Genomic DNA, 66,779 nt, shown 5'->3' on the forward strand with positions numbered 1-66,779 from the left:
TGGCGACAATGAAGTGGTTAAATAAAGTGAAGGCGAATTGTTTTACTACTTCACCATATTCAAATCAAATGCGGGAGTGGATATACAGCATTTATGATATTGTAATATAAGTTGACCTTATAAAATGAATAATTAATCAAGAATTAAGATCAGCCAAAGCAATTTTTACTATTAGAAGGTATTTACCAGGCAACAATATTTAAAATTATTACTATTTATTATTTGGGAGTTTGAAAATAACTGCGGCATGGTATGTTTGAAAAGCTAAATCGAACAAATAAATGCAATATTTTGATGAAGGAAAAATATTACAATAATATAAAGTAAAATAAATTGATAATTACATAATATTTTAAGTACATTAGAGTAATTAGGATCATAACTGAACTTCACATGTGCACATGTGACTTGGCGACAGCAAAAGTAACCTACCATGCCCTCTTTGAGTCACACCTTAGATACGGAATTGCTGTATGGGGTGGTACTACCGCAGGAAACCTACAACGTGTCCTTGTACTCCAAAAGCGAGCTATTAGAATCCTAAAAGACTTACGATTGAGAGACACCTGCGGGGAAGCCTTTCAAGAACTCAAAGTCCTCACAGTTATTGGCTTGTACTTGTACATCTTAGAAGCAACAACTCATGTTTACATCAAGATGCCAGACCTGGCAAACAAGGGAACACAACAACACCAATATAACACCAGGCACGCCTCCAACTACTGTCTACCAATACACAGGCTCAGCTCAACTGAGAAGACCAGCTACATCGGGGCCAAGATGTGGAATGCTCTGCCTGAAAACCTGAAGAAATCAAATAAGCAGCTGTTTGGCCAATATCTCAAGACGTGGCTGCAAGAACGCCCATTATACTCTTTAAATGAATTTTTCAATCATTGACCCGTATTGTATTGTTGTATTGTATTGACCTGGTTGGACCTGTATTGTTCTTGGTATTGTAAATTCTCTATGACACCATTCTCATCTTGACGATGATGTAATAAAGATATTTTGACTTTGACTTTATTATTTAAAATCATATAATTTAAGCATTACACTTGCAACCTGTAATAGTGTTATTATATTGAAAGAAATTTTACTACTCTTCTGTGAGATTGGATCTACCAGAGCTATAAAGAGATCTTAATTGGCACTCATCTACAGTTCATAAAACTTTTCTTTTTCAAAATTTAACGTACATTTTTAAATACAAGTAAAATTACTCTAAATACTGAACTAATTGTCATATAATATTTATAAAGCACTACAACTCCATTTATTGATCAAAATTTTCTACATTGATTTGACGTGAATAACAATTTAGATATTTCTGTGCAATTTTAATTAAATTTCAATAAACTTTAACGTTTAAACAAATTTGTACGTTTATTCACTGGTGCCTTACAATATATGTTACGATCACTTTAAAAGCCCTTTTTACCCGTGGTTATTTCCGAAAGTGCTGAGGGACGGCTAGATTGACTTTTTGAATATTTATTATTCTATTACTAAATGTTGAGATATGCCATTCTACTTAGTCTCATTTTATATATAATAAATCAAATAACATAAATTATCTATCTTGATTTGATGCTCTTTGCCAAATACGAGAGACAACATTTATCCGAGTGTAGACTTTTGGTATTTTGGACTAATATATAAGAATAGTCATACTCAGTATAATAGATGCTTGGTCTTTTTTTAACTTAGTAAGTTATACTTGTTCATAGTTACATATAACAATAGAAAAGTTGAATACAATTATATTAGAATAAAAAAAAGTACAATTTTCTTTATCAACACGTATAAGATTAAAATGGTTTGTAGCATACTTTAATTTAAAAATGGTTACAGATTTTATCATGCAAATAAACATTATATAATTTCCTATTTTCTTCCAACACAATAAAAAAAAACATCCCATTATGTTTATTTATTTTAAGTATTCCAGTTTTTGTATTCCAAAGTCTAAAAAAGTAAATTTTTGTTTGTATGTTTTATTTAAAAATGTTAACATATTTAACCATCCAAATAAATATTGATTATGTTTATTTTTTTATTTGGCTGAACACTACACAACACCAAAATGGTGCTTAGCACTGACAGTGCCCCCCCTCCTCAAAAGTGCTTGGCACTCAAAGGGTTAAAAACATTGATAATTAATTTTAGTAAAATTTATCATCACTACAATATTTTATAAACATTGTCCCCCTAACAAAAGCATAATTACGTAACTGGTGCTATAACATTGTCCCCCTAACAAAAGCATCATTACATAACTGGTGCTATAACAGTAAGCCCCACTTCACAACACCATTGCAATTATGTATAAAACAACTTATGAACATGAATTTATTGGCTTTTATGTTCATAACTAAATAAAAGAAAATGAAAAAATGTAAACTATTAAGCACACAATAGTCTTAACTGAATTCAATAGAAGCGTGGCATGTACCTTTTGGACATAAAAAACACAGATGAAAATTTTCCCACAAAAATGAAAAGGTAACATACATTTCGTATATAAAATTCCGGTTGGTAAATTTTTTAATATAAAAACTGTAAACTCTAAATGAAAATTCATTAATTCCTGGGTTTTATACAGATGTTAGCATTCATATGATAAAGGTATACAATTTTATTTGTTCTAAAATAATGAACTTATATACAATAATCCATTGCCAATAACTTTATTTTCACCTCAAATTATTATGTATGGATCGTAGTTTTCTAGGAAACTCTTGCAAAAAGGAAAACTCTCTCTGCATATGTCTGGCATTTCCTGTACATCTTTAGTTTCTTCACTCATCTCACAAAATTTACAATGATGACCTTGTCAAGCTAATGAGATTTAAAAAATATTTAATTCTTGTAAAGCGATTTTAATATACTAGAATGAGTTTGTGATATAGCTAAGAGAGTAAACAAGGAATAAAAATTGTGTTCTTAACTTCACACATTTTAATTCCAGGACAATTAATTTAATTGACAACAAACAGTTTTAACAAGAATTCGGGTAACAACTCTGCAAATTATGTCTAATAATGATCATTGAGTACATACATTCTGATTCTAAGAATCAACAATGAACTATTTATAAATAAATTTGAAAAAGCGGAAGCAAACACTTTAAAATTACTAATTACTACTTAAACAATAGGGTAAGAATACTAATTTATCACACACTTCAAGAAAATATAAGATACCTTTTCTTGTACATATTATATCACAATACATATCATGTCTCTTTTTAAATTTATAAAAATTTATCATGAACAAAATTTATTTTTATAACAAAAAGTATTTTTCAAACTGGTTACTCAAATAACAGTTACATGGCCTTATAAATTGTTTCTAAACAATAGCACATAAGAAAGTTAACTTACCATTTAAAAAATTATATTCTCTTTAACTCAATTTTTTGTGACAGAGTGATTAGAAATTTCAATTTTAATTTTATCTTTGAGAAAATTATTATTGACCCTTTGAGTGCCACAAATTTTTATTATTACATTTTTTTTATATAACAATATTTACTACTTCTATCTACCAAAAAGGTGAAAGGCTAGAAATGACGGTGTACATTCTATTGAAAATTGTAAATCTGGTTGCATTCATTATGACCTTAATTTTATTTAATATTTTCTACATATTCTGGGCTACTATCCAATTAATATTTTGTGAAAATATCACTTAAATTAAAATAAACTTAAGTGAAAAATGTATATTACATTATTTGTTAAAAAAACGTTATAGATATACAAAATTAGATTTTAAATTTTTTGAAAAAAACTATTAATTTGTTTAGTTTTAATTTTAATCATAACACTATATGGGACACCCACACCATTGTATCTTGTATAACATACACGAGATAAATTTATATCTATCGTCATCAGAATGTTAGTACATAATATATATTTAAATATACAACATTTTTCCAAATACCAATATTTTGTGTTATAGGGAAAATAATTAGAATTAATACCTCAAAACTCTAAAGATAACTAAGAAGCATAGAAGGCAACAGTGCTGAATTTTACAACTGAAACTGATGACATTCTTCCACGGGGCACTCAAAAGGTTAAACACAACACATAAGTCCTAAATTTTAAAATAATAATGCAGGTACTAAAATATAAATGCAACTTAAGTTCTGATTCACTTATCAATAAAAGCTATGTAATATATTTTTTCATGAGAGAAAATGTTGATTGAAACTAAACAGTTTATAAATGGACATTACTTTAAAAGAATTCATTGAAGAAAGACCAATGAGTATCTGTTTCACACACTCGATATGGACTGTGGCACAAAGATATATCTGATTAATTGAAAATCTTTGTACACTGAACTTGACAAATATTAGAACAACAATTTTCACACCACAGAGATGGAGAAGTAAACAGCATTAAACCGTTTAAGTTAATAACTATATTAATTGAAGAAAGTATTGCAGTATGATCAAAGTAATCCAAGACGACCAAAACAACACGTAGTATGTGTAATTTGATTTCCAACTGGAGAAATGTTATTAAAATTTTAAAACTCCCTAAGGGCAGATTCCACTGTGAGTACAATAGCGTATCAAGAATATATATCAAAGAAAATCAATCACAAAAATGTTGTTAAAATGAATATATGAGAGGTAATTTTTAAGTAAGAACCTTTTCATAATGGATAAAGGAAAACTTTCTGTATGAATTTAAATTGTATCACACTCTAAATTATAAACATTTATTCATTTCTCTCCGTAGTCACAATGAACATTAAAACATTTTTCAAGTTGTAGCACCAGCTTTTGGATTCCATCACAAATAACTCTGCTGTCTAATCATTAGACTAGTTAGTAACGGTTTTCTTTCAACATATTATCATTTTCCAACCGCTTTCATCAAGAAATTCCTTGAGTAGATGATCCAGTAATTTAAAATGAAACTTGTGCAGCAGCATCTGCATTCTTACTATGACGTGAGGCCGAGCATTGTCATGAAACAGAATGATGCCCCTAGAGAGGAGGTCTCGCTGGCGGTTTTGGATAGCTTATGTCTCATTACCAGTCACAATATGACCTAAGAACTCATCATCATCCTTGTGGTAGCACTCCAAAAAGGACAAAGAGTGTTCTATACGCTTTGCTTTATGTACTTATGTTAACATTTTTACTACATCTTTATTTTTAACATAAACTACAGACCTTGAAACATGTGTAAATTTCTGATTAAGTTCATCAATAGTTAAGTGGCTGTTTTGGCGAACTTCCTCATCAATTTTTTGTGTCAAGCCTTCGTTCATGTAAGTAGCCTGTCCAGGTCATTCTTCATCATGAACATTTTACTTTCCTTCGTTAAAAACACCATTTTCGCACATTGCCATCGTTCATTACAACCTCGCAATAAACTTTAACAAGCTGCTGGTAAATTTCAGCAGGACAAACTTTTTTGCATCTAAATTTAAATTACTGAGCGCAATTCACTATCGACGGGATTAATGATTGACATGATGACAAACAAAACAGTATAACCATACAACCAAAACCGACAGATACGTGAAACATAATGGCAGCATAGTGGGGGACTGGCCTAGAGTGGATGACCTTGAACGGATGTCACGTGACAGGATGCGCAGGCACAATTCACAATTGGTTCTTGCTTAAGAAATGACCCTTGTATTATCTTTGCTCAGTTTCATTTTAGAAAGTACTTTCAATCATGATATAATGTAAAAATCAAAGTTAGAAAAAGCAGTTGCAGTAATTAAACATATATAAAGCGAAAAATAACTGAATGGGATATTGTATGAGTCATAATTGAAATTGATTTACATTGGCATTATTAAATGAATTCCTTCTCCCCAACCGTATCACTACTCCAAAAACATCATGTCTATTTACACAGTTTTACTTAGTGCTGTTGGTACATAACTGTTGGTGATGTAAAAATAATCCCACATAAACCTACCATGCAAGGTACACATTGCTTAATTTATATCTTTACATTTTCAATTACTACCTTTGGTATAGATAGTTAGAATCACTATTAATTGAAGTGGCTACTTTTGGTGGGCTATGGATGTATGTTTTGCATGGGGAAAAACTTTTGTTTTGTTTCATGAAACGTCACATCTTGCTTATTTGATTTCAGCGGCTATCCCTGCGTTATATAGACAAAACTCACTATTTTTAACACAAATTGTTCTTTAGTGTTTTTGGAAAAAATGCATATTTATTGAGATACAAGAAATGAAGAATCTTTATTGTTGTCCCACTTAAAAGTATTAACAATGTCAGAGCTGGTATGAGTTAGGCCACATCAATTGTCACATTTCTTATAACTAACTAAAATTCCTTAAAACCAGTTTACAATTCAACATTTACAACTAATTAAAATTCCTTAAAACTAATTTAAAATTCAACATTCAATGTTATTAAAATCACTTAAATAAACTTCCTCAACTGAATAAAAGGCTTTCACTGTCAAAACAGGGTTGCAAAATATTATAATCTTCAGATAATCTCAATTATTCTAAATCACATACTAATTAAAAGGTATTGGTGGTATGTGTGAATAACTATAGTTAATAGTTTAGGTACTCGACTATATAAATTATATTGAAATTTTAATTTTTCATGGATTTCTCTAGGTTAAAACTCCTGAGGTATGTAAAATGTTGCAAGTTATAGGATTGTAACATTTATATTCTCAAGATTTATATTCACAGCCCCTTATAAGAAGCAGTCCCTTCTGTCAGTCAGTCCCACGATTGTCTATCAATTTTTTTTATACCAATGTCAGTAGGCAAGACTACTGATGTGTAGTTCAAAGGAGGATTGTTTGTTCATCAACAGACTGTGCATTGCCTCAAATGCTACCGTTTTGGTCTTTGTGTACTAATGCGTGTCACAAACCTCTCATTTACATTTGGCCTCATGGTAATGCTTTAATCTATGCAAACGCAGACCTTATTACACATCTATTCCTCTAGTTTACAAAGACGCACAATTACGTACAAATTACAATGATTCTGCATGTTATGATAAAAAATTATCATCAGTCCGCAGACAAGCAGTCTTAATTTTACAGCTGTTGATAAAGTTTAGAAATACTGTTGTTCTGTCCAATAATGTTGAAAATAAATTGATATTGACTTGTACTTATTACAATACTAGTTTTAAAAATGTTTACCAAGAAACACTGTTGCTCCGTATTTAAAAAATTACTAGCATTTAAGTCCAGTCTTGATAGATGAAACTTCAATTAACTGAAAAATATAATTAAGCCGAACAACTTCAGAGGTAAAAATCTAAAAATTCGCCCACTTCAAAAATAAAAGCACAAAAAACAACTATTTTGTAACGAAAATGCCCGTTTTAATTTTGGTAATCAGTAAAATTCTGCAAACTAGTTGATTAATGACTCCATGACAGTCCATAGCAATAAAATATTGACACACGTTATTTTGAACATTTGTAAGGTTGGTACTGTTCGTTTGGTTCAGTAACAAGTGATACTGCTGCACTACCTGAAAGACTTCACATTTTTTACTAAGAACTTACTAAGCACTTTTATAAAAGTGAGAAACGAACAGAAATATAGATTTTAGATAAGGCAAAATAACCATCGCTACAGAAGAGAGAAAACAGTTACTTTTTGTCACTTGTTTCCCACATCCCTCTCCCCAGTTACTAAGTGTAGATAGTAGTTATGAAAACATTGGAATCATCTTTTCCAAACAGATTTTGTACCAGCAATAAATATTAAGCTGCAGCGATGATATGTTGTTTGTCATGAATTTTTTCCCAACCCTGAGGACCTTTAATACTATGCATCATTAGATACACCTTCTCTTACAACAAATTTGTAATTATTTTTGTTGATTCGAAAATGAACTAACCAAAAATGGTTTATCCCCCTTTATTCAGATTAACAAGATTGTACTGTACATACTCGATTGATTTACTGTGATTAAATAAATACCTCAGACTATAGTGTACTCCATCAAGTACATGATTGATTAACTTTTAAAGTAAATTAATTTGCTTAGGTACCCCTTGGGGTACATGAAGAAAATTTTAAAAAATATACTGAAAGTTTTTTTTGTGTGAAATTGCGAAGCCTACATACTTAGATGTTTAACCCTTTAAGGAGTATGGACGTCATATGAAGTCTCCTTTTGATAGGCTAAAATGAGTAATGGATGAAATCCAAAAAATTACCAAAAGGAGTAAAAAATTAAAATCTTTAAAATCTCTTAAAAAATGTATATTTACATTTGAAAGCTTAATAAAAAAAGACTTCGTGTTCTACAAGTCAATATTTCAATACTTTTTCAAAATCAAATGTCTTATTTTCTCACTAAGGCAGAGTCAATCAATATTGTCTGCCATTTAGACAACAGTAACAAACTAGATGGTTGCTCAACAAATATGTCACTCTAAATATGGCCAAAGTATGCAATATACGAGGAATGGCTAGTATAATTTAGCAGCATATTCTGACAGCAAAGCGATGCGCGCGACATGACCTTGAGTCGGTGGCTACTGCGATCTGGTGGTAAAATCAGATTACAAGTGATTGCGAGCATAAACATGGAAGTTAAGTATGTTGCCGATAGACAGAACCACTTTACAGACAAATCTATTTAAAGGCAATCAGTAATAACGTTGCATTTACGATAATACAAAAATACAGAGGCTAAACGTCATATGACGTCCGTACTCCTTTGGGCCACTATAAGAATATACGTCATATGACGTCCTTACTCATTATGTACAGTTTACACGCACTCCTTAAAGGATTAAAGTAAAAAACCAGATTATAATGTTTTGCCACAATTATTGAAAAATTTAACAGCAAATGAGAGAGTCTAGATTAAAGCTGCCATTGTGAACATGTTAATACAGAAAAATTGTAATTCATAAAGAACGTGATATTGATCACGTCACCCATTTGTTTCAGTATTAGACAATCTATATTATTTCAAAACTTAAAAGTTGTATAGTACTTCCATAAAAAATTTGAACATGAAGATTCATATATGTATATACTTACATTTTGAATGTTTGCTAAATGTGTTCTATAGCTGTTAAATACTTAATAGATTTTTTCATTTAAAAATATATAGTAGTGACAAAAAGAACACATTTTTTATTATTTCAAGAACAATTTTACATTTGAGTTTATTCTTCATTGAAAAATTAAAAAATCTAATTGTTTAGGTAATATAACAATGACATAAACACAATATAACTGAAAATAATTGTTTTATTAGGAGAGTAGGCCTATGTTAAATTCTCTTGACCCTGGTTGTGTTGCAAAAAACTACTGAAATAAAACTACTACAATAAAGCTATTGTTGTAGAGAACAATACAGCTATTTCTCAAACAAAATAACTCTTAGAAAACAACTCAAACACAGTAATTAATTAAATTAAAACATTGCACTTAACATTATATTAATAATACTTTAAAGGAAATCTTTAAAATTATGTATGTAGTTACATAACAACATATTGATGAGAAGAAATCAAATTCATGAGAAAAATACATTATGAAATGAAAATTTGGTCACTAAAATTAAACTAGCATTAGTGAAAATTGACAGATATATTTTTATAGGAATGAGAATATTATTGGTTTGCTTAGTGTGGCTAATTAATACAGTGTCGAGTACACAACTCTATTATTTTTTAATATGCACAATTAACTAATTATAACTGATTAGAATTATTTTAAATTATATATTTTAAATATATTAAACATATATTTTAAATATATGTTAACAAAAGAAATCACACTTTTTACCAAAGTAATAATGCCCATATCAGTGGCAGCACAAAGTCTAAAAGTAAGAGGTAAGAGGTACAGATCATATGTATGGCACAGACTCAGGATAGACAGGATAAGGCTTAAAAAGGCTTCTCCTTAAAAAAAAGCATTATAATAATATCAATTTATCTTTTTTAGATTACATTGTTATGATTGTACAAGTATCGAGTGACTTTTGTTTATTCTTAGTCACAACTTTCCACAGACAAGATAAATTGAAAAATGACTTTGGAAGGGATCTGAAATCATTGAATAATTTAACGGTATCTGAAAAGAGTAAATGATTTCATTACAATTTTTCTCCCAGAAAAGTCACAGCCACCTGTATACTATATGAACACTACAGTACTCAGTGTTTTATCTGAAACTGGTAATTACTTATATTTATATAATACCCAATACCTAGTGGTAACTAGAGGATCGATATGTATAAAATCGGGAAGTTTATACTTGTGCAATGTATATATATTCAAATGTATGAAAAAGGGGCATATCTCAATATAGTACAACTTTTAAGAGTGTCAAAGAAAACACTGCCTGGAAAGTATTTTTACTGGTGCCACTCTTGTTTACTATCAATTCTGAAATATCCTCAAAATGAAATAAGAGACTTACACAATGACATTTGGTACCTCAACAGGTCATAAGTTGACCTGATTCAAAACCAATTTTAACAGATACGCCCCCTTGACATGTTATTGAAATTGCTCATATTAACTGAAAATTTAAGTATCGAATAGTAAGTTTAAACAACTGGTCCCATGCATTCTTTAATACTCGGGTAATCTAGTTGCAACCTTGCAATGTAAAGGAGTACCCTAAAACTGTTAAAGTCTTGTGCTTACAGTTTGCTTTATTGTAATAAGTAAAGCAATTAACACTTAATATGGATGTTTTCAAATCAAGTACAATTATAATACTCAAGCATTAATACTCAGGTTAGACTCGTGTTCAATACTTATTGCATTTAAAACATTTCTAACTCTAATTTCAATTCACTGTGATGTATAAATACCAAAATTACACAATTAACTATAAGGTGATGATGTATTAATATCAATAAAAATGTACATTTGTCAGAATTAGGGATGGATTGATTCTGATACTCGATTTCTTAATACCTAGCAATATTGAGGACAGAAGATTCTCAATAAAGAGGCTTTTTTCATTTTATTACACCAATATTTTCAAAATATTTGATTACAAAATAATAAAATAAAATTAATAGATGTGTTTTGAATACTCTTGGAAAGTCACAATTTCATAACATAAGATTAGTAGTGATGTGTAGAAACTGAATTTTGAAGCCACTGAATCATAAAAAAAGTATATTCGTGGATGACAGCTGATTGCCATTACTAAAATTAAAGATCGCTAAAACATGTTATTGTTGTAATTTTTAATAAAAACGCGTACATAGTTATGTAAATTAACAAATTATCGCAGATTTGTACATAGTATTTTTGCTTTCCGTTCCTATTTCTTATGTCTATCAATGTTCGTGGATCGCTGTGCGCTTGCTGCTCAGTGGTAAACAAACAGAAATTAATTAATTTTTGTTTGTTCCGTAATTTGTGTAGTTGTATAAATATGTCTAGTAAAAGAAAATATGTTTATGCTGGAAATGGCTGGCTGGTCCTACTGGCCAGATTTACTTTGAAGATGACAAAACAAAACCATTTAGCATATTATGTTTTTGGCTACAGATAATACAGTAATCGGAATTTAATTTATTCGGTATTGGCCCATCCCTAGTCATAATGATGAAAATGAATTTTTACAGTACAAAATTAACATTAAGGTATGTACATATCATCAAAAGAAAGCAACATAAGACACAACCAAAACAAAAATATTTTTATCACGAAAACCAACACAGTTATTTCATAAAAATTCTAAATCTTTTAAAACACAGAACAACTACATACAATGTTGTACTGTGTAGAAGATGCACTTACATGCAAATTTATATGTGGATGAATGAAAATTTGTACGTAATATAAGTCTTCATTTTTAGTATTGAAATTAATATTCTGGGAGCAAAAATTCATGCGGACTCTACAATCTGGATGGTCACTCATAATATTTGTTTTATTATTAAAATCAGCTAAGTATCCAATTTTATACACATTTATTCCTGAAAGACCATATTATTCTTGAATCTGGTTACAAGGCTCAGTAATTAATTAATTGCTCTAATAACACAGTTAAGATATTCAGATACATTATTATAACAATTACAAATTAATTTCTTGTAAATACCTATAACAAAATACAACTATGTTTTAATTACTAACAAATTAAATTCTTTGTTTAAAAAACTTTTTAAATTATTACTAACAAACTTAATAAAATAAACAAAAACATCTATTCTGATAGTTGAAATTATTAAAATATTTTTATTAATTGAACTAAAATAGGGAATTTATCTAAACTAAAGACAGAAGTATAAAAACCAAAATGATATGAATGATGACAAAATTTTAGTGAAGTAAACAATAAATTAATCTATACAAATATACAAAATGATTTGCGCTGAGAGAAGTAAAACAACAACAAGGTGAGGTTTATTGCCAAGGAAACCAGGAAGACCTGTTGGCGACGGTGGGGGTGGTGGGTGCTGGCGGAGTGAGGGGGGTGGTGGGTACACTAGGCAGATCCTCTGTCACCTTGGTGTTGGTTTGGCGATGCATTTCACTCTCGAAGACTCTCACATCGGCGAGTGTCATATTGTACCATTCGTCCACCCAAGCAAACGCCTGCCGATGTCCCAAGAGCAGAATCTCACGTATGGACTAAAACAGATTGTTGGAATAAACTTTTGGTAATGTACTGTAATGTCTCTCATATTTCAATGATAATTTATTTTTTAGGCTGTTTGTTGTTATGTACAATAAACCAATTATGACTTTGATTGTTCCCTTAAATCAAGTCAAGTCAAGCGACTAAAGTCATGAACTAGGGTTATGGAAAATGATCTGCAGCATTGTTACTTATGCACAGTGAAAAATTCACATAGAGCAGTGTAGAGATCAAGGAGCGGAACATTGAAGGGATAACACCAAATTGTAAATATCTAAATAAAATTTGTTTACAGGTTAAGTTGAGTTATTTTCCAGCCCCATCTCGTATCTAAGTTAAATTATCCAACAATGTGACTCATTTTAGACAGTTGAGGGGAAGCTTATGAAATATTTTTTTATTTCATATATACTGTACTTTGAACATACATAACATAAACACGTCAAAATAAACTATTTGATGAATCTCCTATCAACCGATTGCACTCATCTCAAACTGCTCCAAATCTTTTCACTCCTAATTATTCCTTCATTAAACCAAACATATGAAAACTACAATACTGAATATGTTGCAGTGGTGTAGTTAGGGCTTGGCTTTGGTGGGAGGCAGGAGATGAATTTGATTAAAGAGTATACCACACTGGGCGTATGGAGTAAATATGAATAAATCTAAATATAAATAATATAGATAGGCCTAATTCAAAGTAAATATTTAACAGTTGTATTTCAAACAAATTGGATAGCTGTTGCATGTTCAATTTTTTAATTTTAAAATTTCGGGTAGAAGGTTCTATGCCCCTCATCCTACCCCCCTTTGTTACACCACTGATATACAAAAAGTTTACAATTTGTAACGCCAGTGCTCAGTCACCTACCCTCTGAATGAGTTCCTCAGCCTTGGTCTGCAGCCCCCACACGTCGAAGTTGGCTTGCACTACCTTGTAGGAGCACATGATGGGCTGCGTGGTGCTGGTCCATCCCTCGGCGAGCGGTCCACGCTTGGTGACACTCGACTGGTAGAACCTCAGGTCCTAGTTGATAACAATGAATGTATAAAATCTGTTTTCACTTTCAGGTGTTTAAATATACAACAGATCAGGATAAAAGAGCTTATGATAGGAAAGGTTAAAAAAAAAAATCAACAGCCTTTCTTCAATGTTGAGAAGAAACATACTATATTGGGTTCTATCAAAGAATCAAAAAAATCAATTAACCCTACCCACAATGATGTTATACATAACTATTAATAGTTTCATAGTTGACAGACAATTCCGAGTCCATATTTCAAACTCCCTGAAGGGTCGACCAAGTTAAGCCAAATTACTTTGGCAAACTAAGTACATTGGCAAATATACTGATACGGACAGGATCAAAATCGACCGATCCACCCACTTATAGTAAACGGCCACCAGCTTATATGATGGGCCGCCATAATGTTATTCCCAAAGATTTCTTTTATAAACCAAAATTCAATATACAAAGTTTCAATAAAACTTGCACTACAGCGCAAGTTACCTCACTGCCGTGATCTGCAATGTTTTCTCTACTTGTAATTAAACAACTCCTTACACTATGAACATTACACAAAGTAACAAAACATTATTAAACAAACTCAACAGCAAAATGCTCTGCCCAGGTGACAGTTTTCGTGAACAAAGAAACAAGGCCCAACTGAATGTTTTAACAATCAGGGAGACAAGTAAATAAAAACAAAGGACAAACAGGTAATTCAATATTTTGGCATAGAATAAAACATTTTATATTGTATGAAAAATGGCCGCAAGGAATGAGATCAGACACTAGATAAATTCTGCAAATACTAAGAATAAAACATGAGGGGATGCAAGAAATGAGATAGCGGACAGGTTGGAAAGAGCTGGAGCAACTCATGACTCTTGGGCCCAGAACCATATTATAGCTTGGCTAAGTGTTACATCAGAAACATTGTCAAAAAATGGGTGGCTGAGGTGACTTCTCATGACTGGGAAGGTCTTCCAGATCTGAGACAAGTGAAAGCTGTCATACACCCCAAATCGAGAGACAGCAAAGCTATTCTTGGACACAGCAGACCAAACATCAGATTGTTCTCTAGGCTGATCACTCTGTTGGGTGCCGGGCCATTCTTGGAAATGAAAAAGCAGATAACCTCGCCAAAAAGGGAGTGGAGTCCTTTATGGTGAGGCCAGAGCCGGATTGCGGGATAGCTTTCTCTTACAGCAAAGCTCTTGCAAAAGATTGGGAAAAGAGGACAAGAAATTGGAGTAGAGCCTCAGAATTAAGACAATCAAAAATGTTTATCTCTCCTTATGCTAAAGGGTGGGCATCTCTCCTAGATCAGAGTTAGGGGGATATAAGAATGATAATAGGGATGCTGACAGGACATGGCCCCCTTAGAAAACACCTCATGAAGGTGGGCCTTAGCCAGACTAATGAATGCAGTCCAGACTCTGCGGAGAAGAGGAGGAATCAGCGGAGCATATTTGGCTAAATCGTCCTGCCATATCTAAAATTAAGAAAAGATTCCTAGAAGCATATCTTCTCAGACCCAAGGACATCAGAGAACAAGAGCTCTCAAATCTGATCGGCTTCTGTAAAAGTCTCAGATTCTGAGGATACAAATGTAAGTTAGGGAGACGCAAAGGTCCTTTTAGAACTAAGTGTGGGGACAATCGTCTCTTTCCCTCAGGAAAAAAGGCTGATCACTGTCTGAGTCTGAGACTTATAGCTTCTGCAGGGAGTCCAAGACTGTGAATGGATCAGGTGGAAACTGCACAAGGCATTTATAAATCACGCTCAGATGGGATTTTTAGCTGCTAATGATGTTTTGTGGTCTTGAGAGCCTTAAGATGACCTGAGTTGTCTACACTTCAAGGTCAAGTCACAACAGATACTCAGGGTCGGATTAATGGGGGTATTACTTTTGCCCTTTCGACCCTTTAGTGTTATATTGTAAGTACAAAACGTTTATTGATCTCATTACAGAAAAATGTAAAGTACTCGAAAAGTACTTAATCTTATTCGCATGGAAGCATGCAAGGTGAAAGATCGCCTACTGGTCCTAAAAGTGTTAACAAATTACCTTAGAATGGATACACATTAACAATGAACATTTGTTTGGCTGCCAAGATGGAATTCTAGATCAGTTAGACTGGACAAGTGTTAATCAATCATAGTTGAATATCACTACATAATTACAGTCAGTTTACAAACTACTCTTGCTCACCTCTTCTTCTTTGTAATGCCTGGGACTGATCTCATCGTAACAGATGTCGACAAAGTCCACCGTCCTTTGTTCCAACTGTTCTGGTGTCAGGTTCAGGCACTGTACAACATATGGGATTAGGGAAACAAAAAATTAGTTTTACAGGTCCTGGATATTGAATTGTTTCAGTGCTAGTACTGTACTGGAATATCACTTGTGAGGTAGAAGGTAAACTATTTCATGTCAGACTTTTCTAATTACACTTCTCTATATTTAATTTTTGCTGAATTAACACTTCAGTAGTTATTTGAAATCCATATCGATCTACGGGATTTGACTTTTAACACCAGTGAGAACAGACATCACTTGAGACCTTGAGTAGTCATTTACAACTCTAATCACCTATAACGGTACTTGTTTTGTGCATCTTAATCTGCATATCCCTAGTATTTTTATTATTTTATTTATATCTGCATGCTTTGAAGTTCATAATACTTCTCAAGACTACATGCACTATGTATGTTTGCTTATAACACATTATTGTTACTCAACTTAGATTTTAACAACAAAGCGACAGATTGGAAGTATGAGAGGGAACAATTCCACATGTGAAATGGAAAGTGACAAAGATTGTGAAAATCAAATCGATTCACTTCCCAACAACTTCCTGAAGGATTCAATGAGAAAATTAGAAAGACTGTCTGGTTTACACCTACCACTTGAACCTAGACTGAGTACAGAAAAAAATAATGTGTTACTAACATTTAGACAATCCAATTTAGGAGCAGGCTAAACACATCACTAATCCCAAATGTCGAGATATTAGGACAACACAATTGATCAATAGATCTCATTTACTTCAGAGGATGACTGTTACTTGATACTTGTTATCTGCATCCCTGACCAGGTAGCTGGATCGATGGCGTCAAAAATTTAGCCATGTACAAGACATTTTGTTAAAATTTTAGATATTTAAAAACTATTTACATTATTTACACAGGCTATGGCGGCAAGATAGTGTCAAACTCGCTACTAAAAAACTCTTCCAGTGAGTAGAATGCTTTCCTCAGCAACCAAGTCTTGACCTTAGACTTGAAGACCTTTTGGAATGGGTGGGGCTCCCTTAGAGTTAAAGGTGAGGGAGTACCATCCTTGCCTGCTAAACTGGAAGATACCGGAACAGAGCTAACTTCACCTTCTTCCAAAGCTACTGGATATAGTGCTCGTTATCCCTCCTTGTGACAGATATAATATGTGATCTCGACAAAAGGTGGTCCCTATCCCCCAATCTTAACTATCCTAAATATCCCGTCATTCCGGAAGCAAGCAAGGTCCTTTTAGGATTAGCTTACTATGAGAAATTTCCTCAGCTTCTTGTCCTAAGTGAACACAACACAATTGGCTTCAATATTGTATTTCCTAAAATAAATCCTGCCTCAATAGCACCGTAAACATCTCAATATTTACAGTATGCACATTACTGTTATAGTCTAATTTGAAATGGTAATTTAAGCAAATATTTGTTATTGTGTTGTAAATGTATGGTTTTGTTGTTTATTATATTTAATTGTTATTACATTTTGTTATTTATTATAATATTCTATTGTTATAATGCTACGGATTTTATATTCCATGCAATGTTTTTTGTTATAGTGTTGTATTCTTTAGCTGGGACAGTCTAGTGAGAATTTCACACAATTTTGGGGATCTTGAATGACCAGCAATTTTTGACTGAACTTTTTAACTGAAACTGTTATGCTAGTTTATGTTATTTGAGACTGCAGACAGGCCTTGTGTGGTGTTGCAGTTTCAAACGGATTTCAAATATGTAACTATTTAACTACATAATTTTTGTTAATTACTCATATCAAGTACTCCAAACCAAAATGCAAAATTAAATTTTTTAATTTCTGAATAATTCAAGTCAATCTTCAGTAGTACAGTACATTTTACATGAGTTAAAATTGTACCATAAAAATAGTTGCTTGGTCATTTTAGTAAAAAAAATTTTAGGATAAAAGTGCTTCATGCCTGTCGCCATTTAAAGCCAATGCTAAGGACACCATTCTAAGATAAAGACGTGTGATAGATCTCATCTAACATTTTTTCACTTAGGTGAAGAAGCTAAAGCAATCCCTCATAACACTTAGTTCTAAAAAGACCTTTGTGCTTGCTTCCAGGGTTACAGGATTTTCAAGACGGGTAAGGTTGGGGATAAGGGCCACCTCTGTAGAGATTTCATCAGGAGGGCTAGTGGAACATACATTTTAATACAAGAATTATCATTCCACACATTAATTTCCTGTATAGAGAATATCCTAGGAATTTATAGAACTAAATGGATTTCGATTACTAAACCATTATTAATTACTCAAGCATTTAAAAAATCAAAGCTTTTTTAAGAAGTGATTTCATTTTGCATTTGCATTTCATTTTTGTGATTTGATTTTTTCATTTTTGTTTTTTGAGCTATCTTTCAAATTAATCATAATTTCCCGGGAATTTATGAATTTGAAAATATAACTGGGAATATTTTCCTCGATTTTAAATTCCCAGGAATTTTACATCACTATTACTCTCTCATGTTTAGCCTAGCAACAGCCTGTAACACTAAGGGAGTTCCACCCACTACAATAGACAAACTCAGCAATAGACTAGATTTATCGATCAAACATTCACCCCAATAATCTCGACATCTGTAATTAATGGTGTGTTGCTCTTGGACATCCATGGGGTTGCCTGTAACACTAAGGGAGTTCCACCCACTACAATAGACAAACTCAGCAATAGACTAGATTTATCGATCAAACATTCACCCCAATAATCTCGACATCTGTAATTAATGGTGTGTTGCTCTTGGACATCCATGGGGTTGCCTGGATGTACATAAACCAGCTAGAAGTAAAGCCTCCTAGGGGTTAAAATCTATAGATTTCAACCATAAACTTGGTGACAGAGGAATTACAATTTGATTAGCTCATTAGTATAATGCACAGGAAGTAATAATTCGCTTCTTTCTATTTAAGAAATGTTTCTTAAATACTTAGATCCTAGTAAAAAGGAGAGGTATTGCTGATCTGAAGCGAAGTTAATATTAAAAATAATTTAATACCACACACAGATCTAATTATGATTTTAACTGAATTCTTCACTATTGATAAAATTAAATATAACATTGCTTTAATACAAAAAACAGTTTTACTTAACTTGAAAACTACAATATTTTAAAGAAATTAAGTAAAATGCATACTTACGTTCTCACTGGATCCATTGTTGTTTTCAAATTTTGTTTGTATGTGGATACTAAACTTTGGAATGAATGAGCACTGAAACATAAAAATGGTAAATTAATGAAATTATCAAAACAAATCTGAGTTACCCCATAACAAACACAGACTTCACATTTTACAAGAACTATTTCTCCTAAGATTAGGTATTTGGTTTTTGGGGATTTGAAAACTAGTTCAAAAAGATTTTGATGATTGAGTGTAAAGGTTTTATGACGTTTATATTTCTATAATTTATTTATCACTTGAAATTTTATTTATTCTTTTCCAAACAAATACGTATTTTGTGCCGAAGTTCACTAATAAAGTTTGATGTGTTTTTTGTGTGGTGGAATTTTTGGACACAATTAAGTCTAAATACAATAAACTTGATTTAAATTAATCTATTAAAATAAAATATAACATTTTCGGTGTTTGGATGTAGTATCGAATTTTAATTGATTTACAACGTCTGTATTCTACAAAATATTTTTGTTCATAAAAATATAATTCATGTTAAATTTATATCAACATCAAAAAAATTTAGAATGTCATAGTAGTTAAAAAAAATCCCCAGTTATATCAGTATTATTGATACATGTTTACCTGCACAATATAAATAATAATGGTTTAATTAAATTTATTCTAGTCTGCTGACAAAATCTGGCATTAATAAGTCTTAGAAATGTTATCAGCAGGGTCCAATGTGTTCTAATATATCTCATACAGGTTCTCAAAACTTTATTGTAAACATTTTGGTGAGGCTTAATCTAAGAGGGTTTACTTTTCACTTAAAATTAGTGCCAATATGATTTATACTAATTAAGATAACAAGTAACTAGTGAGATTTAACAGTGTGGTAAACTGCAAGCACTGTAGCAATAATAATAAATATACAAATAAATTGTTATGGTTTATTTTTTTTAGAAGTTATACAAAAAGAAAAGGCGTATTTTCTTTTAAACTTTATTCTGCTCATCCTCATGAACCATTGGCCTGTGTAAGGATCTCAAACTGAATGAGAATGAGTCGATACAAAAGCCACGAAACTGTGCTACTTCTGTCTCATACCTGATGTCTTAGATGGTGGTGGCCATGGTGTGAGCGTCGCCTCTCCAAAATCCTATATAGGTCTGTTTGTTTACAATTCTCTGAGCAATTTGAACCATGGATCAATTAAATGGCTATTAAATTATGTGAGTACTGTTGGAGCAGAAAGCGAAGTATGTTCATTTTCCTTACATGGAGTAACTGAGAGTAAAGATTTGTGCCATAAACCAAACTTTAATCCTTAAAAATGGAAAAATGTTTTTCCACAATACAAATTTACATGAAAATTTGTAAAAGCACAGCTCACAATCAATTATGCATTTCATCAACTCTCAAAATGGTTACTGATACCCAATCTTGAACTCGTAAAACATTTAATATCAGAATCAGCAATGAGGCATTATAAAAATGTGATTATTGTTTTTATTTACAGGGTGTCCCGCGAAGAGGTTTAAAGGTTTGATTTTATATTACTTGCCCATTTATGCACCATTTTCAAACTCTACACAATTCATTAAATAGGTTTAAAAAATATTCTGTAAAATTTCAGCTCTCTAGCAATTGTTGAAACAAAATGGTGGCATTTTTTAAAAAAAAACTATACTTTAAAAACTGTAAAAAAATATTATTTTTGGATTGCTAGGTGGTTCAACTCCTGGGTAGGCAATCTGGAATTGTCTAATTGCTTCTGTAATGTTGAAAAAAGCAATAGCTTACACACAACACTTCACTTTTTGTTTAACATTAAAAGCCATAAAACTGAAATGGAGGTTGTTCTTCAATCAAACAGCTGTTTTCAACAATGAGCATTATTAAACAGCTGTTCTTTAAAACTGCAACACAGTAATCAAATCAGATAGTGTTCAAGAAATGAATTTTTATAGGAAGCAAAATGGTAAAGGTTTAAATATGTCACCATTTTGTTTTAACAATTGCTAGAGAGCTGAAATCTTCACAGAATATTTTTAAAACCTATTTAACACGTTCGCTACCCGAGCGACGCACATGTGCGTCGCTCGGAGGCCGCACTCACGGACCGCGCTAAAAATTATAAACCTCACTCTTAGACTGGGACTTGCAAGATTGACATAACCATAGACCATGAATGGTATATTGTTAAAATTAGTCTAATAACTTCCTAATAAACTAAAAATATGTTTACAAATAATAAGTACTTGTTTTTTTTTTAATTAAAGCAATTTTTGATGACGACGCATATATGCGTCTCCCGTCTATAAGCACGAAAATAATAATAAATTCAATATGTTATTTTTCAAATAGACCAGGTGTTGATGATATGCGTCTTTGTACATTTGTCCCTTATGTTAGTTCAAATAGTACATTTTAGCAAAACAACAAGGTTTTTACATGAAAATATTTTTATTGAACATATAATTAGGTTTTACTCTTATTGGTAAAAATATCTTACATAAAAACAGATAAATGTTTCTTCATTTTTTAGTGTGGTAGTCTTGAAAACAGCTTGGCATACATAAACCAAACGGCTTATCATCTGAGTTCTTGCAAGTTGCAAACAAATATAAAATGTGTCACGCCTCTTGTTACGTTTTACTCGGCAAACATAGCACTTTTACTCTCTTCTCCAACTTCTGTGGTAAATGAGCTGCAGGACTGGTACGAGGAGTACGTGTGACAGGCTCCGACTGGATGTAGTTCCTAATGATGATATTCCTATACTCAAGGTAAGTCATTTTTCCATTTAGTTTTGAATGAAGGTAAACACTATTCCATAGTGTAACATCTATAAGATGGAAAAAGATTTTAACGTACCATCTGAGTGACTTACGTGGAGTTGAGTAATAAGATATCATTTGGTCGCTTCGATCGATGCCGCTCATACCCTTTATTGTAATCTACGACCATGGCGGGTTTCATTGTAACAGTACCTCTTTTGTTAGTTACATGGACCATTTCAGGACCATTTGTAGTTGAAATGGTTGTCACGTTTCTCTTATCCCGCCACTTCATCACCGTCACATCACCCTTTTGCCGACTAATATACTCTCCCTTCTGTAACGTAACTTTGACTTTACTACTACCTGCGGGTTACCTGCTCTATCGACTTGTAACGTTCCACATATATTTGTTTTGCACTGAATCAAGTTTTCTGATAGATCGACGCTGTTGTAGAAGTTATCTAAATAAACTGTGTGACCTTTCCCAACGAAATTTTCCATCAGTTTCATGACAACTTGATAAGTGTGGCCTTTGTTTTCATGCACTATCGTACCTTTTCCTTGATAGATAAAAATGTTCAGAATAAAGCCATCAGATGTGCAAAGTTCGTACAACTTTATTCCGTACTTATGAGCTTTATTTTTTATATATTGACGGAATGAAAGTCTTCCGCGAAACAAAATCATAGCCTCGTTGAGAGAGAGGGATTTCCCAGGACTGAATACTTTGTTACAGTTCTCTAAAATGTGGGTTAGGACTTGATCAATCTTGTGGCAACTTATGCTCAGTGCAATCTGTCTCAGTGTCATAAAAGCATAAAACATCGCAAAATGCTCTCAAATCTAGTTCGAGACATTGTATTTCCAAAAAAATTGGGTGGGCATATAATGGATCTGTAGACCAATAGTGTTTTAAAGTTGGTAAACGCACATTACCCATTAACATGCAAAAAGGCCTAGAAAACCTTTTTACTTCATCTCTGTTAACGTCTATCCATTTATTAAGTGCTGCATGTTTTGGTATAGGGTTTCCCCGATTGACATTTGCTCTTTTATTGGTCCATGTGACAATTTTATCGAGGATGGAATCATCAAATATGCTGCCAAATACTTCCACCGGATCATCCGCTTGAATGTTTATTTGTTCCTGTCCTGTAAAATCGAAAGTTTGAGGGACATTATTAGTGTTTGTCCACAATCCTTCAACAGTCACAAATTGTTCGTGGATAGCATTTACTACCATTTCTACATTATGATCCTGCTGTGCTAAATCATCCCGATTATTTTCATTTTCGATTAAGTTTACTTCCATTTCAGCATTTTCTGCTAGTCCTATTTCTATGTCCGTGTATTCTGCTATAGGTTCAATGAAATCATCAGGTAAGTACCTTACGTTTTCCTCACTATCAGTTTCGCTTTCACTAGATGGATGATACTCACTACCTCCGTCTGAAGAGAACAAATCACTTAGTTCAGAGTCATCACTATTTTGGTCACTAATCATACGGTCTATTTCACTGTTTGTTTGTAAAAATGATGAGGATTTTTCTCGTCTTCTGTTTCGTTCCATTGTAAACACTACTACTCTGTTAACACTATAACAACAACAATCTAGTCCGTAGGCCTACTAAACCACGTTATAGCTTTGAGGTTAGGTTTACTCTTATATACAGCTGAAAACAACAGCTGTTTAGCTAACCGTATTGTGACGTCAACTAATCGTCGTAGCCCGCAGACCAAGGGACTCAAATATGAGTCGGGCATTCCCGTAGACCGGTACAAAGAGAATAGAGCTTTAAAATAGACCGTTTCATGAGAAATAGTCTTTTCAATACAATGGTGACAACGGACGCAAATATGCGTCTCTGGTCTAATTTAATGTGATCACCGGACGCAAATGTGCGTCGGCAGTCTGTGCGAAATAAATAGGTAGACTCAAAATATGCGTCGATGGTCTATATTAATGGAAAATAATTAACAATGCGGTAGCGAACGTGTTAATGAATTGTGTAGAGTTTGAAAATGTTCAGTGCCTAAATGGGCAAGTAATACAAAATCAAACATTTAAAACTTTGTAGGACACCCTGTATTATTCATTTGTTGACACATTTTTATACATTATATATATATATATATATATATATATATATATATATATATACAAACCAAAGCTTAGTTATATGACATAAAGTCACCCGTGTAAAACATGATAAGAATCAGATCATTAAATATATTGCTTTTTTTGACAAGACTAAAAGAAGTACACATTTGTATCACACTGGAGTATGCTGCAAGTACCTAAGATCAGAGCAGATTTGGATGGATTTTGTATTAGGTCAGTGAATGATAAACAAAAAAAATGAATACATACTTCTGATTTGGCAACTTGATACAAAACAATCTGTTAGTATAAAAAAACATTTGGACAGATTTTGTTTTAGGTCAGTGCATGATAAACAAACAAAACGAATAAATACTTCTGATTTGGCAACTTGATACAAAACAATCTATTAGTATAAAAAAACATTTGGACAGATTTTGTTTTAGGTCAGTGCATGATAAACAAACAAAACGAATAAATACTTCTGATTTGGCAACTTGATACAAAACAATCTGTTAGTATAAAAAAACATTTGGAGAAGTACCAAATATAGCTTCTTCTAATAACAAAATTAAACTGTTTATTAGTTTAGAAGAGTACTCTCTTTCTGCTGAGTAGGTTATTTTCGTAGGCTGGTAATATGTTGATGAAACATCCTTGATATCTCATTTAGTTTTGCAAAATTCTGATCTGTTAGGTATAAAAAGTGTTAATTTTACTATGATGAGTTAAAAATAGAAAATCTGCTGATTTATCTAACTAACATTCTTTGGATTTCAGTTGATTTAAACACATCTGTATATTTAACTAATGTAAATCGCTTAAATTTAATTAATCATATTTTTATTTGAACAAGTGTTGTTAATTAATCAAAGTTAATTTTTAAAGAGTAACACAGCAAAAACGTTATGCCAACAATGCATTTTTAAACAATATCAACTGTAAAATAACTTGTGTTTCATACTCTAATGAATTCCCATGTGATGGATATTATTGGTTATAAACATGAAAGTGATTATGGATTAGATGGTTTCTCAGAATCAAACCTTACAGAGATTCTCTAGTCTTTCAGAACCACACTTGCATTGGCTTTAACTGGTTAGAAATTATTAGTTGTATCAACTGTGACTTCAAACACATTGGCTAAACAAAAAGGAAGTTGAAAGAGAGAGTTGTGAACAACATTAAGCATGTTAAAAATATTAACAAGAAGAAAGATCGGTTGTAGCAAAACATGCTTTTTAAACTTGACAAAGTTTTTCAAATGTTAAATCATTTAAAAAAATCCAACATAAAAAGTATATAATTGCTCATGAAATGATTTTTATAAAGAAGAAGCAAAATGGTTTTGTAAATAACAAATCTAAGCCTTATTATAAGTCAATACCTTACGCCCTGAACATTTTGGTGATTTTGTTAATTGTGTGTTTAATATATACAATAAACTAAAATAAAAAAATATGGATATGTTCATGATTAGGGTGATTACAAGAGTATGGACATTTTCGTATGCTAGGCTTTGATAGTTAATAATCTTGTAAAATCGCTTCCAAAAGAGATTTGTCGACAAAAACAATACTTTGTCACCAATATCCTTTATAATGGTAAAAAAATAAACAAACAATAACTATACCATAAAGATTAATTGAAAAAAGATACTTGAACTTACAAACAAAGCACTTACCATTAGAAATTAATAGATACATATATCTATCACCCTCAACCTTCTTTTAATAACAATTTTGTGTTTATAGATGTTTCTAAGATGTATTTACTAACTCTAAGAATCTCTTTTAAACTAAATCATATACTTACAGTGTATTCTATTCAGCAACAAACAGCACATGAAACATAAAATGAATTCTTTACATTTCAAAAATGATTGAATTGTTTCGAAACTTAAGTAATATAATTTTAGGAGCCACTGGACAGTAGCAATAAGTATTTTTACAATAACAGCTAATTTTAATTACTGTACTGAATGAATAATTTATAATTTTACAAAGCTAAATACTTATTCTACACTCCGACAAACAAAGAGGGACCAGTGAGTATATTGTGCTACAGTAATTAGTCATTTATTTGACACGATAGAACTTTACAGTGTTCTGTGCATGTCTTCCAAACACTTAAGATATTGTATTACTACACAATAATAATCACAATCTACAAATAAAACTAGAACTAGGTCTGCTAGCCTCACACGTCACTACTCAAATTCCTCTTGTAGACTGTAGAATGCTCTTCAATAGTAGTTGACAATAAAACAATAAAATGAATTTAAGGACTTGCCTCCAGTATCCAGTCTTCAAGTTTATTTTTATAATTGTAAAATTTACATATTGATGAAATGGTGTTACACTAAACAATTGTTAAATTTCCAAACATTATGTTTACACCAGAAGAGTGTTACACCTCACATTTTTATTTTGGGTTGTAAGTTTTATAACACCTATTTTCTTCGTGAACAAATTTGAACCTCATAAAAATTTAACATGAAAGCAATGTTTTTGTTGGGGTATTGGGGTTGGGGCTTGAACTTAGTTGGAAAGTATTTTTAAGTCATAACTCAAACTGTTTAATTTCTTTCTAGACATGTCACACAGCATGTATGGAAGATGCTGTAGAGCTGCGTGTACTTGCATGAAAATTTACGACTGTGACCTTCAACTTCAAGCTGCGCCCAATCATTAATAGCCAGTTTCATAAACTACTGACAACTATTTTTACCCATGAGCAATAGACATACTGAGTTATTGCTTCCCTTAGTAATAAACTTTTATTACCGCTATGGTATATTTTTACTTTGTACAGATCAGTACATACTTCGCCTTTTCCACAACACAATCAAATGTATAAAATCTGTTCAACATAATCGGTAAAAAAAGTAACATTATAAGTAAATTGATAATTTATTTCCTTTTGATTACTACTGCACAGTTATCAGTGTTGACATAGCCACAAAGATAACACTGATAACAGTACAATATTCAGGAGGAACATTCTCTTCAATGTGTAACATGTGGGCATTTTTGTGCAAAATAACAAACTTCTCTAGTCTGATTTGTACAGGCTGTTTGAAAAATGTGGACCAAAACCTCAGAAAATTATTAATTGGCTTGAATTGAACTTAAGACATCATTTGAGCATCACTATTACCTTGCTTCACTTGGTATCAATGCTTTGTTCTATATTTAAACGTGAAAATCGATTTTAAGCTAGAGAATCGTAATTTCTAATTAATGACATTTGTCTATTTAAGGCCTTAGATGAGTATCGAAAGTTATAAAATAACTTAACTTGTTTTTAAAAGGCAGCTGTTTTAAATTTAGTACGTAACAATTTATTATATGCAAATTATATTATTTTGTATACTCTATGGAATGTCAGACATTTTTTATGTGTAATTGGTTTTTTTTCTATGCTCAAATTTTTATGAATCAATTCACTTGCCAGCTGCTAATTGCTTGCAAAAAATAGGTTGTCATCTGTTGGAAATCAGTATTATTGAGTTCTTGATGAAGATATATTTCTGAATATTTTTCTAAGTATTTCAGCAATTAGTAAGTGACAATGGATTTAGCAACAAATGCATAAACCAATAAAATTATGAACCCAGAAAATAATCAGTTAAATAAAAATAAAATATAAACACAATTCAACTTAGAATCTGTTATGGCTTATTGCAGTTCATTCTTTTCTAATGAGTGGAGTATTTAACGTAGTAAAGCAATGAGTATAAAACGCAAAAAAGAAATTCTCAAAGACACTCAAAACAAAGAACAGGAAACCATAGAAGAATTTAGCACTAGTATTATACCTTTTGTAACATATAATGGTGGCAAATATTCTAAATCCTATTATCCTTTCAAACCTTCTATTGTCAATAAAACTAAAAACAAAGATGAACCACAATAATGGAATTATTAAGCCAAAAATATCAAATAAAATTATATATTTACTGACATTACAAATATGCAATGTCAGCTGCTGGTCAATATGCAACAGTAAAGGATGAAGATAACACCCCCCTCCACCTATTGATGGTTCGAAATGACACTTTACTACTTTGTAAACAAGTATATTTATATTTTTGTATATGCATTTCTGCAATAGTGAGCTAAAAACTTTTCTCATTAGGTTAATGTATTCCTTCCTCATTCTCTTTCCAATCTAGTATCAATTTCCATCCTTTGACTTCATGTTCCTGACAATATTCAGTAAGAGAACTTTATAAAATACATCATGAATATTTGATGGGAGAACAGCAGCAGATAATCAATTCAAATGTATTCTACTTATGAATGCGCCCTTATGATGAAATGACTTCCAAATCACCTTGTATTAGTGGTTAATTTGAATGTAAAGACTCTCAAGGTTCTGTTCAGATACCTACAACTGTGCAATACGTATATACACTAAAACGAGTGAAGTACAATAAATCAAGAGTACAGAAATAATTTTAATTCTTTATAATTACGTGCTTTATATATTATTATAAAAATTTCTTTCCAGCACATAATGGTTTTCTCTGAGTATGTAATTCTATTTGTTGGTGATTTTGATGATCTGGATTCTGATTTTAATTGTGTTAGGTATGGTTTATTTGAAATTGTCAATCAACTGAAATAAATCACACATTGAATCGAATCAACTCTCTCCACAATAGCTACGTTATGTGTAGAAAACTCAGTTGCTCAACTATGCTTTGGAGATCATGCCAAAACATTGTGTGAGTTTGATAATACGCTCTGAACGTCTCCGTAACTGACAGATTAGGTTGGTTGCCAATCATCGGTTAGCCCTCTACCTCAGTACCCTGGTGATGCTGTTGCATTCAAGGATACCGTAGTATTGCCAAAGTACTCTATTATTTCAGTCTAGCTGGACCGTGGACTCCAGATTTCAGGAGTCTGTGACAATGTGAGATTTCAGATGCTGCATTAAGCAGAATGTAACTCCAAACATTAAGTCCAGCAGATACAGAGAACATTATTGCCAACTTTTGGTAGTCAACCATAAAAGTCTCATTAACCGTGCTAAACATGAACAGGACTACCTTCGATGTAAAAATTTAGATAATATAGATATTGCAATAAAATATCCTTATTTACTACCCAGCTGCAACACCAATAGATCCATGCAGTGTTTTGTGCCCCACATTATTAACAGACCTTGTATCTTCAACATAACGTTGTACATGCTTCCTAAACGATTATTAAGTTTTTTAATGGCATCAGTAACCTGGTAGCTCGGATAATTGGACTTCTCCTGTACTCGACAAATGGTCTAAGTGACTCCAATCTGCACAGATTTAGTAACCTAATTACAGAAGAAAAATGTTGTAATTACCTGTTATTGTGTATGGATAATAATTCCACGCCTTTTCGGTTACATAAAATACCCTGGGAAGGAATGATTGAATCCAAAATGGCAGTCGGCTGAAATCAAAATAAATGTAACGTAACAATGTTGGTAAAGGATTACACAGAAATATTTAACAAGGACATCATATCATCTGAATTGGATCTTCTATATTAAAATTTAAAATATTCTGAATTTATGGTAATATAATATAATATTTATATACATACTGATCATAAAACAAAATCAGGTCAATAACAGACATTTTAATATTTCTGATTAAAATTATTTACTTACAAGAATCTTTTATATCTTAATCACACTTTATTTTTGTTTCCGATTTCTGGATTTTTAAACAATACCAAATTGAAGACTCTTGGAGCAATTGTAAAATCTTTAAGTATTACTAAAATTTAATAAAAACAATACTTTTCCAATTTTTTTTTTTTTGACGAGGCCTTGTGAAACCAAAGGTCGCTCCATGGAGTTGGCTGATGATAAAATCTTTGGTTTTGAAATACCTCGTCCAAAAAAAAAAAAAAAATTGGAAAAGTATTGTCTTTATTAACTTTTAGTAATACCAAATTGTTTTATTAAATATATTAGAAATTAATCTCCAAGTTTTCCTTCAGTTAGACCAACTACGTCCTATAAAAAAATCCAAATGTTTTATTTAGATTAAGTATGACCTAAACATCCTAACGTGGCCAATAAACTAAACTAATTTTTTGTTCCTTTTTCCACAATTTAACCCTATACATTACAGTTATTTGTTTAAGAACAATACACCTATCTGGTTGGTAAATGTCCATCTATTGTTTCAAATATACCTTATGCAACGGAAATTACCGAAATTGACTTTTTTCTCTGTCACTCACCCTCTTTGGTGTGTATAACATGTTTGGTGTAGTGTGCTTGTATTTTTAAATTGTATGGTTTGCGATTCTTCATACAGCTATTAATAAATGTCAGTTACATAATTGAATTTTTTTTAAATACAACTTGTTCCATTGTTAAAGTTTTTTTGACTTTGGTAAGTTCATTGCCTTATACAGAACCAGAGCATATAGAGTTGGGGTGCCACATCTATATTCATCAAATGACCAACGGACAAAGCATAGAAGACATCATCGGTGCTCCTAATTATGGCAGGTGACCAGCGAACAATGGGGCACGGCGCATAGGAAGCTGGTTTGCCTTAATATTTAAAAAAAGAATAACTAACCCTGTCGTCATTATTTGCAATATTTAAATAGATCTGCTTAAATCTTTTTACTAACACAATTTAAATTGTGAACACAACGTTATCACTTCATATCCGGGAATGCCCTGTTATGATCACTGATGAATTACATCAGATACTTGTTGAAAGAAGCCCTTTTCAAGTCACAAATAGTAATATTCCTGCTGACAAAAGATGTAGGAGTTTAACTTCTTCAAACTCTAAAAGGAAGTTATGGAATGGTGAAGAAATAAGTAGGAAATTTTTCATTTACTCAAGAACCCATATTTTGCTTTTGCTGTAGTCTTTCTTCTTATAAAGCTATATCTTTGTCTGGAACGTGCGGGTTAATGATTGGCAAAACATGTCAAGGTTGTTATCACACTAGATAAGTCACAATCTCAAGTAAATTGTTTCAATCATGGCGGAACTTTCTCAAAGATTATGTTAAGATAAAACCATGGATGACAGAAAAGCACAGTTGAATTAAAGCGGAAACTGACTATTGTTGCTAAGTTTTGAAACATCTTCTAATTATAGTTCAATATTTAAGCAGTTAAGGACTGGCCTATCAAGGCAGCAATGATACAGTATTTAAAGAAATTAATAGCAACTTCTTTAAACTGGTTTAAGACATTTCTAAATTTTATTTTGTGTTGGCCAACCATCTGAGGAAAGTAACTGCTCACGAAACTCACATTCACTACTTGAGTAAACATCCAAAAAGAGCAATAATATCTGTTTGGAACCCATTCCATAAATTTGGTTGTCAAATATGCTGCTCCCTCATGTTCGCTAGCTGTTACATTTTTCAGCATAATTTGAGAGATATTCAACTTTTGTTTTAAGTTTTTATATATAGGTGAAGAATTTTGAAGAATTATGTTACAAACCAGACAGTAAAACCTTTAAGTTACACCTTATGGGAAAGTAGGAGCAATATGATGCTCTCCAACCATTGAAATTCTATATCAAGAAAATGTATGATGCAACACACGAAGCAACAACTGACACTAAAGTATATGCCCAATGGAAGAAATACTGGTGCAGGGATGGCAAAGAAACTGAAAGATTTTAAATTTCTGATTAGTTACATGGTATGCCATCATTTTCAAAATATGCTTAGCTAGCAAAGAAATTCAGTAGGAAAATTTATGCTTACTGGGTGGTATTGACCAGGTATGAAATGTAATTTTTGAAAAATATGAGAGCAGAGAATGCCTTAAACAGTGTTATTACTGATGCAAAAGAGCTGGTTGAAAAATTGGACACTGTCCCACAGATCACCACTGAATCTAAGATCAGACTAAGAAAAGTGAAGAAACAGTTTTATTATGGAGGAAAAGGATTAGTGGAAGAGCTCTACTTCGATCACCTAAACACAAACCTATAGCACAATCAAACAGACATTGCCTTATCTTACTGTGAATTCATACCACATTTCCTAACACATTTGTTAGCTTAAGAATTTTCCTTACTATTCCCGCTTCAGTTGACAGTAGAGAACTGAAAGGGATTTTTCAAAACTTCAGTTAATTAAGGATTATTTAAGGTCGATCATGTAACAGGAACGACTGAGTGGTCCTGCACCACTAGCAAAAGAAAAAGAAACTTTAAACTTTATAGACACGAACACAATCTCAAAGAGATTTCATGAAACAAAAGGCAAGAAAGAATAGAACAAGTAATTTTGCTATCTGTATATTAAGTTTTGTGTTTGTAATTTTATAATGATTTAAATGCATATCAAATATTTAAACATGAATGAGAAGATGACATCTGTACATCATGTAAACAATTTTAGAGCAGAACATATTATAAAGTTCTAGTTCTGGCGAACTGGGTACATTAGAATTCAGTCGCTGAAAATAATAAGCCAAAAATAAAACATTCGCTTAAGAATTAAGTCTCACACACATGCTTACTTAAATTTTATATAGATGTAATTTGTGAATCAATAACACCAATTAAAAGTTTGGCTTCTATTTCATTGATTTTTATACAATTTAGGAGGTTGCTAAATCAGCACTTCATATGGTCCAAACATTTCTCTCAGCCCGGTGCTGGCCGTATACCAATTTTTTAGTTTTTTGACACCTGAAGAAGAGACTAGATTCGTACCTAAAAATGTAGTGTTATATTCTTGTAACATATATAAAAATGGTAAATGTCCAAAATCCAGTTATTTATGAATTACAGTTATTCTAAAGTAATTACTTCAACATTTTTGTTAAATATTTTCAACAAGTATGAAACATTAAATGCATGTATAAAATATTTTCTCTAAATATGTTTTACCAAGCATAATTTGGAAAAAACGTATATATATAATCTCTTAAAGCAGTTTCAAAAGAAAACTACAACATTGTCTAATGTACAATATTTTGTTGTGTTACAACTTTGTCAAGTACACTTGTAAAACATACACAGGATAAAAAAAATTTATATATATATATATATATATATATATATATATATATATATATAAGTATGCAACATTCAGTAAAAACATTTAGCACATTTGTATATTTAGTAAATGTCGGAAACCAAATTTTTTTGTACAAACCTGGATAGGTGTATCCGTTTTTCAGTGTACTGCCCCTTCCCATGTTCAGGATGCTCACATGGGACGTTGACTATCACCTCAACCCCCTCGCCTGACTCTGACTGCTCAAGACTATGTCTCGCAATCATGTACAGCTGACCAACCCGGTACTGAAATACCATTTTATCACCGTTACATTTGTCACATACCATCACATTCAAGAACACTCAATGTCATACATTACAAGTAAATTTGTTAAAAATAATAACATAATTAATACAAATACAAATATTGAACAAAACAAATCTATTACTTGTCTACTAGTCTACTGAAGACTCTTGGAGCAATTAAAAATAATTTAAAACTAGTTCCGTAGTAGTCATAAATAGCAAACTCTTTCAATATTATTTTCAATTTTGAAAGGCCTTGTTCCAAAAATAAAAATAATATTGGAAAAGAGTTGCTATTACTACTAGTAGTCTACTGGTACACAGGCTACTGGAGAGGGACTTAGGGGATACTTGAGTACTTTAATTTTGGTAATTGTAATAAAAATAATTTTGATCTAAGGTCAAGATTTAAAAAATAGTACTGTATTATTTGTGATTGTCAGGACTTCCTAAGATAAGTGGCACTTCCATAAATTGCAAACAGCACTTTTTTTTATTTTTCATTTAGCACGTATTTATTGGCACATAGTAATGAACCACAGTTAAATCCACTATATACAAAATATTCTATATTTGCAATAATTACAAAAATATCAAACACTAGTCCTTCATTGTACAGTATAAACCCACAAATATATAAGAAAACAAAATAAAATCAAGATATTTGCTTGAAATTAGTTTTTATTTTTAGCCCATAAACTTGCATTTAAAAAAAAGTGCTTGTACATAAAAGTACTGCCAACATAATAAATAAAAATGCTAAAAAATAAAAAAACTAAAATATCTGTATTATTTATTTTTAATTTTAGACCTACATAATATATTTTATTTATTTTTTACATTTATAATAAAATATCTTAAAAGTTATAATTATAAACAGATCCTGAAAACTTTAATTAATTTGGATAAAATATACCCAGGTTATATAAAAAAACAATAAATAGTAACTTATGAGAATTTGAGACAATTTTTCATCAATCACGTATAAAGCCACATATATGTGATCTAGTCAAGTATAAAACAAAATTTTTGTTGTCTGTCAGGAATTTAATTCTCTACCAATTGGTATATAGATACCCTAATTCGTCAATAAAATTACATTATCAGTAGTCTATAGCACGATATACAGTGAAACCGTTTTCAGCAAAAACACGAACAGTGATATATCGTTGTGAAACAGCCAAAAGGTTGAAATAATGAATAAATTAATTTCATATTTCACTGCTCACGTAATCCACACACACAAACACATAAATAATACTAGAAACTAAATGACAGTAATAAGAGTTAACACGCCACAATAGTTGTTGAGTAGTGGAAATCATGGTTATTCACAAGGCAGTGAAAACTTGTACAACGGTTGTCGGTGCTGTACTAAGCTATTTTGATCACAGAACACTCCAATAAAATATCGGACACAGAATACCCTCAAAAACATAGATTAAAAAAACATAGTACATAAATATAAACACAAAATGACATTCCCATTTCTAGTATTAAAAAGTAGTTATTTGTGACTTCAACCCCCTTAAACCAAACATACGTATTTCTTATAAGGAGGATGAGCAGAATACGTTAATAACATTAAATTATGATTGGCAACTCCGGTTGTGAACTCCACTGATGGTAAAGTAATAATTTTAATCATCAATAATATAACAATCTATAGATATACTTACAGGCTATATGTATTTATTTAATGTAAGAAACAAAACAGTATAACATTTATTTACTTTTTAATATTTTGAGGGATAAACATGTCTGACAGCTTGTGACACAAATAATACAAGTTGATCACCATTGTACTTTGGCCATTACTCAAATACCGTACCAATGCGTTTACTTTGTTTGAATTAATTTTGAACAATGTAGTTTATTCAATACATTAAAAAGAGAGGGCAATCATTGTAAATAACTATAATTGGAATGTTTTTGTATTCAATAGTTTAGGTATTTTTAATCAAAGATAGGTTCCCTGATTCGGTTGTGGTGGTGGCCACTTACTATATGGCAATGTAGGTTACAGTAAATAACTAAGATTTTTGGGAGATAATTTACAAAAAAGTTGAAATTGAAAATTTTGATGAGTTTAAAATCAAGACAGAGCTATTTCAGCTCTTGAACTATGTTAAATTCGCACATACCTTATGTCAGCAATTTGAAATTTTTTTTAGCACTATTACATAGTTTCAATGTTATAAAAAACAACGAGTTTGATGTATAAGATAAATATAGGCTAGTACCAGGAACATTAAAAAACTGCTGACAATTTTAAACTGCTAATTTAAGTAAAGTACCAATTAAAGTTATAAAAGAGATTTGAGAGACTATTTCAGATCATTAAAAAAAGAAGAATTTAACTATATTTTAAGAGAGAATTTAATAAGCAGCCTACACATGTCATTCACTTGTTTTTATCAAACAGTTCAATATAGTATAAACTTTAATATTATAAATACAATAATCGTAAGCGACAAAAACTATAATTCATCAACAAAAAGAATAATACAATTTTTAATTAAATAAATTTTAAATAACAATAATATTAAAACATAAAAAAACTTATTAAAACATATTAGAGAAACCTTACAATACAGTATTTATATATTGCCCGGATAGCACTGATCAACCGCATTTATAAAATGAAGGAAAGGATTCTCCCCAGACAGATGTATTTTCCTGCAGTAAAAAATTCACAGAATTGGTCTGCTAGACAGTCTGCCGGTATTCCACTTCTTAAACTTCTTTTGACTACTTGCCAAGAATTTTCAATAGCTTGGGTATTTGCACCAGTCAATGGATCAATGAAGTTTTTTGAATGGTTTACAGTAAAATGTACAAACCCATGATCACTTAAATGAAAGTAAGACTTCCAAAAATCTGAAGCTATTATGGTTTCTGGTTTGACATGTTTAAATATCAAAGGTATCAGAGATACCGCATGTCTCTTGTTGTCGGGACAGATCTCGAGTCTGTATCAATGCATCTTCTCATACCTTCAGGTACAGTTTATAATAATCCTAACACCCAAATGCCTTCACCTAATCTCCCATGGTTGTACTTTCTTTTGCCAATTTTACGTTCATCAACTTCTACTACAACCCCTGGATCACCCAACTTTACCTTCCTGTCATCTAGCCAAATGAAACAAACTTATCTACGGAAAGAAAGCCTATCACTTACAGTTTTTCTTGATACATTATACAGCTTGTCACTCCATTCTACCATCAAAAAGTTTTAGTTTGTCTCGTTCTTAGAGAAATAGTACATGAGAGTGACTATATTTCTCATGCCAAACTTGGAACCTTCAAAGAACATGTTGGCAAAAGTGTTTTTTCGTGACATTGTAAGCGTTTTCGCCTCTTTTTTAGCATCAAACCCCACCATGTTTGCACCTCTGACACGAGTCATCACTTCATTTTTGCAGATATCATAAGATGGGTTCTTACGAGCCAAATCCACATCTTGAAGCCACTTGAAACAAATCATGTCCCTTTGTAATATCTCCTCGTATTAATTGCCATTTTCAAGTTCTTCAAATTCTCCATAAGGTACTTATTGTTGTTTATTGTTTACATTAAACATTATTATAATTATTAAGATAAAACCATCATATGTTAATTTTAATAAATTGCAATACCAAATTACTCTTGATAAATAAATTGGGTAGGGTACGATAAGCGGACCCGGTTTTTTATATCGAAATTGGCAAACGATATTACCTAATCATAACCACCGATATAATCAATCGATACTGATTAATTATTTTGAACAATTAACTTAAATAATCTATATCAACAGCTGTAAACACTTTCAAATAATACACGTAATATTTCAATTTTACATAAGTAACATTTGATTACAATTTTAAAATGGCAGTCAATTTTAGAAAACTACACGACATTGCTTTGATGATAAAGACATGTTTTACGTGGCTTCAACATGTTGGACAGAAAAATCCATTATGTGAAATTTGTGGGAGAGAAACAACTGTAACTGTGAGAGGAGCAAATATGATCGTCTTCAGTTTTCCTAATTTTGGTTATAATAATTTGTTTCATCACTGTAAGTAAATATTAAATTCATATTTTAATTTAAAACATATGATTGTTATTGAGGACTATAGATACTTTTATATCGATTGATAGTCTAGGATTTGAGATGCGAATATCAGGTATCGATGGTTACATTCTTCGATATAAGAAACCGGGTCCGCTTATCGTACCCTACCCCCTACCCCAGAATGCCACTTTTAAGTCACAGACAGCCAATACTGCAGCTCTCACACAGTAAGTTAATAGAATAAGTTTGAAACCAACATTCGAATGCCCAAAAAGGGTACGGTCCAATAAGCGGACCCGGTTTTTTTATATCGAAGAATATAATCATCGATACCTAATATTCACATATCGAATCATAGACTATCAATCGATATAAAAGTAATAACAATCATATGTTTAAATTAAAATGTGAATTTAATGATAACAAATAAAAATGAACATAACCAAAATCAGGGAAACTCATAACTTTAACTAAATGAAACAGAACGAAAACGTTTTTACTAAAGTTGTGTCCACCATTACCTTCTTTTTTTTGCATCTGAAGACGACCATGTTAGCTCCTCTGACAGTTACATTTGTTACCTTTCCACAAATATCACATAATGGATTCTTAGGTACTAACCCAACATCCTGAAGCCATAAAAAACATATTTTATCGTCTTTTAAAGCAATTTCGTGAAGCTTCCTAAGATTGACGGCCATTTTAATACACAATGTTACGTGAAATTTAAAATATTACCTTAATTGTATTATTTGAAAGTGTTTACAGTTGTTCATATAGATTATTTAAGTTGTTAAAAATAATTCATCAGTATCGATTGATTATATCGATGGTTATGATTAAGTAATATCGTTTGCCAATTTCGATATAAAAAACCGGGTCCGCTTATTGGACCCTACCCCCCAAAAATAATCAGGGTTACATTGTAAATATTGTGTAATCCTATTTATTGGATTATCTCAAGCAACTTGTTTCTTAACAATGTTTTTGTAAAAGGTAACATTATAGAAAACTTACCTCCTCCACTGTTAACGGCATACATATTCTATATTCTTTTAAAAGAACCATTGAAAAGTCGAAATTAATTGTAAAATATGAAATGAGACTGTTGAAATATATTAGGCCTATTGTTTAGATTTGTAAATAAAAATTATTATTTTGGAAGAAGGTTAGTTTAGTCTGTTAAAAATGTCTAAACTTAGTCATTATTCGGTTAATATCTTTGTTTTACTTGAAAAAAAGTATAATTGATAAATTTTATCAAATAAATTCGCTAAATTTTCAATTTAGCACACACAAAATTAACCTCTTCTCAAACACCGACGACAGAATTGAAATCAGAAATGCGCAGACGACAAGCAAATTCGCTTATTGAGAAGAACGAAAAGTTGACCAATCAAATCAAATCATACAAGCACACGACAGCTGAGTTTTTAAACATAGCAGCCAACAAACTTTTAAAGTTTTTACGAATTTATGATTTATTTAATGTATATGGCTATACATCATTTCACATATGTGTCTTTGATTAATCCAACTAAAAAGATATTAATTAGGAAAACTTTAAATGTCACAAAATAACAATGGCAAGTAATAGTATAACTAAATTATGATGATGTATTAAGAATAGCAACAATCACGAGTGTACATAAACAAGTGTTTATAACAATAATAATAATAATTAGCATTCAACAAAAATTATAGTAATAGCAATAAGAATTTTGCCAAAATAATAACAACCAAAGTAATAATAATAACAACAATTTTTACAATGTTAATAACAAGATAACAACAACAACAAAAATGATAATATTGGTAATAACAATAATTTGTAACAATAACTTAAGTGATAACAACAATTATCGTAAAAATAATGACACTACCTTATTAAAGAATAGCACATAAAACCCAATATTATACGGTTTAACAACAATACAATATTCAACATTCAGTTCAAGTAATGATTATTTAGCAAGCGTCGTCATAAATATTCATATAATAGTGATATATATATAATAGTTTTCTATTGGCAGCGCTCGAGGCAATCGGTCGCTACTCGTTGTTATTCCGCAACATAACCTAAAGTCGTTATCTAAGCTTAACCTATTGATTTATTTTGTTATTCAACAACTAGGTGAAGTTTATTAAACATTCTTGGAAAATGGTGCGGTGCGGTTATTGTGATGAGATGTTGCAACCGGAATGTGATCATGTTGAGTGTCATGGCTGTGGTAACCATTATTGTTTTGGATGTAGTGTTAAGGAAACAACCTTCAGAACAATGAGTGAAGAAAATAAATTAGCCTGGAGATGTATGCACAAATGTAAGGGAAGGTCTACATCCGTGAGTAGTAAATCAAATATTCAGACTCCTGTAAAAATAGGCCTAACCTCAAACTGTGACAATGAGCTTAAGTCTATGACAGCTAGCCTTACCAGTAAGGTCGAAGGGTTTGAAAGCATACTCAAAGAAGTAAAAGACAGCCAAAATTTTATATCAGATATGTATGATGAGATGCTTAATGAAATAAAAGAGCTGAAAAAGCAAAACCAAAGTTTTAAGCATGGGATAGTGGGTCTGAAGAGGAAGGTAGAGGACAGGGATGGTGAAATAGAAGAATTGAGAATGCAGGTAAATGACATGGATCAATACAACAGACGCCTTAACTTGGAAATAAGTGGAGTTCAAGACGCCGGTAAGGAAGATACAATAAAGATATTGGAGAGGGTTTGTGGGGAAATCAATGTTACTTTTGATAGTCAACATATCCAGGCTGCCCACCCACTAAAACAGTTCAACGCTGAGCGCCCACCCACACTGATTGTTCAGTTTACAAGGAAGGACGTTCGGGACCAGTGGATAACTCAGGGAAGAAAAGCCTACAAAAATGCTGCAGCGGGCAAGCCTAAAGTCTATTTTAATGAAAATCTGACAGTGGACAACAGAAAACTGCATAGAGAAACCAGACTTAAGGCCAAAGACAGAGACTATAAATTTGTGTGGGTGAAAAACGAAAAAATCTTTGCGAAAAAAAGTGAAAATGCTTCAATTATACATATTAAATCAAAAAGCGACCTGGACAAACTTGTATAAGTTACAACAACTATTTTATACATTTCAATCATTATGTTTTTTCTATCTTTATTAATGTTTACAATTAGCTCAAGTGGTACTTATGTGGATGGCTTGATTGTTAGGTGTTACTCAGTGTTATGTCTGGGTTGGTGTATATGTCTTAGTATTATTGTAACTAATAGAGGAAGTTTTGCCTTTTCTCAATTAGGTGGCTTACAATGGTACGATGCTGTAAATTATAGTCTAATGATTATTTGCACATTGATCTCCTTTATTACTGAAATTCAAGTACGAATCAAATTTGGAGGAATATTAGTAATGTATTCATGCTATTGATGTAGGAATTTGTCCAAATAATAGCCTAACAAGAAAATGTATATTTGTTTTTAGTGTAATGTATGATAAAGGTTTATCGTTAAAATATTTTATACCTAATGTATTGCTGTAATTATGTGTGTAATAGGAAAGGTTGCCAGGGTTAAAATGAGTACGTATATATGTATGTTTCACTTACAGGCACCAGAGACAGGTCAGAGACACGATCACGTCGAAGGTCGGTAGATAACTAAATTACATGACAGACAGACGCCACATACTTACCGACGATGAACTCTCTGATGTAAACATAGATAAATGCCGTTATTACCCGGATATTGATTCTTTCTTATTAACTAACGAAGCGCTCATTGATTCCCCACTAAGATTACACACAAATCTGCTGTCTATTCGGAAGCATTTTGACGACCTAAGGGCTTTCTTACGTGGGTGTAACTTTGATGTGTTATTAATATCAGAAATAGATATCGATTCATCGCTAACTGATATCTTCCAAATACCAGATTATAACTGTTGGTTTAGATGCAGAGAGTCAAGAAGGGGAGGGGCCTGGCGGTGTATATACATAAAAAATGGTCTGTTTCTCCGATTTTGTCTGATGTCAGAATAACCGAATGTGAGTTCAAGGCGTTTAATGTAAACATTTTTAAAAACCAATGCATACAGATTTTACACATTTACAGACCACCAATCACCAATGAAAGGTCGTTTTTGGATAAGCTAGATATGTTGTTGAGTTAATGTAATAGGAAGGAGAGACTTGTATTAGTCGGTGACATTAATCTTAATTTAAATCATGCTGCATCATCTCGTATAGTTCAATATGAATAGATTTTAACCTCTTATGGGCTCGTGAATTGCATCGATATTAATACAAGAGAAGAAATTCGAAATAACGTTTTAGTTACCGTACATCGTGCATCGACCATATTTACATTAGATCCGATCCTTGGAGGATATTTCCAGCAGTTATTACCTATAAACCAGCTGACCACTATCTTATAGCATGCGCTATGGTTAACGACCAAGGTTCTGGAGGTCATGATGTTTCGAAGCAAACTATTCTAAGTAATATTTCTGTTTATAGACTTTTGACTCAGGTAACCTGGCCAACTGTACATACAGGTAATAATCCAAATTCATATTACGAAAAGGTGTTAAAAATCTGTTTTTAATGTATATGACAGGAGTAAAAAAATAGTAATAACAACAAAGTCTACAGAAACATCTCGCTTCAGAGTTAAAAAACCTTGGATGACTGACTTCATTTTTAAGAAAATAAAGGAACGAGATAATATGTTTAAAAAATGGAAGCATTCTCCAAGCAATTTAAAATATCGTTGTGACTACGTAAAATTTCGAAATAAAATAAATAGACTGATTTTTACAACAAAAAGAGATTACGTTTTTAGCGAATTTTATAACGTCCGAAATGATATGAAAAAGCAATGGAATTGTATAAATGCTATGCTTGGAAATAAAACCCGTGAAAACCTAGACGATAACATATCACGAGCTTTTTTGAACGTTGTCACCCCGGATACCATACAAAGTGAATTTGCAAACTTTTTTGAAAAAAGTGTTAAGGATCTCAATCATGTTTGCCCAGCAAAGCTAACACATTCAACTGGCTCTTTTAGACCTACTCAAAACTTTTACATACCTAAGCCAAATAATTTATTTATACGTAAAATTATCCAGTCACTAAGCAATAAAAAATCTCCAGGAATTGATGGAATAAGAGTAAAGGACATTCAAACGGCGCAGGAAAGGATTTGTGATGTAATATGCAGCCTTATAAGATTATCACTTAAATCAGGAATCTTCCCAGACAATCTTAAAGTTGCTATTATAAGACCAATTTTTAAGTCAGGATCCAGAAGCTTAACCTCAAGTTACCGGCCTGTAGCTATTTTATCGGTCATGGATAAAATATTCGAGAAATATGTTGCACACTATTTAAATAAATATTTGGAAGGAAATAAAATAATTTGTGAAAACCAGCATGGTTTCAGAAAAAATAAAGGGACAGAAACTTTGTTGCTTGATTTTACAAATTTTATAAATTACCATTTAAATTCCAGAAAGCAGGTTTTTGCCATTTTTGTCGATTACTCAAAAGCATTCCATACACTTGACCATGCCATACTTCTGGATGAATAAAAACATATCGGAATTGAATCCTACATGTTAAAGTGGTTCGCAAGTTACCTGGAAAATAGACCATTTTCTGTTAAAATTTTCAATGAATATAGTTCATACAGAGTAGCTAACCAAGGAGTCCCACAAGGTAGTGTTCTGGCCCCAATTCAGTTTAATATATATGATAATAGTCTTTCAAAACAAAATTTTCATGGACATTTGTTTATGTACGCTGATGACACAGCACTCGTGGTGGCTCACAAGGACTTCTATCTGGCAGAATCCCTCATTTCTTCTGATTATAATGTAATGCTTAGATGGGCACACGACAGAAAACTAATTATAAATTCTAAAAAACCCTCGTAATAAACTTTCATTCCTCTCATAATATTCCTGATCGACCTCCAATAGTTAAAAGCCATGACTGTGTTTGTTTATATTACCATAATGAAAACAGTTGTTTGTGTCAAAGTTTAAAAGTGGCTACGGAAACAAATTATTTGGGCATCACTATAGACCACAAATTGAAATGGGAATTACATATAAACAAATTGATAAAAAGATTAACAGCTGTATCTGCGAAACTCTATTACTTAAGAAGTACCCTTCCCGGTTCAGCAATCAAGCTAATTTATAAGTCGATGTTTGAATCCTTGATGCGGTATGGGGTCGAGGTATGAGGTACAGCCTCTAAGTCGATCATAAACCGGGTGGGTATCTTGCAAAGAAGAACACTATATCAAATGGTGGGCGTGCCACAATTGCAGCGCAATTTCCAAATTCCTGATAGCCTTTTACTATACAGATACAATATCTTAAATTCCAAACAACTTTTAAAATTAAAAATCATTCAAAAATACTACTTATCTGATTCGTTTAAAACAAAAAACACAAAAACGTGCTATACATTTAGAAAATTAGATAAATATAAACTGCCGAGATTTTGTAATACATTAACGTTTAGGCTTAGGAAAATAGATTATATTGTATAACCTTTCATATAATTGTACCTGTGAATAGCGTTCTATCTTATACATTGAGAGTGGATTTATATTCTTACAGAATAAAGTGTGTGCGCGCGTGTGTGTGTGTGTGTTGCAGGTGATACATTATATTGAACTATTGTTGACATATTGTAATACATTTCAATGGAATTAGTTGTAGATGGTCGTGAATATAGAATATGTTGATCATGTATATTATACAATGGTTTAATTCAGGCACTATGTTTATGCTATTACTTTATCTGTAGTCTGGTTGTGCATTCCATTGGTAATGGCTGAAAGCACCGACGCCAAAAGCGCGCTTCAACGGTTTTCTTTTTGTTATTAGAACACATTTATATTAGGATGTTGTGTATAGTAAAAATGGGAACCCAACGATAAATTATCTGTAATTTGTTGGGACCCAAGATTGTAGGTTAAAGGTTTATTAAAAATTTAAAAAAAAAAAATAAAAAAAACAAGCTGAGCAGTGATATATAAAGAGGCAGAAACACCTGTTTACATTTAAATTTGATAAAAAATATTAAGTAAAGTGCTTGATTAGTAGTGTAGTGCAGATTGTAAAGACGAAGTTATTATCTAATTTTAAATTTAGATTGCACCGATGATTAATAAACCATCTAAAGGTTCCCATACACGGTCAATATTATTGTGCAATATATTGCACAATGTGATTGAAGGAGCGGCCACACACAGTTCAATATATTTTGTGCAACCATTGCGTAGAATTGTTTTGGAGTGACAAAGGTTTTTGCGTGCTGTGAGTTGCTAGTTAGTTGAAGTTATGTGTGATGCCGATGCTGCAGCATGTGTTGTGATCGCATTGCTATTGAAGAAGAAGAATAGGAAAAAGCGGATATGGATGAAGGAGTGGTTAAAAAGAAGGAATGAATTTACCCATGAACGACTGTTGAATGAGCTTCGTATAGTATGTAAACCGAATGATTTTAAGAATTTTGTAAGATTAGACGCAGAATCATTTGATGATTTATTGCGATTGGTTGAGCCTCATCGCTATCTTTGCGCTATCTTGCTACAGGAAATTCTTTTGAAGACCTGAAATTCACAAGCGCTATTTCCGCACAACCGATCGGAAGAATTGTTGAGGAAACCTGTGATGCTATTATACATAGCTTAAAGGATTATATAAAGGTAAGATCAATACATTTGTTTTGTTTGATCACAAACTTTATTTAGATTCGTATCATTTTCGTACTTGACAAAATGAACTAGACATAGACAATATTCTTAGAAAAGTTATCTGCTAACAGTAATAATGTTATTTTGCTGACAATTTTCCAAGTTACAAGGGTGTGAAATTAGCAAAGTACAGTTGGAGGAATTTAGCTGTGCTCATAGGGTCCTAATACTACCCTTTCAACAAATAAACGCTATGTGTGGCGGGTTGCGTTTACGTGCTAGCCGCTGAGATGAAGGCGCAACAATCTCTTTAACGACTTAATTAAACTCAAGATTTCGATTTGAAGATTAGCATTGACAAATACGTTATTTTTTAAAACACGTTAAACAACACTATAATAACTGAAAAACAAGGATAAGTTTATTATTTGGTATTCTCTTATTATTTAATTCCACCACAATCAGCACTGTCACAAAACAGACTGATTTTAGCGAGTGTGATGAAATATTTGAGCCAATACGAGTTCCTGAAAGGAGGGTTTTACCCTTTGAGTCACAGGAAATGTTTTCGGGACGCAGAGCATAATGCTACCCCGCCACCCCTCCCGCCTATCACCTCGCATTCAAGGTCACGCGCGCTGCTAAAGTTCTCGAACTGCAAGTTGACGCACTTGTTGACGCTGATAATTAAATCTGAGAAATGTTGCAATGTTCAATGTTGAAGGACCCGTTGTACAGGTTAGTAATTGTGTGAAATTTTTATGTTACTCATAGTATGTTGTTGATCATAATATGCGGGACTAGCCAGTGAACTAGATAACGGAGTAGAAGCACGGCTCATAGGTAAATTAATTTGCACCGAATCTCGGCTTAAGGTACCCATCTGTCCCTCAAACAAAATATAATTTATTGCCTTTTTGGCAAACAGTTGCTGCTTAGTGTTCATTTTCTTAAGTTCCACAGCCCAAGCCATAGCTATCTTGTCATAATCATCGGGAGGTGTCTCAAGCCGTTTACGGGCTTTCACTAATAACTCTTCGTTTGCGTTTAACTTAGCCCTTTTGGGGTGTCCACCAGGTTTTGAAGGTGAATGTTCATTCTGAAAAAGAAAAATATAAACTGTACCGTCTATGTAAAGTACATTTTCAACAGAGTTATTTTTTCCAGATACCGAAATCAGAAGATGATTGGAAGTTGACATCAAAAGAATTCTATAAACGATGGAATTTTCCTAACTGCATTGGTGCTGTCGATGGAAAGCACATACTAGCTATTCGCAAACCACTTGGATCTGGATCGCAATACTACAATTACAAAAAGTTCTTTAGTGTTGAGTTGCTTGCAGTTGTTAACGCTAATTTATTATGAGTTCACTATGGTAAATGTTGGAATAAACGGTAGGATATCTGACGGAGGGATCTTGGGCAGTACTAATTTTGGAAAGGCTTTGGCAAATAAAACACTGAACTTACCACGCCCTGACATTTTGCCTAATAGTAACAAAGAACTACCATTTGTGTTCGTTGGAGACGAAGCCTTTGAACTAACCGAAAATTTTATTAAACCATTCAGTCAAACCGGAATCTCTCCAGATGAAGCAGTATTCAACTATCGTGAATCCCGCGCTAGACGTATAGTTGAAAATGCGTTTGGGATTTCAACCTGTCGATTTGGAGTTTTTCAAAGACCCAATGGTAAATGTTGAAAAGGTAAGCACCGCAGGTAGCTAAGACGAAAAGCTGAAAGTAGTTACATTTGTAGAGGTAATGTTGACAAAGAGTTCCTAGAATCGGGCCAGATTGTTAACGGGTCCTGGAGGGACGTTGTCGAACCAGTTCCACTGCAACGTATACGAGGCTGAAATGCATCGAATTTGGCAAAATCTATAAGAGATATGTATTGTGACTATTTCAATAATGAGGGTGAGGTTTCTTGGTAATATAACTTCATATGAAACATTAATAGTAGACATTAATAAAAAGATAAATAATTGTACACATAATTATGCATATGACAGTAATAAACACATATATTACTTAAAGAAGTTGTATTTAATTCGAAATTTGTTCGCAGAGAATTAATTTTCTTAACCAATGCCTTCCTGTCAGCTTCTGGATATCTTTCGTTGTACTTCTACAGTAGTTCATCGTACTGCTCTTTCTTCTTTGTCATGTTGCTGTAGCCCTTGCTCTTATTGTCCCACAATGCCGGTAACGAACGGTACATCTCTATAACTTCCAATAAAAACTTCCTTTCGTCAGTATTCGCCATCACTGCCAAACAACACAACTAGAGCGAAACAAAAGAAGAACACAACATAGCATGCACGCGCGGAGAAATGGCAGGATATTGGCACAAATTGCCCACACACGATACAATATTTTCAAGACTGTACAATATATTAATTTACAGACTTTTTGACTTCACTCAATATATTGCGCAAACAGTTTTTCACTTCCAATGTAGCTCACTCACGGTCCATATTATTGTGCAATATTAATATTGCACAATAATATTGACCGTGTATGGCTGCCTTAATGCAATGTAAATACTATTTAAACGCTGTTATAAAAACTATCTTATTGTACAAGATTGTGAATGTTTGCACATAAGGTAATCGAATCTGGTAGCTCCCTTGACATTGTGTATGGCATTTTTACTGTAGTTAAAGAAAAGCGAATGGATAACACACTCTTCCCCTTATACCAGAAGCATATGCCCTCATACATATTTCTTGATCAGTGAAAACATTAAAATCACTTCAGCACCAGACATTAATCTGTTGGTTTCCAAAACCAACAAATGTGATCATTTCCTTGGTCAGTGCAACAGCATATTCAATTCGATTATAGGACTGTAGGTCCACGCCTAGTTTTGACGAGGGTGTCTGACGTCACTTTTCTGCAAGGTAGGACAGTTAGTCCACGCCGACACCCGTGGACTAACTGTCCTACTTTTAAAAACTGACCTGGCCGTGCATTAGTTTTTTATACCTGCGCTCATTCTTCATTGTAATCAGTGATGATTCCATTACACTCGCACAGCGTAGACTGCTAAGGCAGTAAATATTTACTCAAACAAAAACCCAAGCTATCACATATGAAGTAGATTGCTAATTTGAATTATATTTAAACAAATTCCACACATCACTATATTATTATCTGAGTAATTCGGCATTATCCTAATGAATCATAAACATCTACAGTAATTAAGTATTAATTATTCCTCCTCTTGGTCCATAGTTAGTATAGGCCCTAATAATGTATCTACGAGTAGGCTCTTCACGTAGTACAAGTTAATAGAATTGTTTTATTAACACTTGATTATTAAAAAACCAATAGGTTATATCTAATATATCACATTTATAGTCGTTTAAAATTACTTTAAATATGTAACGATACGAAAACAAAATATGTTATTACTTTAAATAGTGGCTCTTGCCTATAAATAAAAAAATAAATAATAACGAAACGTATTGCCTACAGAGACATACTAGCTTACATAATGCCGCTAACGATAGGTTTTAAATGAACAATATTTAGCAGATATAGAGTATAGAGCTGGAACACTCGTTCAAGTGCTGCAGAATGAGTATGAAGATCCCCGTCAACCCCTCGTCAAAAGAAACCCGTGAGTCGGACGGTAGGTCCACGATCCCGGCCTGGGACCCACTGTCCACCCCTTAAGAAGTAGGTAGGAAATGCTTCCGGCAGTTTTATGACGTGGACCTACAGTCCGTTTACCATTCAATTCAATTGTGGAACCGAAAATAAATTAGACTGGGAGTCAATTTAAACCATCGGAACAGACTCATATTGACCACAGTAACGTTTTAGTTGTATGATATACTTTCGTCATTGGGACAAAAAGGTAACTATAACACTTGAAATGTCTTACACCGGAGGTAGATTACAAATACTGGTAGTAGACGCTTTTTGACCCAATGAGGTCTTGAAAACCAACACATGTATATATTTATAGATGAAGTAAATAAATTAGACCGGAAGTGAATTTAATCAGCCGGAACTGGCTCTTTTTGACCTCAGTAACTTTAAAGTATACCAAGTTATACATTTTTCGTCGGAACAAAGACGCAAACTATAATTATGTTACTTAAAAAATTTGTGATCGAAAGAAAGTTAAAGGAGCCGAAAGAAGACGCTTTATGATTGAAGTTGGTTTATATTTTCTTGATCGGGGCACAAGGCAAACTCTACAGTGGTACTGGAAATATCTTAGACAGAAAGTGAATTTAAACAGACGGAGCTTGATTCTTTATAATTAATATAAATAATATTAATTAGTTTATCGAGACTTTTCTATATAAAGGAAGTGTCCTGAATTATTTATCAACGAAGGAATGAGTTTTCTCTACGACATCAGAGCTGGTGATAAAGTTATGAAAATCTCCATAAGAAATGCATTGCAGCAAAGACATTTTATTTATTAAAATAACCTGTCATAAAGTAATCAACTGTTCTATGTACCGTAAATATTATAATATTACAGAACAATCGTGTGTTAAATTAATTTAAGTACCATTTGAAATGTATTTATATTTATATTCTTGAGAGAATAGAGTAAGCATAAAATAACACGGACACCAACAAAATATATATCTTATACAGTATAAGCATACTTCCATTCCTAAACTGCACAGAATGCCATATACAATAATTATTTCACTATGCACCAGATCACCACCATGCGTTATATCATTAATTGCTATTGTCTTATTCATCCTCCACAATGGCTTAAAATCATGAATCGCTTAATTTGTACTGAAAATCGTCGGAGTAATTCAATAAATTATCATGGAATGTTGGAGGGAAATACGAATCTTATAAAAACTGTTTCACTTTACGACTTCAGGGTGCCAAAACACTGGAAGATGGCATTACAATGTATGGGATTTTTTCCTCATAACCTTTGCTATAAACGGTGTAGAGTTGTTTTTACTGTCATTGTGTTTCTATTGAATAGACCTTTAATATGACATGTCACAAGATAGGGGTTGCAATTTAAAAATGTAAACTTACCCCCTTATACCTCCCTTTGAAAAAGGCGGGGGATAAAATGTTTGATACTCTCAAAAAATCCAAAAAAGTAATTAAATAAGTATGGTGAATAATGTACGTTGTATCTCAATCCGTTTGGATTATATCCAGGCGTGTCAAGACTTACTTTACACCCTTAGATGTAAGAGGTTGTTTGTCCATAACTTTTGCTAGGATCGTCGTAGAGATGTTTTGTTCATGCCATTGTGTTTATTTTGAATTTATCTTTCACATGAGATGTCACAAGATAAGGATCGCAATTTGCAAATTTAAAGTGACCCCCCTCTACCCCCCTTTGAAAAGTTAATCCTTCAAAAAGTTCTTAAAAGTATTTTAATAGGTACGGTTAAGATTTTACATCGATATCTCAATCCATTTGGAATAAATCCAGGCGTATCAGGACTTAATTTACGCCCTATATATCGATTTAAAACCAAGTTTGCACCTTCGAAATTCCTGTGGTCGCTGCGTTGTTTTTTTAATGCCTCTAAGATTTTGTTTTAGTTTTAGGATAATTGCTCCAACATCATACCTAAATAGTTATTTTAATTTGTATTAAATTAAATAAACATTTCTATAGCTTTTTTATGTGCTCTAACAAATTTACGAAGTATTAAAATAAATCTATTTTGCGACATTTTTCTTTTTTCACTTCCTGCATTGACTAGAGTACCATATAACATTTTACGGATTAAATATTAGATACGTTTTTATATTTTGTACAAAACACGGAGTCAGAATTTTAAAAACATAACCAATTCCAAAATTTACAAAGTACATTTTGTAATAAGATATGTGGAACTAGGCAACTACTATCGTGACTACATTTTTGGAAACCACAACTAAGACTAAGTTTAAGTGGGAGCATTGGCTACCGGCCTAAAAATGGCGGCTGTTCAGGTTAAAGTTTCTAAAAGAAACTGTTTCATCTGAGTTATTAGACATCGCAGAGTAAAGTAAAAGTGTGTTATGGTAGTTTAACTGCATCAACAACGTTTTTTCTTACATGTTTTACATTACCTTATAAAGTTTTACAACAAACATTTTGAAAAGTATACAGTAACATAACTAAAGTACAAGTTTATATGTAGATACATAGCCTAACAAATACAGGTGATTACAGTACGTTTACAAACATAATTTCTAACTGTTATGATTCCAAACCAAGCCCAAATTTTAGAACAGTATTTATATGTTAACAACTATTTCTATCTAATGCTTTAATAAGGTTCAAGATTATATAGCTTACAAATCGTTTGAAAATGTTACTATCATAAAATTAACATGCCGACCAAGAGTAATCACACTACCAGTGTTGTACTAGTTGTTAATCTCCACTTCATAGCTAATAATCTATCTTCTGTTCGATTATTCTAGATGACAACACATGATTCTGTCTTCCGTTCACGCTGAAAAAATATGTTTAACGCCGAAACAATAAATTGATTTTATTTAAATAGAAGTAGGGTTAAAAGTTGAAATTTCGTATTTATTTTGAAGCACATTATTTAATCAATATTAACTATAAAATACAATATAAACCTTCGGTTCGCATATGTTAAAACCTAATAACACATCTTGGGATATGCTGTTTCCGTGTTAAAAAGTCTATTCGTTGATGTCTTTGTGAATGTGAGTGAGCAGAAAGAGGGAACGATGTTATCACAACACAAACATCGGTTACACCCTTGATTATGGAACCTTCTGAGAACCATAACCAAGGGTTATACTATCCTCTCCCTTCGCTAGTTTTTGCCCCTTCCAAGGCCTGTTTGTTATTGTCCCTTTTGGACGCGAATGAGGAACTGAGGGTCGAGGGATGGGTCGTAGCTTGAAGCCTCCGTAGTTTCATTTCCTCCGGAAATTGATCTATGGCAACGTGGGTGGCAGTGATACAAATATTTGGAGACTACTTTCTTTCAAAATCAACACTTTTCCTTCAAATTTTAAACTAACATTACTACACACAATTCACGAAATTTCAATTGGGAATATTGACGATTTATATTCAACTGTGCTTCAGCCTTCTAAAATAGCTTTTAGGGAAGTACAGTTAGTTCATGTAGCTTTGCATACGAAGCACATTCCTTTAATAAAGCCCACTTTGCTGGAATTTATAATGTAAAATTAATTAAAAATACAATCACTCTCCAATACACGGATGTTGTAATTTTGACTGTTAATCTTATATGTACCAAAACAATTTATTTGTATTCAAAATGGTTTGTTTTTATATTACAAAATAGTTTTGAATTTATTTTGACTGGCGGAGATTAAGTATAGGAAACTACCTAATGGTCCTAACTTCGCCTGATAAAATAAATAATTAATTACATTATTTTAACGGTTACTTTCGCGGCACATATCGCTGTTGAATCAACTCAAAAATATCAGACATTGAAGAACATGATTTATTTTTAACCTCTTATCTCAAATATGACCTTTAACATCGAATATTTTTTCTAAACAGAAAATTTTCATAAAATATAGAATCATTTAAAAAAAGGAACATTGACATCATTGGACGACCCTAACATTTGTTAAACTATTGAGAATTCTGTTGTCGGAATTATTGGACATTCAAGGGGCTGAAATTATAGAATTGGAAGGCTGAAAGACGAACGAATCGGAGATATATTTTTAGTTCACTAAGATTATATTTGTGTCCCCAGAGCTGGTGTCTACAGTTTCAGGATTGATAAAGTTGATGAAATAATAAAAGTTATATAAACAGTGTTGTGGTGTGTTTATGTTTAGAATTCTATCTAGTATATCGAACGCTTATAAAATAATTTACTAGTGGCTGATTTAAACAACTGAATTTGGTTCTTGTGTCACTGTGTAATGATAAATTGTCGTTTAATGTTCGTTTGCGTTATACTTGTGATACTAATAATTTAAGATCGAGGGTTTTCTTCTTCCAACAAACAATGTATATTTTACACTCACGACCTAAAGTGTAAACAGTTTATTTATGTTTACTTTTCGTTCTCGTCTGCCGAATCAAACAAATAATCCAGTTATAATAGTAAACAAAATGTAGTAATGCAATAATAGTACCAGTTAATTAAACTGTGGAAATATACACTTACGTTATCTATTTATTACAAGGTAATAAAAATATTTATTACAAGGTCCATATTATAGGTTACATGTAGTGGCAGGACCAATTTGTGAAACCAATTTTTATGAAGTTTAGAACACCCACAACCTCTTGAGTGAGCCATTCCGATTCTTGGAATTAGTATACTAATCATTCACTACATTGTTAACTTTTTGCTCAATTAATAATTCATGTAATCCTAATAACATATTGTAATTTTAAGATGTTTGAAGGTTACAAAGGGGCTTTAGTTCAGTTTCTACTCATGTTTTGAGTTCTTCACAGATTACAAAGAGTTGTTTACTCTCACAAGTCTTGCCAGCTCTTTGTAGTCTTGTTTGAAAGCGTGCATCTTTGCGAATTCCAAAGTAGGTCGCAGACTTCTCTCTGTAGCAACAAAGCGTTCCTCAATATCGATTTCTTGCGGCGTCCTTTTCAAGTTCAGGTAGTGGAGGAGGGCTCACCACCGGGTCACAGGTGTCCAGTCCGAACAAAGAACGGTAATTCCGTCCAGCGTGGACTCAGTCGGAAAAGACAGTTCGGTCTATTCCAGAAGTAGTTTTGTACATAAATAGGATAACTACGGAGAGTAGTAGCGTTTCAAAACAATTGTTTCAAAGTTGATTGCAAAATTTATCTATTGTTCTTTGAAACTGATTCCAAAATGTTTCATATACATATTTTTGAGATTTATATGCATCTTTTTCTGCTGTTGCCTTTGCTCTCAGTCATCATCCATCAGTCTGTAATATGATGGAGTTTGGGGAAATCGTCTAAAATTGGACCCCATTTTGAGTTTGCTCTTTCAATGAACGTGAATGGGGCTCACACTCATTCCTGTCAGAATTGTGGTGAAAGATCTGGTAAAGATCTTCATTCAGTTTTAATTATACATATTCATTTCTACAACTTTTTCGCTAACAAAATTAATGTTTCATTAGCAATTAAATAATTCTGAGATTTAAATGCAGACTCATGGCCTTACATTACATGATAATTCATTATAGAAAATTACACATGTAATAAAAATCGTTGTACATAATAATGTTATTTCCAATTTAACCGTGCAGTTACATTTTTTGCGCTAACGTCCTCAAAGAATAAATTCCATAGGATTGGTTCTGTTAGAAATGCTTCCTTAATCCAGACATTAAAAGGATATATAATGGATGTTTTTTAAATTTGTCATTGGCCAGTTCAAGTCTTTGGTGTTTATATTCTGAGGGTTGGGATTGAAGGCAGACATTACATTAAATTATGGCTGTCGTATTTAGCATCTATCAAATGTAAAAAATGAATGGAATTTCCTTTTTGCCTGTGGTTTCTAAGTAGGAGTTCCTGTCCCAAATTCATTGTTTAAAATTATTGTAAATACCTATGGAATATCCAGACATTTTCTCAGAGTCCAATAGTAGTTTATTCTAAATCAAATTATAATATTTTACCTTTTACTTATTAAAGCAATGACAATATACAGCTGGACTTTCTATGAAGGAATATAATGCATTGGTAATTATTTTGTTGTCCGTTTTAGCTTCGCGAAGATGTTGGAGCCTAGAAGAAAACTCTGATTTACATCATAATAGTCCGAAAAACAACGTTAATAGCGAATGTTGTACAAATTAAACAGTAAATGACGAATCATGGTTATTTCTATACGGCTAACGAATTATTTATTGAATTTTTGAAATAATAATTTGCATTTTAACTGTAAACAGTGCAGGCATTTAACATCTAACTTGATTTTGTCAAATTTAACAATTAATGTTATACAAGGTAACAACACTAGAACTAAGACGTGCGACCTTGGTTATATTTGGCAGTAGAAAGCTGTTCCCCTGGGCTATAAGATAAATGAGAGTGGAACTTTACTGTTTTTGTAGTCGCCTTTGTCAGCAGACCAGTCCACCCAGCTGTTTCCTCAATTTAGGACAAAGGACGAGGAAGGATTTATGGACGTTCGAGCGGCCCATAGTCCCTACGGCTAGAGCAAAATGCCCTATTGTGAATTCTGAAACTAAATAGTATGTTCCAAGAGTCGCCAAAGTCAACCTCTAAACACACTGAAGCTTTATCCATACAGATACATCCATTCTGCTATTTGTATATTGTAACAGTTTGCATTAGTTTTAGTGCGTAAAATACAAGAAAAGTAGCCTCAATGAGATTGGATTTCTTTGTAAATTCGATTTAACAAGTTAATAGTGATTGCTTTCAATTAAAATAGACAAATACAAATTTATTTACTATCGAATTAAATAGGTTCAAACCTAAGTTAATTAATGATTAATCGACACTCGAATAAGTACTCATATTTTTGTTGCTGTACGTCTGTATTTTATTTATTGTACGTATAAATCACTGAATTAATAGTCAACTGTTAGAATATGATTTCGCACTATTTAACACACAAAAACTATTATTAGATGGCGCAAAACGATCTCAACCAGCAAAAGTGACAGCAATTTTCATTTGCGATGTTTGAAGTTTATTTCTGCAAATGGTATCGGCAAAATCGTAAAACGTGAAGATCAACCGCCTGTCTTATCGCTGACCATAGGGCCACTTTTTGAAGAGCCTTCCTTAATTAAAAATTACAAATCTAAAATATCTCCTCATATTGTTGTTTTTAATATTTTTTACGTTTATCCTTCCGTAGCAGTTAATCGTTAAATATTGTTCAAATCTGTTCATTTATAACTGTTTTTCTCCATTTTACTTGATTATTATTATTTACTTATTATTAAACACTCTTGATGCAAGTCTGATGACATCTATTTGTTATATTCATGACTGAAAAGCCTTGTTAATATACATAGCTTAGTTGAATTTTGATTAGGTTTTGAAGATAAGTTATAATTTTAGCCTCGCTGTGAATCATCACAAAGCCGGAAAAAAGTGACAACAAAAACAAGATGGTAAGCCACCTGCGTTGCCAACTGTGAAAAGTTTAAAAACCCCGTCCTCTGCAACACTAAATTATTGCACATTATTCCTTATAAATAAAAACTGTAATGAAAACCATGAAAGTGAAGATAGCACAAATGTAACGAAGCAGATGTCTACGGACTAATTCATAAGGTCACGAAGAAGTTGGTAATGTACTAGCCTGTGAACTGTTATTTAATGTATAACATATTACCTAATCTAGATGAGTAAAGTTCGAAATCCATTTAGACGCTTTCCAACAACGACTATTTAATGAACTAAATTAGCGGTCCGGCGTCTTGGACTTGTAAATCTTGTAAGCTCCTAATGGCCAGATAAATTTGGGCTTAATGGCCTAAAAGAGAAATATTTAGGCTACTACGCTTCTACAAATAAAGACTTACAAGAAAATGTATTTAAAAATGTAACGAAAGACTAATATTTTTCTCGTATTTAATACAGTAATTAGACGCCCTTTATAGAAGAAAAGTACTTCAAAATTAACGATACCTCACTACTTAACGGTTTCTTGTAGACAACTTTACTAATAATGTAGTGAAAGGTGATCTATCAATCTATCTACTGATATACTGACTATATCATAACATTCAAATTACAATTAACTGTACCAATGAACGCTGATTTGTATAACAATACCCATCTGGATTACATTAGAAGCCCAAGTTCATTCATGGTGTAATGCAGATTTCAATTTATGCAACTCCAGGTGTTTTTAAACTCACAGCTGTTACATATTGTGTTGATTTTATCAGGTTATGTAACTTCTACCTCCCAAGTATTTTTAAACTTGCAGTTGTTACGTATTGTGTTGATTTTACGTGACGATGTCAATATTTCTTTGGGTTCCTTGCTTTACTCGATCAAAACCAGTTTGATAATATTAAATGTCTGACGTATAATAGGCATTTCTGCGTTGTACACATTTTTAATACTTCCACACATTTTATATTTAAAAAGTGCTTTCGCCGGTTTTGCATAATCAGTTAATATCTATTTATTATATTTATTTATTCATAAGTATCACATTACATCATAATTTTATGACAGGTGATTTTTCATGAAATTTAAAAGACTAAACTACATTAAAATCCCCTTAAAATATATCAAACAACTATAAGTATAATAAATGAAACCACAATTTTATAATACGATACATTAAAAATTATATAAAGGGCTACACATTCAATAATTTTGTTTATTGACTTAAATAATACAAGAGAACATTAAATTAAAATATGTTAAATATAAACGATAAGTAAATAACAATAAATATAATAAATAAACAACAATGACAAATTAGTCTATTAAATATATTGAGTATGGGACGTTTTCTTAATGATATTCTAAAAATTATGTTAAAGAGTAGAATGTCCTTTGCTCAAGCCACTTTTTTTCTGAATTTACTTGCGCAAGTAATGTTTCGAAGATGCACAGATAACCAACCTGTTGCATACTTCCGGCCCCTCACAATGAGACGACCGTTCAAACAAAGTTAGTCTACGATGTATCGATTTTATAATCATCATCAGAAAACGTGTATAAACTAGAAAAATATAATAGGAACTCGTCATATAACTGGTTTAATCGGTTGTATTTATAGTTTGAGATTTTACGTTTATCAGAAAAGTTATATTGTTTTTTATCAATATTCTTCTGTATGCCGGCAGTTGTTCTTCATATTATACTTCAAAACACACACATATCTCCAAATTTTCTAGCATAAACCAATTGGTGAACTTCCCTAGTAATAGTGATACAAATTTAAAGCTTCCTAGAATACTCAAATTGTTTACACTACCTATTATATAATACTGAGCAATACAATTAAACGGTTTCTTACATAACTAGCTGGCTTACTCACTCACTGATTCATTTATATTGGGACCTGAGCTCAAGCTAGAAACTCAAAGTTGGATCGTACGTTGAAACTTGGATTCAAACAGTCATGTCATGTCATGTCTTTACTTCATTTTTAATTGGTCCCTATCCCGAATGCAGGGGCATATTCAAGATATTAGATATGGGGGGCATATTCAAATTGGTACAAAAACCCTTGGTCTGAGCCATCGGGCCAGGATGCATAAGATAAAAGCATTTATGTTATGAAATTGATATCCATTGCCTAATGTTCTTTCTAGATTTATAAACAAAAACTACGTTTTCAAAGAATATTACCATTAAATCTATGACAATTTAATGTCTGCAATCCAAAGGAATCCTCTCAAATACGGTTAACACATTTTCAGCCATTGTTCGCTTTAGATGTCAACTAGCTTTCGGAATTTCTAAAATGCTTCCTTTTGCAGCATTTCACTTTTGTACTTTCCTCCAAGGCCAGAATACACTGCGTGGTCATCTTAAACTCATAAACGTTTACATTTGTTTAGTGGAATCTCCCGCCTAGTCAGTCGAAACCCATTAAGGTTAACTAAAATGTTTCTTCCTCCTCATCGTCCAATGGGAAACAAGTCCGGAACCTCGCGGCCACCTACACTGTTGGAAAAATACATTTCCATCTCGCTGTCCCCAAGCATCCTTGACGTCAGTGATTAGCATCGATAAATGTAAACGGATATCTAAACGGGATGGTAACTAATTTAAAAATGGTAAGACATACTGAAATGAGAACGTTTAAAACTGAATCTCTGAGATTATTATTACAATTCTTTGTATACATCGTAATATTTTTACTCTTTGTTGACAGTGTATTTATATTTTATGCTTTAACTACTTTATTCTGCTTAATTCTTTGTACTTTTAATATAAAATAAAATTAGCATGTTTTAACAATTTAAATTACCTCGTTGTAACTTAAAGTACCATTAAACAAGATTTGAACATAGTTCATGTGAGATTTAAATTGTGGTAGCCTGAAATATACAATGTTTATGATAATGTTACCTGATATGATGATGGTAATACTTAAAACCTAGTGTTCGTTAATATTCTATAGTAATGTTTTAATTGCATTTAACAGTCTAACATTTTTTCTTAAATATGCGTAACTTTTAAGAATTTACTGAATAAATAAATCTTATGCATCATGGGTAGTAATATTGTACCTTATTGGTAATTTATACTATTTTATTATACTGTTATACTCTTTCCTTGATATTTTTCAAAATCATACTCAGTTGAAATCTGTCAGAATGTGTAGTTTACATTTTTTTATGTTTAATATTTTCTTTGGTCATAAAGCCAATGTGTAAAAATTTGAAATAGCATTGCTTCTAGACAACGATAGAGCTAAATAAATCGGGTCTGGTTCGATTACTCCACCGATCGTTGGCCCAACGACCCAAACATTAGTTTATTTTTAAATAAGAGGGTCGTTGGCCCAACGATCAGTAGTGTAATCAGACTGATGTGTTTCATAAAGTAAAGCATAACTAAAACGGGTCGTTGGCCCAACAAACCTTATATGCAATTTAAACAGTAAATTTAAAATCAAGGTTCGTTGGCCCAACGATCCAAAATTTACTTATAAATACTAATAGCGTATATGGTTCGTTGGACCAACGACCCGTTTTATAATTTATAGACGTTCGATTAGTCCACTGGGTCGTTGGCCCAACGACCCGATCAAATAAAACATTGCATTTCAAATGAAAAGGGTCGATTACTCCACTGACCGATTAGTCCACTATGGTCAAGGACAGGCGGCACGGCAGCCGCTCCTCCTGCACTCTAGTAATTTTATCTTCATTATGTGCGTGAATACATTTGATGAAAATATAAATATACTGTATGTATATAATATATAACTATAAATATTATTATAAATTATATATTTATTAAATGAAGGTATGAGGTAACTTGTTCATTATTATTGTTTTGCCAGTAAAGAAAACCAAATTGGTTACTATAAACGTAATATTGAAATAAATTATATATATACATATATATATATATATATATATATATATATATATATATATATATATATATATATATTTCTTCTTCGTCAGAACAGTAAGGCAAACTCTACTATGGTACTGGAAATATCTTAGACCTGAAGTATATGACAAGGACTGGGAATATACGCTATTTGACCAAAGTAAGTTTCCGAGACCTGTATGATCTGAGATTTGTGTTTTCTTTATCGGGATGACAAGGCAGATTCAGCTGTGACGTTATGTATATAATTAACTAGAACCAGAAATGCTCCTACACGTGCCAAACATGATATAATAATTAAGTTAAACTCTGGTACTATTTACCACGAACTTAAGTGATATAGACTTGATAATATAGTACATATTTTATATATATATATACAAATAAAAATAAAACATAATAATAATAATACTGTATATATATATACAGGGTGTACATAAAGTCCTGCACGGGTATAATATTTTCTGAACGATAACAGATAAATCATCAGATTTGGTACATCAATACTACACCTAAAAATCTACTTTTTGAACGAACTATCAGTTTTCTGTAATATCATGGGGACGTCCCGCAAGGAGTCAGAAGGAAATCTTAAATAGGAGCATAGGTCAATATGGACATCATGTTAAAGGGCTTATCTTGCAGAGTTTCATGCCGCAAACCGCACTCAAAAAGATTGATCCAGTACAAAATGGCGGCTGTTCAAAGGTTTTACTTGGTTACATTTTATTAGTAGCCATAACCCTAGTAAAGCAAAACTGCAACCAAACGAATACTGCAGCTAACTACTACATTATGCTTGTCAGTTGTACAGAAGTGAATTATGACGTTAGTTATCCTTAAAGGTTACAAATTTGGTCCTAATATATTGATAACGGGGAAAACCTGATAACAGTAACAATTAGAAATCTCTTTTTTCTCATCTAGAAATAGTTTTTATGTGGATCTTTCCAATTGTCAAATAACCGGAGGTGAACAATTCGAACATTTACTCTGAAAACATTTGGTAAGTAAACATCTTTTTTAAATAAAACATTTTGAATTGGTCATTTTACAAACAGCATAAGTCAAAAAAATCGAACTTTCGGAAAACGACAAAAAACTGTTTTAGTTATTTGCTGTCAGTATGAAAATGTGTTAAAAAATTATATTATTTATCTTTGAGTTAATTTAAACACAACTTAGTAAACAAAATTTGTTTTAAAATTTTTGTGTAATAAATTAAAAATATTTTAAATCATTGACTTATGCTGTTTTTGATCGAATTGAGGTAAAAAAAAATAATAACCAACTATTTTGTTGAATTAATAAAGTTTTATTATAAACATTAAAGCCTATCAATATCTAAACATTGTAAAACATTTTAAAGAACTGTAAATAGATTACACATCAATTTGTTCATAATTGTTCATGATCAAGTCTCCCAGGCGAATATTGCTTCATAAAAAGATTGAACTTCCTCATTTTCAGGTAGGTAAGGTCAGAATTTTAAGATATCATTCATTTTCTTTTTGTTTATAGGGATATACCCCTTTAGAGTAAATTTTTTTCCTGAAGGCAATAACAGGTTTCTGTTACTGTTTCTTATGAGGAAAGTATGACATTGAATGCCGTCAATGTACTCTCTTGCAAGAACTACTCTGGTTTTGAATCTGAGTGTGTTGAAGTGCATAAACTTTGAAATTGCCAAATGGAATTTTGTTGTCTCTTGGAATATCTTTCCCACGGGTTTCTTGAGATATTACATTTTTCTTAAAAATATTAGGCCACCAGCCTTTTACATCAAGAATATCATCAGAATCTGGTAGCGTTACTAAAAATGAATTTTTCGCTGATGATTGTAAAATCAAAGCAGCAAGTTCTTTAATGTGAATATTCTGTCAAACTTTCTAAGTTTTCTTTTGACCACTGCATAATCACGGTCACAGGGTAAAAAATGAGTGACCCCTTATGGGGAAACAATGATCAACACTTTTAAATTGATTCAAAGACACTAAGGCATTAGCCAGTCGGATCAATGAATGGTTTTTATTCTGCCCCCCCCCCGCATCCGTCTGAGAATGTATGAAGATTTTCAACACCTGGCAATATGTTCTTCTAGGTAATTAAGTATAAAGGTGCAGACTTCGTTTGGGCTTTTCCCGGCAACACCTTCATAGTACATATAAAAACACAGCAGTGTTGTCTTTCAAGTTATGTATGCAGAACAAACTCACAGTTAACTGCCGCAAAATAGAAAACTTACTTGTATCGGGATAGTAGGCAGTTTTATATTCTGCATAAAATCAATGCATATTACCACCAATTTTGCCTTCACTATTTTTCACTTCAGTTGTAACTTGCTTGATTTGTTTGGAAAATCTTTTAGCTCACCTAATATGGACAACTTTTTCTGCAACAAAAAACATGTTTTGCAGTTTCATTAATGAACTTACTTTTTATTTTAACATCAAGTGATTCACAGGTGCAGCATGTGTCTAACCTGAGGGCGTCCAAAGTGTAGATTAAAGTCTTCTTTGAAGATTTTAAGATAGTACTTATAGCCTACATCAATATCTGGGTGTGCCTGCCTGAATTAACTTGAACATTTCAAGAACATTGAGCCGTTCATTAAGATGATATTCGTTAGAGCTGTAGTGAGCGATCTTGACTGGGGAAAAGATGCAATATGTGATTTAATAGCAGAAACCACAGTTTCTGGTTTGGCATTTGCAGAAACATGTTTTCCACATCGATCTGTTTTCCTGTGTGAGAAACATAAGCCGAACCAGTCACTCTTGCTCTTTTTATAACTTCAAACTTGTAGTTTTCTTTGTGTCTCTTGCCCCTTTAACTTATAGTAATACTACAATTTTTACTTGTTACCGGTACTTCTAAATTCATCTTACAAACAATAAGTAATAATGACAACAAAGTCAAGCTGACTGTGATTCACATTCACATTCACTACAGCTAACCTTTCCAACTAACTGTAAATAAATGGCATCAGCTGTTGGCTGAGAACAGCTGACTGCTCAGTCCATCTGATTCTAGCAGAAGAAACAACACAAGTCACTGACTTATGCTGTTTCTGAAATGAATTAAAATTTCTATTCTGCTATTAAATAGTGGTAGAATACCGGACTTGTGTTGTTTTTGAATGGAAAACATGTATCTACATATGAAGATGTAAAAAACATGCTAACTCAATTTCACAAAAAAAATGGACTTATGCTGTTTCTAAAATGACCGATTCATTTGAACAGCCGCCATTTCGTACTGGAGCAATCTTTTTGAGTGCGGTTTGCGGCATTAAACTCTGCTAGATAAGCCCTTTAAAATGATGTCCATATTGACCTATGCTCCTATTTACGATTTCCTTCTGACTCCTTGCGGGACGTCCCCATGATATTACAGAAAACTGATAGTTCGTTCAAAAAGTAGATTTTTAGGTGTAGTATTGATGTACCAAATCTTGTTGATTTATCTGTTATAGTTCAGAAAATATTATACCCGTGCAGGACTTTATGTACACCCTGTATATATTATATATTTTTTATATATAATAAAATAATATAGGTAGACCTGATGTATGCTTACTTACGTTTTAAAATTTTTATTGGAGTCCCATCATATTACATCATAATATTGCTTTTACTAAGTAATATAAGGACTTTGGTTTAAGATTGCATGCGAAGCCGCGGGTAACAGCTAGTTTCCCATAAGTTCAAGATCATCCTTCTGATGGTGTTTCCTCAGTTTCTTTCCAAGTTGAAACGTGCAAACTTGAATTTATGTCTCCGTGACAAACCTTGTTATAATTATTAATAGTTTTAATTTGAAATAAACGTTTTCTTTGGCGTCTTCATTGTAGCTTTGTGCGCTGTAATGACTGATGAGAATAGTGACAACTGTCGACCGTAACATGAAGTCGCAGTCAACTAGTTTATTGACATAATTTTATTCAGTTTTCATTGAGCCTGGTGATTTTTTTTTACAGTTAATTTACATCATAAAAAATAGTAAACGGATTAGTTCTTCGGTTTACACGGCCGGTTTCATGACCAACTATTTCGGCCTAACCGTGGAAAGCTACCCTCAGTCAAAATATTGTTCCGGTTTAAGATCTGTTATTTAAGATAGTTCCCCACATAAAAATCTATAAATTGTAAGAATTTAATTGGGTAAGCATCGTTTCGACGTAGTGTGAACTGCACAACTTAGATGTTATCAAATCATATAGCTCGTGTTTTAGTATTTAAGGTTATTATAATTATATTAACAACTATCGAGAAGTGTTCTATGAAATCTTTAAAACCTTCAAATTCGTGTACATTATTTACTTTTACTCTATATCATTGTCCAGTATGACTTAGATAGTGAAGCAGTGGACCTGTACAGAAGGAGAATCAATCGCTTCTATAACCTCATTAATACTACTTGTCTAAACTTTTACTCAAATCAGTGGATCAATCAATCATTAGGCTAGTTTTGAGGGGTTTTTATCGACACTGTGTAGTTTGTATTAGCAGTATCTAATGTAGCTTGATTATGCGAGCATCCCGTACGTAAGGGGACACGTTAGTACTTTGTAATAGTAATTACTTAGTAATTGTAATAGCTACCGCCTGCTCATCCGAGGCACTATTTGGAGCAAACATTTATTTAATGGAAATTAGGCACTTGACTCGTCTCAAACTTGATTTATCAATCTTTCATTTAATAAACAGACTTTATAGTGACTTAATTGTTTAAACAAATTACTATAAAAATTAATCTTTGAGCATCTAGTTTTGCTTTAAATTGTATTTTTTCATATTATATTTGAAATTTTACCTAAATAGATGTAGAGAAACATCTATTAAGAACACCACTCTTCTTGTTGTGTTTTTTGTTTATATGTAGGATTGTCGAGCTCTGGAAATGTAGTAAAACGTGGAGGGGAGAGCGGAACTGCAGGTGTAAAGTACAGTGGAAATATACAATATAAACAATAATATACATGTAGCCTTATTTTCACATAGTTCAGTGCCTAGCAACGAGGATTGTTATTACTAAGACAGTTTGTTTGTCTAAAATTGTAAGATTTTAAACAGTATATCAATAATAGTACTCACATCTCTTTACCATGTATATACAAGTTTTGTTATTTAAAAGGAATCAACCCAATCTTTTCCTATATTGGTGACCTCGACGTGGTCTAAACACGTAATCTTCTGATCTGGAAAAGGTTCGGTTGATGCATATTAAATAATAACACTTGTACATAGGTTAACAAGAGGTGTATTTATTGAGTATAATTGATAGACTGTTCAAAATATTACCAAGTAAACTGTCTATAACAAAAACAACCCTCGTAACCAGGCACCGAACCATGTGGAACTACTGTCACATACACATATAAAATCGTAAGCCTATTTCTAATTTCAAGTATAGTAAATCCCTATGTCTAAATCCATATTCGAACAATATTGTTGGACGGTGTACTGATCCACAAATTTTAACCAACATTTACGTGGTCCAAATGTTCAACCACAGAGACGAAGTTCTAGGTCCAACTCCACATTTATTCACAAGAATCCTAGAGAATTTAGGGACCTATTGACTTTAACCGAAACTGACATGGGAATCCTTGGAATGAATGACGATTTTTTTATCCCCTTTCCCCTGAAGGCAAGGGGCGCAGTTCAAGAGCATAAATGTATTTCGGACAACTTCCTCTGCATGGCAATGGGCGTGGGTGTATAAATTTTCGTAATAATTAACTTACTTATTGACGAAATTTTGCTTGAATTATCATTTCTGCATAAGGAACATTGATTCGATGATGTATGCCATGGGATTTGCCTGAGTGTTAGGAAGAATTTTTACATATTTATCTTATGAATAACCTCGATGAAAACGAAAAAATATTAAATAAACAATTTTGTAAATAGACTTTATTACAAATTAAAACACAGAGTTTTTTTTTTTTGAGGCACAAAATTCGTACAGAAGTCTCAAGTTTTTTTTTACTACTTCTATCATGTTTGTGCCTAAGTTCACGGAACCGTTTATCGAGGGGACTGAAGTATTTCCTTGTTTGCCAACATAAATTGTGATAACGACATGTTCTCTCAATCAAGCGAAGAAGGGCAGGAATATATAAAAGACAAGACAACAGCACAGAGACCAGGAAGTGCAAGGCCACACAGATAAGCTGGCTTCCGGGAACGAGGGCATAATAATAATTTTCGATCAATAACCTAAATTACGGCTGCTTTGAAAATTCTTCCTCTTCATTCGTCCAATATCAAGCACAAAGCCTGGTACTTCACAACCGCCTAAATTGTTTGGAATAAAAAACATTTAATTGCTATATTTTCATTCATATAACTGTCCCGAACAATTATTGACGTCAGTGATTTCCGTTGATAAATGTCGTAATCACCAAAACCATTACGTTTGGCTTCGTCAGCCCTAAAACCCTTACTTTCCAACAAAATGCAAAACAAAACGGAAACCTTTTTTCAACTTCTAACATTTCACTCCTAAGATTAATATTACAATTTTCAGTATGCATTGTAATATTTTCACCAGTTGATGCCAAATTGTATGAATTAACGCTTTTACAGGATCTATATTTTACTTAATTTTTTATATAAAAAACTAAATGAGTTATTTCATTAATTTAAATTACCTCACTGGCCTAACTGTTGATTTATTGAGTCTGAAATGTACAATGCATATGATATTAAAACCAAACCTGATATTATACTTCTTAAATTTAAAATTAAGTTTTCTTTTAAA

General features: G+C 32.2%; 2 protein-coding genes across 2 annotated transcripts; one reads left to right on the forward strand and one right to left on the reverse strand.

Moving 5' to 3' along the window:
• Positions 1–9,245: 9,245 nt before the first annotated feature.
• LOC124367653 (cytoplasmic phosphatidylinositol transfer protein 1) lies at positions 9,246–38,667 on the reverse strand. Its single transcript, XM_046824649.1, has 8 exons — positions 38,325–38,667; positions 33,097–33,245; positions 29,297–29,385; positions 25,760–25,767; positions 19,085–19,156; positions 15,852–15,950; positions 13,504–13,659; positions 9,246–12,622 (listed from the first exon to the last, which is right to left on the reverse strand). The coding sequence occupies exons 1-8, from the start codon at positions 38,373–38,375 to the stop codon at positions 12,395–12,397; spliced, it is 852 nt and encodes a 283-aa protein (XP_046680605.1). The 5' UTR covers positions 38,376–38,667; the 3' UTR covers positions 9,246–12,394.
• Positions 38,668–39,810: 1,143 nt separating this feature from the next.
• On the forward strand, positions 39,811–40,401 carry LOC124368205. The gene has a single exon (XM_046825480.1). It carries the CDS (start codon positions 39,811–39,813, stop codon positions 40,399–40,401), a length of 591 nt encoding a protein of 196 aa, XP_046681436.1.
• Positions 40,402–66,779: the final 26,378 nt, after the last annotated feature.

This window comes from Homalodisca vitripennis, chromosome 8 (assembly GCF_021130785.1).
Source record: "Homalodisca vitripennis isolate AUS2020 chromosome 8, UT_GWSS_2.1, whole genome shotgun sequence".
Lineage (NCBI taxonomy): Eukaryota > Metazoa > Arthropoda > Insecta > Hemiptera > Cicadellidae > Homalodisca > Homalodisca vitripennis.

Coding starts and splice junctions, on each gene's coding strand:
- LOC124367653 (XM_046824649.1), bottom strand. CDS start 38,375: ATGGTTCTTTTAAAAGAATATAGAATATGTATGCCGTTAACAGTGGAG. Junction 15,951..19,084: donor ACAATGGATCCAGTGAGAAC/GTAAGTATGCAT, acceptor TATGTTGTACAG/TGCCTGAACCTGACACCAGA. Junction 12,623..13,503: donor CTGAGGAACTCATTCAGAGG/GTAGGTGACTGA, acceptor AATCTGTTTTAG/TCCATACGTGAGATTCTGCT.
- LOC124368205 (XM_046825480.1), top strand. CDS start 39,811: ATGTATGATGAGATGCTTAATGAAATAAAAGAGCTGAAAAAGCAAAAC.